The sequence below is a fragment of the Pipistrellus hanaki genome (assembly GCF_964339955.1).
Source record: "Pipistrellus hanaki genome assembly, contig: scaffold_23, whole genome shotgun sequence".
In the NCBI taxonomy this organism is placed as follows: domain Eukaryota; kingdom Metazoa; phylum Chordata; class Mammalia; order Chiroptera; family Vespertilionidae; genus Pipistrellus; species Pipistrellus hanaki.
This window is the reverse complement of record NW_028182304.1, coordinates 590,702-662,790: the sequence shown is the minus strand read 5'-3', so window position 1 is coordinate 662,790 and position 72,089 is coordinate 590,702.

Sequence of the window (72,089 nt, the reverse complement as noted above, 5' to 3'; positions counted from 1 at the left end):
TATACAAGGCAGAATACCATTGAAATAAAGAAAGAAACAAGTTCGGCAGCTTTGGAAAGCCTTACACTTCACTGAAATGTAGTACTACACTCTATAACACAGTTGAGAGACAATGTTCAATAGCTGCCTCAGTACTTAACAGTGTGTAGGAAGTTGTTTGATAAAGTGGGCAAAGCTTATACTTGGACCAGAAGGCAGAATATAGGAAACTACATGAAAACATGAATAATTCAGTGAAAATGACTGTAAACAGATGAGAACTTGTTTAGAACAGCTGAAAGAGAATCTCCAAGTCAGTTCTTAGTGTAGAAAAGGTAGCTAAGATAAGGAAAATCCTTAATTCCAGTTAAGATCACATGAAACACTGTATGAATCCTATATTCTTTACTTAAAGGAGACTAGAGTGGTAAATGTGTGTTATACAAGGCAGAATACCATTGAAATAGAGAAAGAAACACGTTCGGCAGCTTTGGAAAGCCTTACACTTCACTGAAATGTAGTACTACACTCTATAACACAGTTGAGAGACAATGTTCCCGAGCTGCCTCAGTTCATAACAGTGTGTAGGAAGTTGTTTGATAAAGTGGGCAAAGCTTATACTTGGGCCAGAAGGCAGAATATAGGAAACTACATGAAAACATGAATAATTCAGTGAAAATGACTGTAAACAGATGAGAACTTGTCTAGAACAGCTGAAAGAGAATCTCCAAGTCAGTTCTTATTGTAGAAAAGGTAGCTAAGAGAAGGAAAATCCTTAATTCCAGTTAAGATCACATGAAACACTGTATGAATCCTATATTCTTTACTTAAAGGAGACTAGAGTGGTAAATGTGTGTTATACAAGGCAGAATACCATTGAAATAGAGAAAGAAACACGTTCGGCAGCTTTGGAAAGCCTTACACTTCACTGAAATGTAGTACTACACTCTATAACACAGTTGAGAGACAATGTTCCCAAGCTGCCTCAGTTCATAACAGTGTGTAGGAAGGTGTTTGATAAAGAGGGCAAAGCTTATACTTGGGCCAGAAGGCAGAATATAGGAAACTACATGAAAACATGAATAATTCAGTGAAAATGACTGTAAACAGATGAGAACTGGTTTAGAACAGCTGAAAGAGAATCTCCAAGTCAGTTCTTAGTGTAGAAAAGGTAGGTAAGATAAGGGAAATACTTAATTCCAGTTAAGATCACATGAAACACTGTATGAATCATATATTCTTTACTTAAAGGAGACTAGAGTGGTAAATGTGTGTTATACAAGGCAGAATACCATTGAAATAGAGAAAGAAACACGTTCGGCAGCTTTGGAAAGCCTTACACTTCACTGAAATGTAGTACTACACTCTATAACAGAGTTGAGAGACAATGTTCTCAAGCTGCCTCAGTTCATAACAGTGTGTAGGAAGTTGTTTGATAAAGTGGGCAAAGCTTATACTTGGGCCAGAAGGCAGAATATAGGAAACTACATGAAAACATGAATAATTCAGTGAAAATGACTGTAAACAGATGAGAACTTGTTTAGAACAGCTGAAAGAGAATCTCCAAGTCAGTTCTTAGTGTAGAAAAGGTAGGTAAGATAAGGGAAATACTTAATTCCAGTGAAGATGACATCTAACACTGTATGTATCCTATATTCTTTACTTAAAGGAGACTAGAGTGGTAAATGTGTGTTATACAAGGCAGAATACCATTAAAATAGAGAAAGAAACATGTTCGGCAGCTTTGGAAAGCCTTACACTTCACTGAAATGTAGTACTACACTCTATAACAGAGTTGAGAGACAATGTTCTCGAGCTGCCTCAGTTCATAACAGTGTGTACGAAGTTGTTTGATAAAGTGGGCAAAGCTTATACTTGGACCAGAAGGCAGAATGTAGGAAACTACATGAAAACATGATTAATTCAGTGAAAATGACTGTAAACAGATGTGAACTTGTTTAGAACAGCTGAAAGAGATTCTCCAAGTCAGTTCTTAGTGTAGAAAAGGTATCTAAGATCCGGGAAATCCTTAATTCGAGTTAAGATTACATGAAACACTGTATGAATCCTATATTCTTTACTTAAAGGAGACTACAGTGGTAAATGTGTGTTATACAAGGCAGAATACCATTAAAATAAAGAAAGAAACATGTTCGGCAGCTTTGGAAAGCCTTACACTTCACTGAAATGTAGTACTACACTCTATAACACAGTTGAGAGACAATGTTCAATACCTGCCTCAGTACTTAACAGTGTGTAGGAAGTTTTTTGATAAAGTGGGCAAAGCTGATATTTGGACCAGAAGGCAGAATATAGGAAACTACATGAAAACATGATTAATTCAGTGAAAATGACGGTAAAAAGATGAGAACTTGTCTAGAACAGCTGAAAGAGAATCTCCAAGTCAGTTCTTATTGTAGAAAATGTAGCTAAGATAAGGGAAATCCTTAATTCCAGTTAAAATCACATGAAACACTGTATGAATCCTATATTCTTTACTTAAAGGAGACTAGAGTGGTAAATGTGTGTTATACAAGGCAGAATACCATTGAAATAGAGAAAGAAACACGTTCGGCAGCTTTGGAAAGCCTTACACTTCACTGAAATGTAGTACTACACTCTATAACACAGTTGAGAGACAATGTTCCCAAGCTGCCTCAGATCATAACAGTGTGTAGGAAGGTGTTTGATAAAGAGGGCAAAGCTTATACTTGGGCCAGAAGGCAGAATATAGGAAACTACATGAAAACATGAATAATTCAGTGAAAATGACTGTAAACAGATGAGAACTGGTTTAGAACAGCTGAAAGAGAATCTCCAAGTCAGTTCTTAGTGTAGAAAAGGTAGGTAAGATAAGGGAAATACTTAATTCCAGTGAAGATCACATCTAACACTGTATGAATCCTATATTCTTTACTTAAAGGAGACTAGAGTGGTAAATGTGTGTTATACAAGGCAGAATACCATTGAAATAGAGAAAGAAACACGTTCGGCAGCTTTGGAAAGCCTTACACTTCACTGAAATGTAGTACTACACTCTATAACAGAATTGAGAGACAATGTTCCCGAGCTGCCTCAGTTCATAACAGTGTGTACGAAGTTGTTTGATAAAGTGGGCAAAGCTTATACTTGGACCAGAAGGCAGAATGTAGGAAACTACATGAAAACATGAATAATTCCGTGAAAATGACTGTAAACAGATGAGAACTTGTTTAGAACAGCTGAAAGAGATTCTCCAAGTCAGTTCTTAGTGTAGAAAAGGTAGCTAAGATCTGGGAAATCCTTAATTCGAGTTAAGATTACATGAAACACTGTATGAATCCTATATTCTTTACTTAAAGGAGACTAGAGCGGTAAATGTGTGTTATACAAGGCAGAATACCATTGAAATAAAGAAAGAAACAAGTTCGGCAGCTTTGGAAAGCCTTACACTTCACTGAAATGTAGTACTACACTCTATAACACAGTTGAGAGACAATGTTCAATAGCTGCCTCAGTACTTAACAGTGTGTAGGAAGTTGTTTGATAAAGTGGGCAAAGCTTATACTTGGACCAGAAGGCAGAATATAGGAAACTACATGAAAACATGAATAATTCAGTGAAAATGACTGTAAACAGATGAGAACTTGTTTAGAACAGCTGAAAGAGAATCTCCAAGTCAGTTCTTAGTGTAGAAAAGGTAGCTAAGATAAGGAAAATCCTTAATTCCAGTTAAGATCACATGAAACACTGTATGAATCCTATATTCTTTACTTAAAGGAGACTAGAGTGGTAAATGTGTGTTATACAAGGCAGAATACCATTGAAATAGAGAAAGAAACACGTTCGGCAGCTTTGGAAAGCCTTACACTTCACTGAAATGTAGTACTACACTCTATAACACAGTTGAGAGACAATGTTCCCGAGCTGCCTCAGTTCATAACAGTGTGTAGGAAGTTGTTTGATAAAGTGGGCAAAGCTTATACTTGGGCCAGAAGGCAGAATATAGGAAACTACATGAAAACATGAATAATTCAGTGAAAATGACTGTAAACAGATGAGAACTTGTCTAGAACAGCTGAAAGAGAATCTCCAAGTCAGTTCTTATTGTAGAAAAGGTAGCTAAGATAAGGGAAATCCTTAATTCCAGTTAAGATCACATGAAACACTGTATGAATCCTATATTCTTTACTTAAAGGAGACTAGAGTGGTAAATGTGTGTTATACAAGGCAGAATACCATTGAAATAGAGAAAGAAACACGTTCGGCAGCTTTGGAAAGCCTTACACTTCACTGAAATGTAGTACTACACTCTATAACACAGTTGAGAGACAATGTTCCCGAGCTGCCTCAGTTCATAACAGTGTGTAGGAAGTTGTTTGATAAAGTGGGCAAAGCTTATACTTGGGCCAGAAGGTAGAATATAGGAAACTACATGAAAACATGATTAATTCAGTGAAAATGACTGTAAACAGATGTGAACTTGTTTAGAACAGCTGAAAGAGATTCTCCAAGTCAGTTCTTAGTGTAGAAAAGGTAGCTAAGATCCGGGAAATCCTTAATTCGAGTTAAGATTACATGAAACACTGTATGAATCCTATATTCTTTACTTAAAGGAGACTAGAGTGGTAAATGTGTGTTATACAAGGCAGAATACCATTGAAATAGAGAAAGAAACACGTTCGGCAGCTTTGGAAAGCCTTACACTTCACTGAAATGTAGTACTACACTCTATAACACAGTTGAGAGACAATGTTCAATAGCTGCCTCAGTACTTAACAGTGTGTAGGAAGTCGTTTGATAAAGTGGGCAAAGCTTATACTTGGACCAGAAGGCAGAATATAGGAAACTACATGAAAACATGAATAATTCAGTGAAAATGACGGTAAACAGATGAGAACTTGTCTAGAACAGCTGAAAGAGAATCTCCAAGTCAGTTCTTATTGTAGAAAATGTAGCTAAGATAAGGGAAATCCTTAATTCCAGTTAAGATCACATGAAACACTGTATGAATCCTATATTCTTTACTTAAAGGAGACTAGAGTGGTAAATGTGTGTTATACAAGGCAGAATACCATTGAAATAGAGAAAGAAACACGTTCAGCAGCTTTGGAAAGCCTTACACTTCACTGAAATGTAGTACTACACTTTATGTAACACAGTTGAGAGACAATGTTCCCTAGCTCGCTCAGTTCATAACAGTGTGTAGGAAGTTGTTTGATAAAGTGGGCAAAGCTTATACTTGGGCCAGAAAGCAGAATATAGGAAACTACATGAAAACATGATTAATTCAGTGAAAATGACTGTAAACAGATGAGAACTTGTCTAGAACAGCTGAAAGAGAATCTCCAAGTCAGTTCTTATTGTAGAAAAGGTAGCTAAGATAAGGAAAATCCTTAATTCCAGGTAAGATCACATGAAACACTGTATGAATCCTATATTTTTTACTTAAAGGAGACTAGAGTGGTAAATGTGTGTTATACAAGGCAGAATACCATTGAAATAGAGAAAGAAACACGTTCGGCAGCTTTGGAAAGCCTTACACTTCACTGAAATGTAGTACTACACTCTATAACACAGTTGAGAGACAATGTTCCCGAGCTGCCTCAGTTCATAACAGTGTGTAGGAAGTTGTTTGATAAAGTGGGCAAAGCTTATACTTGGGCCAGAAGGCAGAATATAGGAAACTACATGAAAACATGAATAATTCAGTGAAAATGACTGTAAACAGATGAGAACTTGTTTAGAACAGCTGAAAGAGAATCTCCAAGTCAGTTCTTAGTGTAGAAAAGGTAGGTAAGATAAGGGAAATACTTAATTCCAGTGAAGATCACATCTAACACTGTATGAATCCTATATTCTTTACTTAAAGGAGACTAGAGTGGTAAATGTGTGTTATACAAGGCAGAATACCATTGAAATAGAGAAAGAAACACGTTCGGCAGCTTTGGAAAGCCTTACACTTCACTGAAATGTAGTACTACACTCTATAACAGAGTTGAGAGACAATGTTCCCGAGCTGCCTCAGTTCATAACAGTGTGTACGAAGTTGTTTGATAAAGTGGGCAAAGCTTATACTTGGACCAGAAGGCAGAATGTAGGAAACTACATGAAAACATGATTAATTCAGTGAAAATGACTGTAAACAGATGTGAACTTCTTTGGAACAGCTGAAAGAGATTCTCCAAGTCAGTTCTTAGTGTAGAAAAGGTATCTAAGATCCGGGAAATCCTTAATTCGAGTTAAGATTACATGAAACACTGTATGAATCCTATATTCTTTACTTAAAGGAGACTAGAGTGGTAAATGTGTGTTATACAAGGCAGAATACCATTGAAATATAGAAAGAAACACGTTCGGCAGCTTTGGAAAGCCTTACACTTCACTGAAATGTAGTACTACACTCTATAACACAGTTGAGAGACAATGTTCCCGAGCTGCCTCAGTTCATAACAGTGTGTAGGAAGTTGTTTGATAAAGTGGGCCAAGCTTATACTTGGGACAGAAGGCCGAATATAGGAAACTACATGAAAACATGAATAATTCAGTGAAAATGACTGTAAACAGATGAGAACTTGTTTAGAACAGCTGAAAGAGATTCTCCAAGTCAGTTCTTAGTGTAGAAAAGGTATCTAAGATCTGGGAAATCCTTAATTCGAGTTAAGATTACATGAAACACTGTATGAATCCTATATTCTTTACTTAAAGGAGACTAGAGCGGTAAATGTGTGTTATACAAGGCAGAATACCATTGAAATAAAGAAAGAAACAAGTTCGGCAGCTTTGGAAAGCCTTACACTTCACTGAAATGTAGTACTACACTCTATAACACAGTTGAGAGACAATGTTCAATAGCTGCCTCAGTACTTAACAGTGTGTAGGAAGTTGTTTGATAAAGTGGGCAAAGCTTATACTTGGACCAGAAGGCAGAATATAGGAAACTACATGAAAACATGAATAATTCAGTGAAAATGATGGTAAACAGATGAGAACTTGTCTAGAACAGCTGAAAGAGAATCTCCAAGTCAGTTCTTATTGTAGAAAATGTAGCTAAGATAAGGGAAATCCTTAATTCCAGTTAAGATCACATGAAACACTGTATGAATCCTATATTCTTTACTTAAAGGAGACTAGAGTGGTAAATGTGTGTTATACAAGGCAGAATACCATTGAAATAGAGAAAGAAACACGTTCAGCAGCTTTGGAAAGTCTTACACTTCACTGAAATGTAGTACTACACTTTATATAACACAGTTGAGAGACAATGTTCCCTAGCTCGCTCAGTTCATAACAGTTTGTAGGAAGTTGTTTGATAAAGTGGGCAAAGCTTATACTTGGGCCAGAAAGCAGAATATAGGAAACTACATGAAAACATGAATAATTCAGTGAAAATGACTGTAAACAGATGAGAACTTGTTTAGAACAGCTGAAAGAGATTCTCCAAGTCAGTTCTTAGTGTAGAAAAGGTAGGTAAGATAAGGGAAATACTTAATTCCTGTTAAGATCACATGAAACACTGTATGAATCCTATATTCTTTACTTAAAGGAAACTAGAGTGGTAAATGTGTGTTATACAAGGCAAAATACCATTGAAATATAGAAAGAAACACGATCGGCAGCTTTGGAAAGCCTTACACTTCACTGAAATGTAGTACTACACTCTATAACACAGTTGAGAGACAATGTTCCCGAGCTCCCTCAGTACTTAACAGTGTGTAGGAAGTTGTTTGATAAAGTTGGCAAAGCTTATACTTGGACCAGAAGGCAGAATATAGGAAACTACATGAAAACATGATTAATTCAGTGAAAATGACTGTAAACAGATTAGAACTTGTTTAGAAAAGCTGAAAGAGATTCTCCAAGTCAGTTCTTAATGTAGAAAAGGTAGCTAAGATTCGGGAAATCCTTAATTCGAGTTAAGATTACATGAAACACTGTATGAATCCTATATTCCTTACTTAAAGGAAACTAGAGTGGTAAATGTGTGTTATACAAGGCAGAATACCATTGAAATAGAGAAAAAAACACATTCGGCAGCTTTGGAAAGCCTTACACTTCACTGACATGTAGTACTACACTCTATCACACAGTTGAGAGACAATGTTCCCTAGCTCCCTCAGTTCATAACAGTGTGTAGGAAGTTGTTTGATAAAGTGGGCAAAGCTTATACTTGGGCCAGAAGGCCGAATATAGGAAACTACATGAGAACATGAATAATTCAGTGAAAATGACTGTAAACAGATGAGTACTTGTTTAGAACAGCTGAAAGAGAATCTCCAAGACAGTTCTTACTGTAGAAAAGGTAGCTAAGAGAAGGAAAATCCTTAATTCCAGTTAAGATCACATGAAACACTGTATGAATCCTATATTCTTTACTTAAAGGAGACTAGAGTGGTAAATGTGTGTTATACAAGGCAGAATACCATTGAAATAGAGAAAGAAACACGTTCGGCAGCTTTGAAAAGCCTTACACTTCACTGAAATGTAGTACTACACTCTATAACACAGTTGAGAGACAATGTTCCCGAGCTGCCTCAGTTCATAACAGTGTGTAGGAAGTTGTTTGATAAAGTGGGCAAAGCTTATACTTGGGCCAGAAGGCAGAATATAGGAAACTACATGAAAACATGAATAATTCAGTGAAAATGACTGTAAACAGATGAGAACTTGTCTAGAACAGCTGAAAGAGAATCTCCAAGTCAGTTCTTATTGTAGAAAAGGTAGCTAAGATAAGGCAAATCCTTAATTCCAGTTAAGATCACATGAAACACTGTATGAATCCTATATTCTTTACTTAAAGGAGACTAGAGTGGTAAATGTGTGTTATACAAGGCAGAATACCATTGAAATAGAGAAAGAAACACGTTCGGTAGCTTTGGAAAGCCTTACACTTCACTGAAATGTAGTACTACACTTTATATAACACAGTTGAGAGACAATGTTCCCTAGCTCGCTCAGTTCATAACAGTGTGTAGGAAGTTGTTTGATAAAGTGGGCAGAGCTTATACTTTGGCCAGAAGGCAGAATATAGGAAACTACATGAAAACATGAATAATTCAGTGAAAATGACTGTAAACAGATGAGTACTTGTTTAGAACAGCTGAAAGAGAATCTCCAAGTCAGTTCTTACTGTATAAAAGGTAGCTAAGAGAAGGAAAATCCTTAATTCCAGGTAAGATCACATGAAACACTGTATGAATCCTATATTCTTTACTTAAAGGAGACTAGAGTGGTAAATGTGTGTTATACAAGGCAGAATACCATTGAAATAGAGAAAGAAACACGTTCGGCAGCTTTGGAAAGCCTTACACTTCACTGAAATGTAGTACTACACTCTATAACACAGTTGAGAGACAATGTTCCCGAGCTGCCTCAGTTCATAACAGTGTGTAGGAAGTTGTTTGATAAAGTGGGCAAAGCTTATACTTGGGCCAGAAGGCAGAATATAGGAAACTACATGAAAACATGAATAATTCAGTGAAAATGACTGTAAACAGATGAGAACTTGTTTAGAACAGCTGAAAGAGAATCTCCAAGTCAGTTCTTAGTGTAGAAAAGGTAGGTAAGATAAGGGAAATACTTAATTCCAGTGAAGATCACATCTAACACTGTATGAATCCTATATTCTTTACTTAAAGGAGACTAGAGTGGTAAATGTGTGTTATACAAGGCAGAATACCATTGAAATAGAGAAAGAAACACGTTCGGCAGCTTTGGAAAGCCTTACACTTCACTGAAATGTAGTACTACACTCTATAACAGAGTTGAGAGACAATCTTCCCGAGCTGCCTCAGTTCATAACAGTGTGTACGAAGTTGTTTGATAAAGTGGGCAAAGCTTATACTTGAACCAGAAGGCAGAATGTAGGAAACTACATGAAAACATGATTAATTCAGTGAAAATGACTGTAAACAGATGTGAACTTCTTTAGAACAGCTGAAAGAGATTCTCCAAGTCAGTTCTTAGTGTAGAAAAGGTATCTAAGATCCGGGAAATCCTTAATTCGAGTTAAGATTACATGAAACACTGTATGAATCCTATATTCTTTACTTAAAGGAGACTAGAGTGGTAAATGTGTGTTATACAAGGCAGAATACCATTAATATAAAGAAAGAAACATGTTCGGCAGCTTTGGAAAGCCTTACACTTCACTGAAATGTAGTACTACACTCTATAACACAGTTGAGAGACAATGTTCAATACCTGCCTCAGTACTTAACAGTGTGTAGGAAGTTGTTTGATAAAGTGGGCAAAGCTGATATTTGGACCAGAAGGCAGAATATAGGAAACTACATGAAAACATGATTAATTCAGTGAAAATGACTGTAAACAGATGTGAACTTGTTTAGAACAGCTGAAAGAGATTCTCCAAGTCAGTTCTTAGTGTAGAAAAGGTAGCTAAGATCTGGGAAATCCTTAATTCGAGTTAAGATTACATGAAACACTGTATGAATCCTATATTCTTTACTTAAAGGAGACTAGACTGGTAAATGTGTGTTATACAAGGCAGAATACCATTGAAATAGAGAAAGAAACACGTTCGGCAGCTTTGGAAAGCCTTACACTTCACTGAAATGTAGTACTACACTCTATAACACAGTTGAGAGACAATGTTCAATAGCTGCCTCAGTACTTAACAGTGTGTAGGAAGTTGTTTGATAAAGTGAGCAAAGCTTATACTTGGACCAGAAGGCAGAATATAGGAAACTACATGAAAACATGAATAATTCAGTGAAAATGACTGTAAACAGATGAGAACTTGTCTAGAACAGCTGAAAGAGAATCTCCAAGTCAGTTCTTATTGTAGAAAATGTAGCTAAGATAAGGGAAATCCTTAATTCCAGTTAAGATCACATGAAACACTGTATGAATCCTATATTCTTTACTTAAAGGAGACTAGAGTGGTAAATGTGTGTTATACAAGGCAGAATACCATTGAAATAGAGAAAGAAACACGTTCGGTAGCTTTGGAAAGCCTTACACTTCACTGAAATGTAGTACTACACTTTATATAACACAGTTGAGAGACAATGTTCCCTAGCTCGCTCGGTTCATAACAGTGTGTAGGAAGTTGTTTGATAAAGTGGGCAGAGCTTATACTTGGGCCAGAAGGCAGAATATAGGAAACTACATGAAAACATGAATAATTCAGTGAAAATGACTGTAAACAGATGAGTACTTGTTTAGAACAGCTGAAAGAGAATCTCCAAGTCAGTTCTTACTGTAGAAAAGGTAGCTAAGAGAAGGAAAATCCTTAATTCCAGGTAAGATCACATGAAACACTGTATGAATCCTATATTCTTTACTTAAAGGAGACTAGAGTGGTAAATGTGTGTTATACAAGGCAGAATACCATTGAAATAGAGAAAGAAACACGTTCGGCAGCTTTGGAAAGCCTTACACTTCACTGAAATGTAGTACTACACTCTATAACAGAGTTGAGAGACAATGTTCCCAAGCTGCCTCAGTTCATAACAGTGTGTAGGAAGTTGTTTGATAAAGTGGGCAAAGCTTATACTTGGGCCAGAAGGCAGAATGTAGGAAACTATATGAAAACATGAATAATTCAGTGAAAATGACTGTAAACAGATGAGAACTTGTTTAGAACAGCTGAAAGAGAATCTCCAAGTCAGTTCTTAGTGTAGAAAAGGTAGGTAAGATAAGGGAAATACTTAATTCCAGTGAAGATCACATCTAACACTGTATGAATCCTATATTCTTTACTTAAAGGAGACTAGAGTGGTAAATGTGTGTTATACAAGGCAGAATACCATTGAAATAGAGAAAGAAACACGTTCGGCAGCTTTGGAAAGCCTTACACTTCACTGAAATGTAGTACTACACTCTATAACAGAGTTGAGAGACAATGTTCCCGAGCTGCCTCAGTTCATAACAGTGTGTACGAAGTTGTTTGATAAAGTGGGCAAAGCTTATACTTGGACCAGAAGGCAGAATGTAGGAAACTACATGAAAACATGATTAATTCAGTGAAAATGACTGTAAACAGATGTGAACTTCTTTAGAACAGCTGAAAGAGATTCTCCAAGTCAGTTCTTAGTGTAGAAAAGGTATCTAAGATCCGGGAAATCCTTAATTCGAGTTAAGATTACATGAAACACTGTATGAATCCTATATTCTTTACTTAAAGGAGACTAGAGTGGTAAATGTGTGTTATACAAGGCAGAATACCGTTAAAATAAAGAAGGAAACATGTTCGGCAGCTTTGGAAAGCCTTACACTTCACTGAAATGTAGTACTACACTCTATAACACAGTTGAGAGACAATGTTCAATACCTGCCTCAGTACTTAACAGTGTGTAGGAAGTTGTTTGATAAAGTGGGCAAAGCTGATATTTGGACCAGAAGGCAGAATATAGGAAACTACCTGAAAACATGATTAATTCAGTGAAAATGACTGTAAACAGATGTGAACTTGTTTAGAACAGCTGAAAGAGATTCTCCAAGTCAGTTCTTAGTGTAGAAAAGGTAGCTAAGATCTGGGAAATCCTTAATTCGAGTTAAGATTACATGAAACACTGTATGAATCCTATATTCTTTACTTAAAGGAGACTAGAGTGGTAAATGTGTGTTATACAAGGCAGAATACCATTGAAATAGAGAAAGAAACACGTTCGGCAGCTTTGGAAAGCCTTACACTTCACTGAAATGTAGTACTACACTCTATAACACAGTTGAGAGACAATGTTCAATAGCTGCCTCAGTACTTAACAGTGTGTAGGAAGTTGTTTGATAAAGTGGGCCAAGCTTATACTTGGACCAGAAGGCAGAATATAGGAAACTACATGAAAACATGAATAATTCAGTGAAAATGACGGTAAACAGATGAGAACTTGTCTAGAACAGCTGAAAGAGAATCTCCAAGTCAGTTCTTATTGTAGAAAATGTAGCTAAGATAAGGGAAATCCTTAATTCCAGTTAAGATCACATGAAACACTGTATGAATCCTATATTCTTTACTTAAAGGAGACTAGAGTGGTAAATGTGTGTTATACAAGGCAGAATACCATTGAAATAGAGAAAGAAACACGTTCAGCAGCTTTGGAAAGCCTTACACTTCACTGAAATGTAGTACTACACTTTATATAACACAGTTGAGAGACAATGTTCCCTACCTCGCTCAGTTTATAACAGTGTGTAGGAAGTTGTTTGATAAAGTGGGCAAAGCTTATACTTGGGCCAGAAAGCAGAATATAGGAAACTACATGAAAACATGATTAATTCAGTGAAAATGACTGTAAACAGATGAGAACTTGTTTAGAACAGCTGAAAGAGATTCTCCAAGTCAGTTCTTAGTGTAGAAAAGGTAGGTAAGATAAGGGAAATACTTAATTCCTGTTAAGATCTCATGAAACACTGTATGAATCCTATATTCTTTACTTAAAGGAAACTACAGTGGTAAATGTGTGTTATACAAGGCAGAATACCATTGAAATATAGAAAGAAACACGATCGGCAGCTTTGGAAAGCCTTACACTTCACTGAAATGTAGTACTACACTCTATAACACAGTTGAGAGACAATGTTCCCGAGCTGCCTCAGTTCATAACAGTGTGGAGGAAGTTGTTTGATAAAGTGGGCAAAGCTTATACTTGGGCCAGAAGGCAGAATATAGGAAACTACATGAAAACATGAATAATTCAGTGAAAATGACTGTAAACAGATGAGAACTTGTTTAGAACAGCTGAAAGAGAATCTCCAAGTCAGTTCTTAGTGTAGAAAAGGTAGCTAAGATCTGGGAAATCCTTAATTCGAGTTAAGATTACATGAAACACTGTATGAATCCTATATTCTTTACTTAAAGGAGACTAGAGTGGTAAATGTGTGTTATACAAGGCAGAATACCATTGAAATAGAGAAAGAAACACGTTCGGCAGCTTTGGAAAGCCTTACACTTCACTGAAATGTAGTACTACACTCTATAACACAGTTGAGAGACAATGTTCAATAGCTGCCTCAGTACTTAACAGTGTGTAGGAAGTTGTTTGATAAAGTGGGCAAAGCTTATACTTGGACCAGAAGGCGGAATATAGGAAACTACATGAAAACATGAATAATTCAGTGAAAATGACGGTAAACAGATGAGAACTTGTCTAGAACAGCTGAAAGAGAATCTCCAAGTCAGTTCTTATTGTAGAAAATGTAGCTAAGATAAGGGAAATCCTTAATTCCAGTTAAGATCACATGAAACACTGTATGAATCCTATATTCTTTACTTAAAGGAGACTAGAGTGGTAAATGTGTGTTATACAAGGCAGAATACCATTGAAATAGAGAAAGAAACACGTTCGGTAGCTTTGGAAAGCCTTACACTTCACTGAAATGTAGTACTACACTTTATATAACACAGTTGAGAGACAATGTTCCCTAGCTCGCTCGGTTCATAACAGTGTGTAGGAAGTTGTTTGATAAAGTGGGCAGAGCTTATACTTGGGCCAGAAGGCAGAATATAGGAAACTACATGAAAACATGAATAATTCAGTGAAAATGACTGTAAACAGATGAGTACTTGTTTAGAACAGCTGAAAGAGAATCTCCAAGTCAGTTCTTACTGTAGAAAAGGTAGCTAAGAGAAGGAAAATCCTTAATTCCAGGTAAGATCACATGAAACACTGTATGAATCCTATATTCTTTACTTAAAGGAGACTAGAGTGGTAAATGTGTGTTATACAAGGCAGAATACCATTGAAATAGAGAAAGAAACACGTTCGGCAGCTTTGGAAAGCCTTACACTTCACTGAAATGTAGTACTACACTCTATAACAGAGTTGAGAGACAATGTTCCCAAGCTGCCTCAGTTCATAACAGTGTGTAGGAAGTTGTTTGATAAAGTGGGCAAAGCTTATACTTGGGCCAGAAGGCAGAATGTAGGAAACTATATGAAAACATGAATAATTCAGTGAAAATGACTGTAAACAGATGAGAACTTGTTTAGAACAGCTGAAAGAGAATCTCCAAGTCAGTTCTTAGTGTAGAAAAGGTAGGTAAGATAAGGGAAATACTTAATTCCAGTGAAGATCACATCTAACACTGTATGAATCCTATATTCTTTACTTAAAGGAGACTAGAGTGGTAAATGTGTGTTATACAAGGCAGAATACCATTGAAATAGAGAAAGAAACACGTTCGGCAGCTTTGGAAAGCCTTACACTTCACTGAAATGTAGTACTACACTCTATAACAGAGTTGAGAGACAATGTTCCCGAGCTGCCTCAGTTCATAACAGTGTGTACGAAGTTGTTTGATAAAGTGGGCAAAGCTTATACTTGGACCAGAAGGCAGAATGTAGGAAACTACATGAAAACATGATTAATTCAGTGAAAATGACTGTAAACAGATGTGAACTTCTTTAGAACAGCTGAAAGAGATTCTCCAAGTCAGTTCTTAGTGTAGAAAAGGTATCTAAGATCCGGGAAATCCTTAATTCGAGTTAAGATTACATGAAACACTGTATGAATCCTATATTCTTTACTTAAAGGAGACTAGAGTGGTAAATGTGTGTTATACAAGGCAGAATACCATTAAAATAAAGAAGGAAACATGTTCGGCAGCTTTGGAAAGCCTTACACTTCACTGAAATGTAGTACTACACTCTATAACACAGTTGAGAGACAATGTTCAATACCTGCCTCAGTACTTAACAGTGTGTAGGAAGTTGTTTGATAAAGTGGGCAAAGCTGATATTTGGACCAGAAGGCAGAATATAGGAAACTACCTGAAAACATGATTAATTCAGTGAAAATGACTGTAAACAGATGTGAACTTGTTTAGAACAGCTGAAAGAGATTCTCCAAGTCAGTTCTTAGTGTAGAAAAGGTAGCTAAGATCTGGGAAATCCTTAATTCGAGTTAAGATTACATGAAACACTGTATGAATCCTATATTCTTTACTTAAAGGAGACTAGAGTGGTAAATGTGTGTTATACAAGGCAGAATACCATTGAAATAGAGAAAGAAACACGTTCGGCAGCTTTGGAAAGCCTTACACTTCACTGAAATGTAGTACTACACTCTATAACACAGTTGAGAGACAATGTTCAATAGCTGCCTCAGTACTTAACAGTGTGTAGGAAGTTGTTTGATAAAGTGGGCCAAGCTTATACTTGGACCAGAAGGCAGAATATAGGAAACTACATGAAAACATGAATAATTCAGTGAAAATGACGGTAAACAGATGAGAACTTGTCTAGAACAGCTGAAAGAGAATCTCCAAGTCAGTTCTTATTGTAGAAAATGTAGCTAAGATAAGGGAAATCCTTAATTCCAGTTAAGATCACATGAAACACTGTATGAATCCTATATTCTTTACTTAAAGGAGACTAGAGTGGTAAATGTGTGTTATACAAGGCAGAATACCATTGAAATAGAGAAAGAAACACGTTCAGCAGCTTTGGAAAGCCTTACACTTCACTGAAATGTAGTACTACACTTTATATAACACAGTTGAGAGACAATGTTCCCTACCTCGCTCAGTTTATAACAGTGTGTAGGAAGTTGTTTGATAAAGTGGGCAAAGCTTATACTTGGGCCAGAAAGCAGAATATAGGAAACTACATGAAAACATGATTAATTCAGTGAAAATGACTGTAAACAGATGAGAACTTGTTTAGAACAGCTGAAAGAGATTCTCCAAGTCAGTTCTTAGTGTAGAAAAGGTAGGTAAGATAAGGGAAATACTTAATTCCTGTTAAGATCTCATGAAACACTGTATGAATCCTATATTCTTTACTTAAAGGAAACTACAGTGGTAAATGTGTGTTATACAAGGCAGAATACCATTGAAATATAGAAAGAAACACGATCGGCAGCTTTGGAAAGCCTTACACTTCACTGAAATGTAGTACTACACTCTATAACACAGTTGAGAGACAATGTTCCCGAGCTGCCTCAGTTCATAACAGTGTGGAGGAAGTTGTTTGATAAAGTGGGCAAAGCTTATACTTGGGCCAGAAGGCAGAATATAGGAAACTACATGAAAACATGAATAATTCAGTGAAAATGACTGTAAACAGATGAGAACTTGTTTAGAACAGCTGAAAGAGAATCTCCAAGTCAGTTCTTAGTGTAGAAAAGGTAGCTAAGATCTGGGAAATCCTTAATTCGAGTTAAGATTACATGAAACACTGTATGAATCCTATATTCTTTACTTAAAGGAGACTAGAGTGGTAAATGTGTGTTATACAAGGCAGAATACCATTGAAATAGAGAAAGAAACACGTTCGGCAGCTTTGGAAAGCCTTACACTTCACTGAAATGTAGTACTACACTCTATAACACAGTTGAGAGACAATGTTCAATAGCTGCCTCAGTACTTAACAGTGTGTAGGAAGTTGTTTGATAAAGTGGGCAAAGCTTATACTTGGACCAGAAGGCAGAATATAGGAAACTACATGAAAACATGAATAATTCAGTGAAAATGACGGTAAACAGATGAGAACTTGTCTAGAACAGCTGAAAGAGAATCTCCAAGTCAGTTCTTATTGTAGAAAATGTAGCTAAGATAAGGGAAATCCTTAATTCCAGTTAAGATCACATGAAACACTGTATGAATCTTATATTCTTTACTTAAAGGAGACTAGAGTGGTAAATGTGTGTTATACAAGGCAGAATACCATTGAAATAGAGAAAGAAACACGTTCGGTAGCTTTGGAAAGCCTTACACTTCACTGAAATGTAGTACTACACTTTATATAACACAGTTGAGAGACAATGTTCCCTAGCTCGCTCGGTTCATAACAGTGTGTAGGAAGTTGTTTGATAAAGTGGGCAGAGCTTATACTTGGGCCAGAAGGCAGAATATAGGAAACTACATGAAAACATGAATAATTCAGTGAAAATGACTGTAAACAGATGAGAACTTGTTTAGAACAGCTGAAAGAGAATCTCCAAGTCAGTTCTTACTGTAGAAAAGGTAGCTAAGAGAAGGAAAATCCTTAATTCCAGGTAAGATCACATGAAACACTGTATGAATCCTATATTCTTTACTTAAAGGAGACTAGAGTGGTAAATGTGTGTTATACAAGGCAGAATACCATTGAAATAGAGAAAGAAACACGTTCGGCAGCTTTGGAAAGCCTTACACTTCACTGAAATGTAGTACTACACTCTATAACAGAGTTGAGAGACAATGTTCCCGAGCTGCCTCAGTTCATAACAGTGTGTAGGAAGTTGTTTGATAAAGTGGGCAAAGCTTATACTTGGGCCAGAAGGCAGAATGTAGGAAACTATATGAAAACATGAATAATTCAGTGAAAATGACTGTAAACAGATGAGAACTTGTTTAGAACAGCTGAAAGAGAATCTCCAAGTCAGTTCTTAGTGTAGAAAAGGTAGGTAAGATAAGGGAAATACTTAATTCCAGTGAAGATCACATCTAACACTGTATGAATCCTATATTCTTTACTTAAAGGAGACTAGAGTGGTAAATGTGTGTTATACAAGGCAGAATACCATTGAAATAGAGAAAGAAACACGTTCGGCAGCTTTGGAAAGCCTTACACTTCACTGAAATGTAGTACTACACTCTATAACAGAGTTGAGAGACAATGTTCCCGAGCTGCCTCAGTTCATAACAGTGTGTACGAAGTTGTTTGATAAAGTGGGCAAAGCTTATACTTGGACCAGAAGGCAGAATGTAGGAAACTACATGAAAACATGATTAATTCAGTGAAAATGACTGTAAACAGATGTGAACTTCTTTAGAACAGCTGAAAGAGATTCTCCAAGTCAGTTCTTAGTGTAGAAAAGGTATCTAAGATCCGGGAAATCCTTAATTCGAGTTAAGATTACATGAAACACTGTATGAATCCTATATTCTTTACTTAAAGGAGACTAGAGTGGTAAATGTGTGTTATACAAGGCAGAATACCATTAAAATAAAGAAGGAAACATGTTCGGCAGCTTTGGAAAGCCTTACACTTCACTGAAATGTAGTACTACACTCTATAACACAGTTGAGAGACAATGTTCAATAGCTGCCTCAGTACTTAACAGTGTGTAGGAAGTTGTTTGATAAAGTGGGCAAAGCTGATATTTGGACCAGAAGGCAGAATATAGGAAACTACCTGAAAACATGATTAATTCAGTGAAAATGACTGTAAACAGATGTGAACTTGTTTAGAACAGCTGAAAGAGATTCTCCAAGTCTGTTCTTAGTGTAGAAAAGGTAGCTAAGATCTGGGAAATCCTTAATTCGAGTTAAGATTACATGAAACACTGTATGAATCCTATATTCTTTACTTAAAGGAGACTAGAGTGGTAAATGTGTGTTATACAAGGCAGAATACCATTGAAATAGAGAAAGAAACACGTTCGGCAGCTTTGGAAAGCCTTACACTTCACTGAAATGTAGTACTACACTCTATAACACAGTTGAGAGACAATGTTCAATAGCTGCCTCAGTACTTAACAGTGTGTAGGAAGTTGTTTGATAAAGTGGGCCAAGCTTATACTTGGACCAGAAGGCAGAATATAGGAAACTACATGAAACATGAATAATTCAGTGAAAATGACGGTAAACAGATGAGAACTTGTCTAGAACAGCTGAAAGAGAATCTCCAAGTCAGTTCTTATTGTAGAAAATGTAGCTAAGATAAGGGAAATCCTTAATTCCAGTTAAGATCACATGAAACACTGTATAAATCCTATATTCTTTACTTAAAGGAGACTAGAGTGGTAAATGTGTGTTATACAAGGCAGAATACCATTGAAATAGAGAAAGAAACACGTTCAGCAGCTTTGGAAAGCCTTACACTTCACTGAAATGTAGTACTACACTTTATATAACACAGTTGAGAGACAATGTTCCCTACCTCGCTCAGTTTATAACAGTGTGTAGGAAGTTGTTTGATAAAGTGGGCAAAGCTTATACTTGGGCCAGAAAGCAGAATATAGGAAACTACATGAAAACATGATTAATTCAGTGAAAATGACTGTAAACAGATGAGAACTTGTTTAGAACAGCTGAAAGAGATTCTCCAAGTCAGTTCTTAGTGTAGAAAAGGTAGGTAAGATAAGGGAAATACTTAATTCCTGTTAAGATCACATGAAACACTGTATGAATCCTATATTCTTTACTTAAAGGAAACTACAGTGGTAAATGTGTGTTATACAAGGCAGAATACCATTGAAATATAGAAAGAAACACGATCGCCAGCTTTGGAAAGCCTTACACTTCACTGAAATGTAGTACTACACTCTATAACACAGTTGAGAGACAATGTTCCCGAGCTGCCTCAGTTCATAACAGTGTGGAGGAAGTTGTTTGATAAAGTGGGCAAAGCTTATACTTGGGCCAGAAGGCAGAATATAGGAAACTACATGAAAACATGAATAATTCAGTGAAAATGACTGTAAACAGATGAGAACTTGTTTAGAACAGCTGAAAGAGAATCTCCAAGTCAGTTCTTAGTGTAGAAAAGGTAGCTAAGATCTGGGAAATCCTTAATTCGAGTTAAGATTACATGAAACACTGTATGAATCCTATATTCTTTACTTAAAGGAGACTAGAGTGGTAAATGTGTGTTATACAAGGCAGAATACCATTGAAATAGAGAAAGAAACACGTTCGGCAGCTTTGGAAAGCCTTACACTTCACTGAAATGTAGTACTACACTCTATAACACAGTTGAGAGACAATGTTCAATAGCTGCCTCAGTACTTAACAGTGTGTAGGAAGATGTTTGATAAAGTGGGCAAAGCTTATACTTGGACCAGAAGGCAGAATATAGGAAACTACATGAAAACATGAATAATTCAGTGAAAATGACGGTAAACAGATGAGAACTTGTCTAGAACAGCTGAAAGAGAATCTCCAAGTCAGTTCTTATTGTAGAAAATGTAGCTAAGATAAGGGAAATCCTTAATTCCAGTTAAGATCACATGAAACACTGTATGAATCTTATATTCTTTACTTAAAGGAGACTAGAGTGGTAAATGTGTGTTATACAAGGCAGAATACCATTGAAATAGAGAAAGAAACACGTTCGGTAGCTTTGGAAAGCCTTACACTTCACTGAAATGTAGTACTACACTTTATATAACACAGTTGAGAGACAATGTTCCCTAGCTCGCTCGGTTCATAACAGTGTGTAGGAAGTTGTTTGATAAAGTGGGCAGAGCTTATACTTGGGCCAGAAGGCAGAATATAGGAAACTACATGAAAACATGAATAATTCAGTGAAAATGACTGTAAACAGATGAGTACTTGTTTAGAACAGCTGAAAGAGAATCTCCAAGTCAGTTCTTACTGTAGAAAAGGTAGCTAAGAGAAGGAAAATCCTTAATTCCAGGTAAGATCACATGAAACACTGTATGAATCCTATATTCTTTACTTAAAGGAGACTAGAGTGGTAAATGTGTGTTATACAAGGCAGAATACCATTGAAATAGAGAAAGAAACACGTTCGGCAGCTTTGGAAAGCCTTTCACTTCACTGAAATGTAGTACTACACTCTATAACAGAGTTGAGAGACAATGTTCCCGAGCTGCCTCAGTTCATAACAGTGTGTAGGAAGTTGTTTGATAAAGTGGGCAAAGCTTATACTTGGGCCAGAAGGCAGAATGTAGGAAACTATATGAAAACATGAATAATTCAGTGAAAATGACTGTAAACAGATGAGAACTTGTTTATAACAGCTGAAAGAGAATCTCCAAGTCAGTTCTTAGTGTAGAAAAGGTAGGTAAGATAAGGGAAATCCTTAATTCCAGTTAAGATCACATGAAACACTGTATGAATCCTATATTCTTTACTTAAAGGAGACTAGAGTGGTAAATGTGTGTTATACAAGGCAGAATACCATTGAAATAGAGAAAGAAACACGTTCAGCAGCTTTGGAAAGCCTTACACTTCACTGAAATGTAGTACTACACTTTATATAACACAGTTGAGAGACAATGTTCCCTAGCTCGCTCAGTTCATAACAGTGTGTAGGAAGTTGTTTGATAAAGTGGGCAAAGCTTATACTTGGGCCAGAAAGCAGAATATAGGAAACTACATGAAAACATGAATAATTCAGTGAAAATGACTGTAAACAGATGAGAACTTGTTTAGAACAGCTGAAAGAGATTCTCCAAGTCAGTTCTTAGTGTAGAAAAGGTAGGTAAGATAATGGAAATACTTAATTCCTGTTAAGATCACATGAAACACTGTATGAATCCTATATTCTTTACTTAAAGGAAACTAGAGTGGTAAATGTGTGTTATACAAGGCAGAATACCATTGAAATATAGAAAGAAACACGATCGGCAGCTTTGGAAAGCCTTACACTTCACTGAAATGTAGTACTACACTCTATAACACAGTTGAGAGACAATGTTCCCGAGCTGCCTCATTTCATGACACTGTGTAGGAAGTTGTTTGATAAAGTGGGCAAAGCTTATACTTGGGCCAGAAGGCAGAATATAGGAAACTACATGAAAACATGAATAATTCAGTGAAAATGACTGTAAACAGATGAGAACTTGTTTAGAACAGCTGAAAGAGATCTTCAAGTCAGTTCTTAGTGTAGAAAAGGTAGGTAAGATAAGGGAAATACTTAATTCCAGTTAAGATCACATGAAACACTGTATGAATCCTATATTCTTTACTTAAAGGAAACTAGAGTGGTAAATGTGTGTTATACAAGGCAGAATACCATTGAAATATAGAAAGAAACACGATCGGCAGCTTTGGAAAGCCTTACACTTCACTGAAATGTAGTACTACACTCTATAACACAGTTGAGAGACAATGTTCCCGAGCTGCCTCATTTCATGACACTGTGTAGGAAGTTGTTTGATAAAGTGGGCAAAGCTTATACTTGGGCCAGAAGGCAGAATATAGGAAACTACATGAAAACATGAATAATTCAGTGAAAATGACTGTAAACAGATGAGAACTTGTTTAGAACAGCTGAAAGAGATCTTCAAGTCAGTTCTTAGTGTAGAAAAGGTAGGTAAGATAAGGGAAATCCTTAATTCGAGTTAAGATTACATGAAACACTGTATGAATCCTATATTCTTTACTTAAAGGAGACTACAGTGGTAAATGTGTGTTATACAAGGCAGAATACCATTAAAATAGAGAAAGAAACATGTTCGGAAGCTTTGGAAAGCCTTACATTTCACTGAAATGTAGTACTACACTCTATAACACAGTTGAGAGACAATGTTCAATACCTGCCTCAGTACTTAACAGTGTGTAGGAAGTTGTTTGATAAAGTGGGCAAAGCTTATACTTGGGCCAGAAGGCAGAATATAGGAAACTACATGAAAACATGAATAATTCAGTGAAAATGACTGTAAACAGATGAGAACTTGTTTAGAACAGCTGAAAGAGATTTTCCAAGTCAGTTCTTAGTGTAGAAAAGGTAGCTAAGATAAGGAAAATCCTTAATTCCAGTTAAGATCACATGAAACACTGTATGAATCCTATATTCTTTACTTAAAGGAGACTAGAGTGGTAAATGTGTGTTATACAAGGCAGAATACCATTGAAATAGAGGAAGAAACACGTTCGGCAGCTTTGGAAAGCCTTACACTTCACTGAAATGTAGTACTACACTCTATAACACAGTTGAGAGACAATGTTCCCGAGCTGCCTCATTTCATGACACTGTGTAGGAAGTTGTTTGATAAAGTGGGCAAAGCTTATACTTGGGCCAGAAGGCAGAATATAGGAAACTACATGAAAACATGAATAATTCAGTGAAAATGACTGTAAAAAGATGAGAACTTGTTTAGAACAGCTGAAAGAGATCTTCAAGTCAGTTCTTAGTGTAGAAAAGGTAGGTAAGATAAGGGAAATACTTAATTCCAGTTAAGATCACATGAAACACTGTATGAATCCTATATTCTTTACTTAAAGGAAACTAGAGTGGTAAATGTGTGTTATACAAGGCAGAATACCATTGAAATATAGAAAGAAACACGATCGGCAGCTTTGGAAAGCCTTACACTTCACTGAAATGTAGTACTACACTCTATAACACAGTTGAGAGACAATGTTCCCGAGCTCCCTCAGTACTTAACAGTGTGTAGGAAGTTGTTTGATAAAGTTGGCAAAGCTTATACTTGGACCAGAAGGCAGAATATAGGGAACTACATGAAAACATGATTAATTCAGTGAAAATGACTGTAAACAGATTAGAACTTGTTTAGAACAGCTGAAAGAGATTCTCCAAGTCAGTTCTTAGTGTAGAAAAGGTAGGTAAGATAAGGGAAATACTTAATTCCTGTTAAGATCACATGAAACACTGTATGAATCCTATATTCTTTACTTAAAGGAAACTAGAGTGGTAAATGTGTGTTATACAAGGCAGAATACCATTGAAATATAGAAAGAAACACGATCGGCAGCTTTGGAAAGCCTTACACTTCACTGAAATGTAGTACTACACTCTATAACACAGTTGAGAGACAATGTTCCCGAGCTCCCTCAGTACTTAACAGTGTGTAGGAAGTTGTTTGATAAAGTTGGCAAAGCTTATACTTGGACCAGAAGGCAGAATATAGGAAACTACATGAAAACATGATTAATTCAGTGAAAATGACTGTAAACAGATTAGAACTTGTTTAGAACAGCTGAAAGAGATTCTCCAAGTCAGTTCTTAAAGTAGAAAAGGTAGCTAAGATTCGGGAAATCCTTAATTCGAGTTAAGATTACATGAAACACTGTATGTATCCTATATTCTTTACTTAAAGGAAACTAGAGTTGTAAATGTGTGTTATACAAGGCAGAATACCATTGAAATAGAGAAAAAAAGACATTCGGCAGCTTTGGAAAGCCTTACACTTCACTGACATGTAGTACTACACTCTATCACACAGTTGAGAGACAATGTTCCCTAGCTCCCTCAGTTCATAACAGTGTGTAGGAAGTTGTTTTAATAAAGTGGGCAAAGCTTATACTTGGGCCAGAAGGCCGAATATAGGAAACTACATGAGAACATGAATAATTCAGTGAAAATGACTGTAAACAGATGAGAACTTGTTTAGAACAGCTGAAAGAGAATCTCCAAGTCAGTTCTTAGTGTAGAAAAGGTAGCAAAGATAAGGAAAATCCTTAATTCCAGTTAAGATCACAAGAAACACTGTATGAATCCTATATTCTTTACTTAAAGGAGACTAGAGTGGTAAATGTGTGTTATACAAGGCAGAATACCATTGAAATAGAGAAAGAAACACGTTCGGCAGCTTTGGAAAGCCTTACACTTCACTGAAATGTAGTACTACACTCTATAACACAGTTGAGAGACAATGTTCCCGAGCTGCCTCAGTTCATAACAGTGTGTAGGAAGTTGTTTGATAAAGTGGGCAAAGCTTATACTTGGGCCAGAAGGCAGAATATAGGAAACTACATGAAAACATGTATAATTCAGTGAAAATGACTGTAAACAGATGAGAACTTGTCTAGAACAGCTGAAAGAGAATCTCCAAGTCAGTTCTTATTGTAGAAAAGGTAGCTAAGATAAGGGAAATCCTTAATTCCAGTTAAGATCACATGAAACACTGTATGAATCCTATATTCTTTACTTAAAGGAGACTAGAGTGGTAAATGTGTGTTATACAAGGCAGAATACCATTGAAATAGAGAAAGAAACACGTTCGGTAGCTTTGGAATGCCTTACACTTCACTGAAATGTAGTACTACACTCTATAACACAGTTGAGAGACAATGTTCCCGAGCTCCCTCAGTACTTAAGAGTGTGTAGGAAGTTGTTTGATAAAGTTGGCAAAGCTTATACTTGGGCCAGAAGGCAGAATATAGGAAACTACATGAAAACATGATTAATTCAGTGAAAATGACTGTAAACAGATGAGAACTTGTTTAGAACAGCTGAAAGAGATTCTCCAAGTCAGTTCTTAGTGTAGAAAAGGTAGATAAGATAAGGGAAATACTTAATTCCTGTTAAGATCACATGAAACACTGTATGATTCCTATATTCTTTACTTAAAGGAAACTAGAGTGGTAAATGTGTGTTATACAAGGCAGAATACCATTGAAATATAGAAAGAAACACGATCGGCAGCTTTGGAAAGCCTTACACTTCACTGAAATGTAGTACTACACTCTATAACACAGTTGAGAGACAATGTTCCCGAGCTTCCTCAGTACTTAACAGTGTGTAGGAAGTTGTTTGATAAAGTTGGCAAAGCTTATACTTGGACCAGAAGGCAGAATATAGGAAACTACATGAAAACATGATTAATTCAGTGAAAATGACTGTAAACAGATTAGAACTTGTTTAGAACAGCTGAAAGAGATTCTCCAAGTCAGTTCTTAATGTAGAAAAGGTAGCTAAGATTCGGGAAATCCTTAATTCGAGTTAAGATTACATGAAACACTGTATGAATCCTATATTCTTTACTTAAAGGAAACTAGAGTTTTAAATGTGTGTTATACAAGGCAGAATACCATTGAAATAGAGAAAAAAAGACATTCGGCAGCTTTGGAAAGCCTTACACTTCACTGACATGTAGTACTACACTCTATCACACAGTTGAGAGACAATGTTCCCTAGCTCCCTCAGTTCATAACAGTGTGTAGGAAGTTGTTTGATAAAGTGGGCAAAGCTTATACTTGGGCCAGAAGGCCGAATATAGGAAACTACATGAGAACATGAATAATTCAGTGAAAATGACTGTAAACACATGAGAACTTGTTTAGAACAGCTGAAAGAGAATCTCCAAGTCAGTTCTTAGTGTAGAAAAGGTAGCTAAGATAAGGGAAATCCTTAATTCCAGTTAAGATCACATGAAACACTGTATGAATCCTATATTCTTTACTTAAAGGAGACTAGAGTGGTAAATGTGTGTTATACAAGGCAGAATACCATTGAAATAGAGAAAGAAACACGTTCGGTAGCTTTGGAAAGCCTTACACTTCACTGAAATGTAGTACTACACTTTATATAACACAGTTGAGAGACAATGTTCCCTAGCTCGCTCAGTTCATAACAGTGTGTAGGAAGTTGTTTGATAAAGTGGGCAGAGCTTATACTTGGGCCAGAAGGCAGAATATAGGAAACTACATGAGAACATGAATAATTCAGTGAAAATGACTGTAAACACATCAGAACTTGTTTAGAACAGCTGAAAGAGAATCTCCAAGTCAGTTCTTAGTGTAGAAAAGGTAGCTAAGATAAGGGAAATCCTTAATTCCAGTTAAGATCACATGAAACACTGTATGAATCCTATATTCTTTACTTAAAGGAGACTAGAGTGGTAAATGTGTGTTATACAAGGCAGAATACCATTGAAATATAGAAAGAAACACGATCGGCCGCTTTGGAAAGCCTTACACTTCACTGAAATGTAGTACTACACTCTATAACACAGTTGAGAGACAATGTTCAATACCTGCCTCAGTACTTAACAGTGTGTAGGAAGTTGTTTGATACAGTGAGCAAAGCTGATATTTGGACCAGAAGGCACAATATAGGAAACTAAATGAAAACATGATTAATTCAGTGAAAATGACTGTAAACAGATGTGAATTTGTTTAGAACAGCTGAAAGAGATTCTCCAAGTCAGTTCTTAGTGTAGAAAAGGTAGGTAAGATAAGGGAAATACTTAATTCCTGTTAAGATCACATGAAACACTGTATGAATCCTATATTCTTTACTTAAAGGAAACTAGAGTGGTAAATGTGTGTTATACAAGGCAGAATACCATTGAAATATAGAAAGAAACACGATCGGCAGCTTTGGAAAGCCTTACACTTCACTGAAATGTAGTACTACACTCTATAACACAGTTGAGAGACAATGTTCCCGAGCTCCCTCAGTACTTAACAGTGTGTAGGAAGTTGTTTGATAAAGTTGGCAAAGCTTATACTTGGACCAGAAGGCAGAATATAGGAAACTACATGAAAACATGATTAATTCAGTGAAAATGACTGTAAACAGATTAGAACTTGTTTAGAACAGCTGAAAGAGATTCTCCAAGTCAGTTCTTAATGTAGAAAAGGTAGCTAAGATCCGGGAAATCCTTAATTCGAGTTAAGATTACATGAAACACTGTATGAATCCTATATTCTTTACTTAAAGGAAACTAGAGTTGTAAATGTGTGTTATACAAGGCAGAATACCATTGAAATAGAGAAAAAAAGACATTCGGCAGCTTTGGAAAGCCTTACACTTCACTGACATGTAGTACTACACTCTATCACACAGCTGAGAGACAATGTTCTATAGCTCCCTCAGTTCATAACAGTGTGTAGGAAGTTCTTTGATAAAGTGGGCAAAGCTTATACTTGGGCCAGAAGGCCGAATATAGGAAACTACATGAGAACATGAATAATTCAGTGAAAATGACTGTAAACAGATGAGAACTTGTTTAGAACAGCTGAAAGAGATTCTAAAGTCAGTTCTTAGTGTAGAAAAGGTAGCAAAGATAAGGAAAATCCTTAATTCCAGTTAAGATCACATGAAACACTGTATGAATCCTATATTCTTTACTTAAAGGAGACTAGAGTGGTAAATGTGTGTTATACAAGGCAGAATACCATTGAAATAGAGGAAGAAACACGTTCGGCAGCTTTGGAAAGCCTTACACTTCACTGAAATGTAGTACTACACTCTATAACACAGTTGAGAGACAATGTTCTCAAGCTGCCTCAGTTCATAACAGTGTGTAGGAAGTTGTTTGATAAAGTGGGCAAAGCTTATACTTGGGCCAGAAGGCAGAATATAGGAAACTACATGAAAACATGAATAATTCAGTGAAAATGACTGTAAACAGATGAGAACTGGTTTAGAACAGCTGAAAGAGAATCTCCAAGTCAGTTCTTAGTGTAGAAAAGGTATCTAAGATCCGGGAAATCCTTAATTCGAGTTAAGATTACATGAAACACTGTATGAATCCTATATTCTTTACTTAAAGGAGACTACAGTGGTAAATGTGTGTTATACAAGGCAGAATACCATTAAAATAGAGAAAGAAACATGTTCGGCAGCTTTGGAAAGCCTTACACTTCACTGAAATGTAGTACTACACTCTATAACACAGTTGAGAGACAATGTTCAATACCTGCCTCAGTACTTAACAGTGTGTAGGAAGTTGTTTGATACAGTGGGCAAAGCTGATATTTGGACCAGAAGGCAGAATATAGGAAACTACATGAAAACATGATTAATTCAGTGAAAATGACTGTAAACAGATGTGAACTTGTTTAGAACAGCTGAAAGAGATTCTCCAAGTCAGTTCTTAGTGTAGAAAAGGTAGCTAAGATCTGGGAAATCCTTAATTCGAGTTAAGATTACATGAAACACTGTATGAATCCTATATTCTTTACTTAAAGGAAACTAGAGTGGTAAATGTGTATTATACAAGGCAGAATACCATTGAAATATAGAAAGAAACACGATCGGCAGCTTTGGAAAGCCTTACACTTCACTGAAATGTAGTACTACACTCTATAACACAGTTGAGAGACAATGTTCCCGAGCTGCCTCATTTCATGACACTGTGTAGGAAGTTGTTTCATAAAGTGGGCAAAGCTTATACTTGGGCCAGAAGGCAGAATATAGGAAACTACATGAAAACATGAATAATTCAGTGAAAATGACTGTAAACAGATGAGAACTTGTTTAGAACAGCTGAAAGAGATCTTCAAGTCAGTTCTTAGTGTAGAAAAGGTAGGTAAGATAAGGGAAATACTTAATTCCAGTTAAGATCACATGAAACACTGTATGAATCCTATATTGTTTACTTAAAGGAGACTAGAGTGGTAAATGTGTGTTATACAAGGCAGAATACCATTGAAATAGAGAAAGAAACACGTTCGGCAGCTTTGGAAAGCCTTACACTTCACTGAAATGTAGTACTACACTCTATAACACAGTTGAGAGACAATGTTCCCAAGCTGCCTCAGTTCATAACAGTGTGTAGGAAGGTGTTTGATAAAGAGGGCAAAGCTTATACTTGGGCCAGAAGGCAGAATATAGGAAACTACATGAAAACATGAATAATTCAGTGAAAATGACTGTAAACAGATGAGAACTGGTTTAGAACAGCTGAAAGAGAATCTCCAAGTCAGTTCTTAGTGTAGAAAAGGTAGGTAAGATAAGGGAAATACTTAATTCCAGTTAAGATCACATGAAACACTGTATGAATCCTATATTCTTTACTTAAAGGAGACTAGAGTGGTAAATGTGTGTTATACAAGGCAGAATACCATTGAAATAGAGAAAGAAACACGTTCGGCAGCTTTGGAAAGCCTTACACTTCACTGAAATGTAGTACTACACTCTATAACACAGTTGAGAGACAATGTTCAATACCTGCCTCAGTACTTAACAGTGTGTAGGAAGTTGTTTGATACAGTGGGCAAAGCTGATATTTGGACCAGAAGGCAGAATATAGGAAACTACATGAAAACATGATTAATTCAGTGAAAATGACTGTAAACAGATGTGAACTTGTTTAGAACAGCTGAAAGAGATTCTCCAAGTCAGTTCTTAGTGTAGAAAAGGAAGCTAATATCTGGGAAATCCTTAATTCGAGTTAAGATTACATGAAACACTGTATGAATCCTATATTCTTTACTTAAAGGAAACTAGAGTGGTAAATGTGTGTTATACAAGGCAGAATACCATTGAAATATAGAAAGAAACACGATCGGCAGCTTTGGAAAGCCTTACACTTCACTGAAATGTAGTACTACACTCTATAACACAGTAGAGAGACAATGTTCCCGAGCTGCCTCATTTCATGACACTGTGTAGGAAGTTGTTTGATAAAGTGGGCAAAGCTTATACTTGGGCCAGAAGGCAGAATATAGGAAACTACATGAAAACATGAATAATTCAGTGAAAATGACTGTAAACAGATGAGAACTTGTTTAGAACAGCTGAAAGAGATCTTCAAGTCAGTTCTTAGTGTAGAAAAGGTAGGTAAGATAAGGGAAATACTTAATTCCAGTTAAGATCACATGAAACACTGTATGAATCCTATATTCTTTACTTAAAGGAAACTAGAGTGGTAAATGTGTGTTATACAAGGCAGAATACCATTGAAATATAGAAAGAAACACGATCGGCAGCTTTGGAAAGCCTTACACTTCACTGAAATGTAGTACTACACTCTATAACACAGTTGAGAGACAATGTTCCCGAGCTCCCTCAGTACTTAACAGTGTGTAGGAAGTTGTTTGATAAAGTTGGCAAAGCTTATACTTGGACCAGAAGGCAGAATATAGGAAACTACATGAAAACATGATTAATTCAGTGAAAATGACTGTAAACAGATTAGAACTTGTTTAGAACAGCTGAAAGAGATTCTCCAAGTCAGTTCTTAGTGTAGAAAAGGTAGGTAAGATAAGGGAAATACTTAATTCCTGTTAAGATCACATGAAACACTGTATGAATCCTATATTCTTTACTTAAAGGAAACTAGAGTGGTAAATGTGTGTTATACAAGGCAGAATACCATTGAAATATAGAAAGAAACACTTTCGGCAGCTTTGGAAAGCCTTACACTTCACTGAAATGTAGTACTACACTCTATAACACAGTTGAGAGAAAATGTTCCCGAGCTCCCTCAGTACTTAACAGTGTGTAGGAAGTTGTTTGATAAAGTTGGCAAAGCTTATACTTGGACCAGAAGGCAGAATATAGGAAACTACATGAAAACATGATTAATTCAGTGAAAATGACTGTAAACAGATTAGAACTTGTTTAGAACAGCTGAAAGAGATTCTCAAAGTCAGTTCTTAAAGTAGAAAAGGTAGCTAAGATTCGGGAAATCCTTAATTCGAGTTAAGATTACATGAAACACTGTATGAATCCTATATTCTTTACTTAAAGGAAACTAGAGTTGTAAATGTGTGTTATACAAGGCAGAATACCATTGAAATAGAGAAAAAAAGACATTCGGCAGCTTTGGAAAGCCTTACACTTCACTGACATGTAGTACTACACTCTATCACACAGTTGAGAGACAATGTTCCCTAGCTCCCTCAGTTCATAACAGTGTGTAGGAAGTTGTTTGATAAAGTGGGCAAAGCTTATACTTGGGCCAGAAGGCCGAATATAGGAAACTACATGAGAACATGAATAATTCAGTGAAAATGACTGTAAACAGATGAGAACTTGTTTAGAACAGCTGAAAGAGAATCTCCAAGTCAGTTCTTACTGTAGAAAAGTTAGCTAAGAGAAGGAAAATCCTTAATTCCAGTTAAGATCACATGAAACACTGTATGAATCCTATATTCTTTACTTAAAGGAGACTAGAGTGGTAAATGTGTGTTATACAAGGCAGAATACCATTGAAATAGAGGAAGAAACACGTTCGGCAGCTTTGGAAAGCCTTACACTTCACTGAAATGTAGTACTACACTCTATAACACAGTTGAGAGACAATGTTCCCGAGCTGCCTCATTTCATGACACTGTGTAGGAAGTTGTTTGATAAAGTGGGCAAAGCTTATACTTGGGCCAGAAGGCAGAATATAGGAAACTACATGAAAACATGAATAATTCAGTGAAAATGACTGTAAAAAGATGAGAACTTGTTTAGAACAGCTGAAAGAGATCTTCAAGTCAGTTCTTAGTGTAGAAAAGGTAGCTAAGATCCGGGAAATACTTAATTCCAGTTAAGATCACATGAAACACTGTATGAATCCTATATTCTTTACTTAAAGGAAACTAGAGTGGTAAATGTGTGTTATACAAGGCAGAATACCATTGAAATATAGAAAGAAACACGATCGGCAGCTTTGGAAAGCCTTACACTTCACTGAAATGTAGTACTACACTCTATAACACAGTTGAGAGACAATGTTCCCGAGCTCCCTCAGTACTTAACAGTGTGTAGGAAGTTGTTTGATAAAGTTGGCAAAGCTTATACTTGGACCAGAAGGCAGAATATAGGAAACTACATGAAAACATGATTAATTCAGTGAAAATGACTGTAAACAGATTAGAACTTGTTTAGAACAGCTGAAAGAGATTCTCCAAGTCAGTTCTTAGTGTAGAAAAGGTAGGTAAGATAAGGGAAATACTTAATTCCTGTTAAGATCACATGAAACACTGTATGAATCCTATATTCTTTACTTAAAGGAAACTAGAGTGGTAAATGTGTGTTATACAAGGCAGAATACCATTGAAATATAGAAAGAAACACGATCGGCAGCTTTGGAAAGCCTTACACTTCACTGAAATGTAGTACTACACTCTATAACACAGTTGAGAGACAATGTTCCCGAGCTCCCTCAGTACTTAACAGTGTGTAGGAAGTTGTTTGATAAAGTTGGCAAAGCTTATACTTGGACCAGAAGGCAGAATATAGGAAACTACATGAAAACATGATTAATTCAGTGAAAATGACTGTAAACAGATTAGAACTTGTTTAGAACAGCTGAAAGAGATTCTCCAAGTCAGTTCTTAAAGTAGAAAAGGTAGCTAAGATTCGGGAAATCCTTAATTCGAGTTAAGATTACATGAAACACTGTATGAATCCTATATTCTTTACTTAAAGGAAACTAGAGTTGTAAATGTGTGTTATACAAGGCAGAATACCATTGAAATAGAGAAAAAAAGACATTCGGCAGCTTTGGAAAGCCTTACACTTCACTGACATGTAGTACTACACTCTATCACACAGTTGAGAGACAATGTTCCCTAGCTCCCTCAGTTCATAACAGTGTGTAGGAAGTTGTTTTAAGAAAGTGGGCAAAGCTTATACTTGGGCCAGAAGGCCGAATATAGGAAACTACATGAGAACATGAATAATTCAGTGAAAATGACTGTAAACAGATGAGAACTTGTTTAGAACAGCTGAAAGAGAATCTCCAAGTCAGTTCTTAGTGTAGAAAAGGTAGCAAAGATAAAGAAAATCCTTAATTCCAGTTAAGATCACAAGAAACACTGTATGAATCCTATATTCTTTACTTAAAGGAGACTAGAGTGGTAAATGTGTGTTATACAAGGCAGAATACCATGGAAATAGAGAAAGAAACACGTTCGGCAGCTTTGGAAAGCCTTACACTTCACTGAAATGTAGTACTACACTCTATAACACAGTTGAGAGACAATGTTCCCGAGCTGCCTCAGTTCATAACAGTGTGTAGGAAGTTGTTTGATAAAGTGGGCAAAGCTTATACTTGGACCAGAAGGCAGAATATAGGAAACTACATGAAAACATGAATAATTCAGTGAAAATGACTGTAAACAGATGAGAACTTGTCTAGAACAGCTGAAAGAGAATCTCCAAGTCAGTTCTTATTGTAGAAAAGGTAGCTAAGATAAGGGAAATCCTTAATTCCAGTTAAGATCACATGAAACACTGTATGAATCCTATATTCTTTACTTAAAGGAGACTAGAGTGGTAAATGTGTGTTATACAAGGCAGAATACCATTGAAATATAGAAAGAAACACGATCGGCCGCTTTGGAAAGCCTTACACTTCACTGAAATGTAGTACTACACTCTATAACACAGTTGAGAGACAATGTTCAATACCTGCCTCAGTACTTAACAGTGTGTAGGAAGTTGTTTGATACAGTGGGCAAAGCTGATATTTGGACCAGAAGGCAGAATATAGGAAACTAAATGAAAACATGATTAATTCAGTGAAAATGACTGTAAACAGATATGAACTTGTTTAGAACAGCTGAAAGAGATTCTCCAAGTCAGTTCTTAGTGTAGAAAAGGTAGGTAAGATAAGGGAAATACTTAATTCCTGTTAAGATCACATGAAACACTGTATGAATCCTATATTCTTTACTTAAAGGAAACTAGAGTGGTAAATGTGTGTTATACAAGGCAGAATACCATTGAAATATAGAAAGAAACACGATCGGCAGCTTTGGAAAGCCTTACACTTCACTGAAATGTAGTACTACACTCTATAACACAGTTGAGAGACAATGTTCCCGAGCTCCCTCAGTACTTAACAGTGTGTAGGAAGTTGTTTGATAAAGTTGGCAAAGCTTATACTTGGACCAGAAGGCAGAATATAGGAAACTACATGAAAACATGATTAATTCAGTGAAAATGACTGTAAACAGATTAGAACTTGTTTAGAACAGCTGAAAGAGATTCTCCAAGTCAGTTCTTAATGTAGAAAAGGTAGCTAAGATTCGGGAAATCCTTAATTCGAGTTAACATTACATGAAACACTGTATGAATCCTATATTCTTTACTTAAAGGAAACTAGAGTTGTAAATGTGTGTTATACAAGGCAGAATACCATTGAAATAGAGAAAAAAAGACATTCGGCAGCTTTGGAAAGCCTTACACTTCACTGACATGTAGTACTACACTCTATCACACAGTTGAGAGACAATGTTCCCTAGCTCCCTCAGTTCATAACAGTGTGTAGGAAGTTGTTTGATAAAGTGGGCAAAGCTTATACTTGGGCCAGAAGGCCGAATATAGGAAACTACATGAGAACATGAATAATTCAGTGAAAATGACTGTAAACAGATGAGAACTTGTTTAGAACAGCTGAAAGAGATTCTAAAGTCAGTTCTTAGTGTAGAAAAGGTAGCAAAGATAAGGAAAATCCTTAATTCCAGTTAAGATCACATGAAACACTGTATGAATCCTATATTCTTTACTTAAAGGAGACTAGAGTGGTAAATGTGTGTTATACAAGGCAGAATACCATTGAAATAGAGGTAGAAACACGTTCGGCAGCTTTGGAAAGCCTTACACTTCACTGAAATGTAGTACTACACTCTATAACACAGTTGAGAGACAATGTTCCTGAGCTGCCTCATTTCATGACACTGTGTAGGAAGTTGTTTGATAAAGTGGGCAAAGCTTATACTTGGGCCAGAAGGCAGAATATAGGAAACTACATGAAAACATGAATAATTCAGTGAAAATGACTGTAAAAAGATGAGAACTTGTTTAGAACAGCTGAAAGAGATCTTCAAGTCAGTTCTTAGTGTAGAAAAGGTAGGTAAGATAAGGGAAATACTTAATTCCAGTTAAGATCACATGAAACACTGTATGAATCCTATATTCTTTACTTAAAGGAAACTAGAGTGGTAAATGTGTGTTATACAAGGCAGAATAGCATTGAAATATACAAAGAAACACGATCGGCAGCTTTGGAAAGCCTTACACTTCACTGAAATGTAGTACTACACTCTATAACACAGTTGAGAGACAATGTTCCCGAGCTCCCTCAGTACTTAACAGTGTGTAGGAAGTTGTTTGATAAAGTTGGCAAAGCTTATACTTGGACCAGAAGGCAGAATATAGGAAACTACATGAAAACATGATTAATTCAGTGAAAATGACTGTAAACAGATTAGAACTTGTTTAGAACAGCTGAAAGAGATTCTCCAAGTCAGTTCTTAGTGTAGAAAAGGTAGGTAAGATAAGGGAAATTCTTAATTCCTGTTAAGATCACATGAAACACTGTATGAATCCTATATTCTTTACTTAAAGGAAACTAGAGTGGTAAATGTGTGTTATACAAGGCAGAATACCATTGAAATATAGAAAGAAACACGATCGGCAGCTTTGGAAAGCCTTACACTTCACTGAAATGTAGTACTACACTCTATAACACAGTTGAGAGACAATGTTCCCGAGCTCCCTCAGTACTTAACAGTGTGTAGGAAGTTGTTTGATAAAGTTGGCAAAGCATATACTTGGACCAGAAGGCAGAATATAGGAAACTACATGAAAACATGATTAATTCAGTGAAAATGACTGTAAACAGATTAGAACTTGTTTAGAACAGCTGAAAGAGATTCTCCAAGTCAGTTCTTAAAGTAGAAAAGGTAGCTAAGATTCGGGAAATCCTTAATTCGAGTTAAGATTACATGAAACACTGTATGAATCCTATATTCTTTACTTAAAGGAAACTAGAGTTGTAAATGTGTGTTATACAAGGCAGAATACCATTGAAATAGAGAAAAAAAGACATTCGGCAGCTTTGGAAAGCCTTACACTTCACTGACATGTAGTACTACACTCTATTACACAGTTGAGAGACAATGTTCCCTAGCTCCCTCAGTTCATAACAGTGTGTAGGAAGTTGTTTTAATAAAGTGGGCAAAGCTTATACTTGGGTCAGAAGGCCGAATATAGGAAACTACATGAGAACATGAATAATTCAGTGAAAATGACTGTAAACAGATGAGAACTTGTTTAGAACAGCTGAAAGAGAATCTCCAAGTCAGTTCTTAGTGTAGAAAAGGTAGCAAAGATAAAGAAAATCCTTAATTCCAGTTAAGATCACAAGAAACACTGTATGAATCCTATATTCTTTACTTAAAGGAGACTAGAGTGGTAAATGTGTGTTATACAAGGCAGAATACCATTGAAATAGAGAAAGAAACACGTTCGGCAGCTTTGGAAAGCCTTACACTTCACTGAAATGTAGTACTACACTCTATAACACAGTTGAGAGACAATGTTCCCGAGCTGCCTCAGTTCATAACAGTGTGTAGGAAGTTGTTTGATAAAGTGGGCAAAGCTTATACTTGGACCAGAAGGCAGAATATAGGAAACTACATGAAAACATGAATAATTCAGTGAAAATGACTGTAAACAGATGAGAACTTGTCTAGAACAGCTGAAAGAGAATCTCCAAGTCAGTTCTTATTGTAGAAAAGGTAGCTAAGATAAGGGAAATCCTTAATTCCAGTTAAGATCACATGAAACACTGTATGAATCCTATATTCTTTACTTAAAGGAGACTAGAGTGGTAAATGTGTGTTATACAAGGCAGAATACCATTGAAATAGAGAAAGAAACACGTTCAGTAGCTTTGGAATGCCTTACACTTCACTGAAATGTAGTACTACACTCTATAACACAGTTGAGAGACAATGTTCCCGAGCTCCCTCAGTACTTAAGAGTGTGTAGGAAGTTGTTTGATAAAGTTGGCAAAGCTTATACTTGGGCCAGAAGGCAGAATATAGGAAACTACATGAAAACATGATTAATTCAGTGAAAATGACTGTAAACAGATTAGAACTTGTTTAGAACAGCTGAAAGAGATTCTCCAAGTCAGTTCTTAGTGTAGAAAAGGTAGGTAAGATAAGGGAAATACTTAATTCCTGTTAAGATCACATGAAACACTGTATGAATCCTATATTCTTTACTTAAAGGAAACTAGAGTGGTAAATGTGTGTTATACAAGGCAGAATACCATTGAAATATAGAAAGAAACACGATCGGCAGCTTTGGAAAGCCTTACACTTCACTGAAATGTAGTACTACACTCTATAACACAGTTGAGAGACAATGTTCCCGAGCTCCCTCAGTACTTAACAGTGTGTAGGAAGTTGTTTGATAAAGTTGGCAAAGCTTATACTTGGACCAGAAGGCAGAATATAGGAAACTACATGAGAACATGAATAATTCAGTGAAAATGACTGTAAACAGATGAGAACTTGTTTAGAACAGCTGAAAGAGATTCTAAAGTCAGTTCTTAGTGTAGAAAAGGTAGCAAAGATAAGGAAAATCCTTAATTCCAGTTAAGATCACATGAAACACTGTATGAATCCTATATTCTTTACTTAAAGGAGACTAGAGTGGTAAATGTGTGTTATACAAGGCAGAATACCATTGAAATAGAGGAAGAAACACGTTCGGCAGCTTTGGAAAGCCTTACACTTCACTGAAATGTAGTACTACACTCTATAACACAGTTGAGAGACAATGTTCCCGAGCTGCCTCATTTCATGACACTGTGTAGGAAGTTGTTTGATAAAGTGGGCAAAGCTTATACTTGGGCCAGAAGGCAGAATATAGGAAACTACATGAAAACATGAATAATTCAGTGAAAATGACTGTAAACAGATGAGAACTTGTTTAGAACAGCTGAAAGAGATCTTCAAGTCAGTTCTTAGTGTAGAAAAGGTAGGTAAGATAAGGGAAATACTTAATTCCAGTTAAGATCACATGAAACACTGTATGAATCCTATATTCTTTACTTAAAGGAAACTAGAGTGGTAAATGTGTGTTATACAAGGCAGAATACCATTGAAATAGAGAAAAACACGTTCGGCAGCTTTGGAAAGCCTTACACTTCACTGAAATGTAGTACTACACTCTATAACACAGTTGAGAGACAATGTTCCCAAGCTGCCTCAGTTCATAACAGTGTGTAGGAAGGTGTTTGATAAAGAGGGCAAAGCTTATACTTGGGCCAGAAGGCAGAATATAGGAAACTACATGAAAACATGAATAATTCAGTGAAAATGACTGTAAACAGATGAGAACTGGTTTAGAACAGCTGAAAGAGAATCTCCAAGTCAGTTCTTAGTGTAGAAAAGGTATCTAAGATCCGGGAAATCCTTAATATTAGTTAAGATTACATGAAACACTGTATGAATCCTATATTCTTTACTTAAAGGAGACTACAGTGGTAAATGTGTGTTATACAAGGCAGAATACCATTAAAATAGAGAAAGAAACATGTTCGGCAGCTTTGGAAAGCCTTACACTTCACTGAAATGTAGTACTACACTCTATAACACAGTTGAGAGACAATGTTCAATACCTGCCTCAGTACTTAACAGTGTGTAGGAAGTTGTTTGATACAGTGGGCAAAGCTGATATTTGGACCAGAAGGCAGAATATAGGAAACTACATGAAAACATGATTAATTCAGTGAAAATGACTGTAAACAGATGTGAACTTGTTTAGAACAGCTGAAAGAGATTCTCCAAGTCAGTTCTTAGTGTAGAAAAGGTAGCTAAGATCTGGGAAATCCTTAATTCGAGTTAAGATTACATGAAACACTGTATGAATCCTATATTCTTTACTTAAAGGAAACTAGAGTGGTAAATGTGTGTTATACAAGGCAGAATACCATTGAAATATAGAAAGAAACACGATCGGCAGCTTTGGAAAGCCTTACACTTCACTGAAATGTAGTACTACACTCTATAACACAGTTGAGAGACAATGTTCCCGAGCTGCCTCAGTTCATAACAGTGTGTAGGAAGTTGTTTGATAAAGTGGGCAAAGCTTATACTTCGGCCAGAAGGCAGAATATAGGAAACTACATGAAAACATGAATAATTCAGTGAAAATGACTGTAAACAGATGAGAACTTGTTTAGAACAGCTGAAAGAGATCTTCAAGTCAGTTTTTAGTGTAGAAAAGGTAGGTAAGATAAGGGAAATACTTAATTCCAGTTAAGATCACATGAAACACTGTATGAATCCTATATTCTTTACTTAAAGGAAACTAGAGTGGTAAATGTGTGTTATACAAGGCAGAATACCATTGAAATATAGAAAGAAACACGATTGGCAGCTTTGGAAAGCCTTACACTTCACTGAAATGTAGTACTACACTCTATAACACAGTTGAGAGACAATGTTCCCGAGCTCCCTCAGTACTTAACAGTGTGTAGGAAGTTGTTTGATAAAGTGGGCAAAGCTTATACTTGGGCCAGAAAGCAGAATATAGGAAACTACATGAAAACATGAATAATTCAGTGAAAATGACTGTAAACAGATGAGAACTTGTTTAGAACAGCTGAAAGAGAATCTCCAAGTCAGTTCTTAGTGTAGAAAAGGTAGCTAAGAGAAGGAAAATCCTTAATTCCAGTTAAGATCACATGAAACACTGTATGAATCCTATATTGTTTACTTAAAGGAGACTAGAGTGGTAAATGTGTGTTATACAAGGCAGAATACCATTGAAATAGAGAAAGAAACACGTTCGGCAGCTTTGGAAAGCCTTACACTTCACTGAAATGTAGTACTAAACTCTATAACACAGTTGAGAGACAATGTTCCCAAGCTGCCTCAGTTCATAACAGTGTGTAGGAAGGTGTTTGATAAAGAGGGCAAAGCTTATACTTGGGCCAGAAGGCAGAATATAGGAAACTGCATGAAAACATGAATAATTCAGTGAAAATGACTGTAAACAGATGAGAACTGGTTTAGAACAGCTGAAAGAGAATCTCCAAGTCAGTTCTTAGTGTAGAAAAGGTAGGTAAGATAAGGGAAATACTTAATTCCCGTTAAGATCACATGAAACACTGTATGAATCCTATATTCTTTACTTAAAGGAGACTAGAGTGGTAAATGTGTGTTATACAAGGCAGAATACCATTGAAATAGAGAAAGAAACACGTTCGGCAGCTTTGGAAAGCCTTACACTTCACTGAAATGTAGTACTACATTCTATAACACAGTTGAGAGACAATGTTCAATACCTGCCTCAGTACTTAACAGTGTGTAGGAAGTTGTTTGATACAGTGGGCAAAGCTGATATTTGGACCAGAAGGCAGAATATAGGAAACTACATGAAAACATGATTAATTCAGTGAAAATGACTGTAAACAGATGTGAACTTGTTTAGAACAGCTGAAAGAGATTCTCCAAGTCAGTTCTTAGTGTAGAAAAGGTAGCTAAGATCTGGGAAATCCTTAATTCGAGTTAAGATTACATGAAACACTGTATGAATCCTATATTCTTTACTTAAAGGAAACTAGAGTGGTAAATGTGTGTTATACAAGGCAGAATACCATTGAAATATAGAAAGAAACACGATCGGCAGCTTTGGAAAGCCTTACACTTCACTGAAATGTAGTACTACACTCTATAACACAGTAGAGAGACAATGTTCCCGAGCTGCCTCAGTTCATAACAGTGTGTAGGAAGTTGTTTGATAAAGTGGGCAAAGCTTATACTTCGGCCAGAAGGCAGAATATAGGAAACTACATGAAAACATGAATAATTCAGTGAAAATGACTGTAAACAGATGAGAACTTGTTTAGAACAGCTGAAAGAGATCTTCAAGTCAGTTCTTAGTGTAGAAAAGGTAGGTAAGATAAGGGAAATACTTAATTCCAGTTAAGATCACATGAAACACTGTATGAATCCTATATTCTTTACTTAAAGGAAACTAGAGTGGTAAATGTGTGTTATACAAGGCAGAATACCATTGAAATATAGAAAGAAACACGATTGGCAGCTTTGGAAAGCCTTACACTTCACTGAAATGTAGTACTACACTCTATAACACAGTTGAGAGACAATGTTCCCGAGCTCCCTCAGTACTTAACAGTGTGTAGGAAGTTGTTTGATAAAGTGGGCAAAGCTTATACTTGGGCCAGAAAGCAGAATATAGGAAACTACATGAAAACATGAATAATTCAGTGAAAATGACTGTAAACAGATGAGAACTTGTTTAGAAGAGCTGAAAGAGAATCTCCAAGTCAGTTCTTAGTGTAGAAAAGGTAGCTAAGAGAAGGAAAATCCTTAATTCCAGTTAAGATCACATGAAACACTGTATGAATCCTATATTGTTTACTTAAAGGAGACTAGAGTGGTAAATGTGTGTTATACAAGGCAGAATACCATTGAAATAGAGAAAGAAACACGTTCGGCAGCTTTGGAAAGCCTTACACTTCACTGAAATGTAGTACTAAACTCTATAACACAGTTGAGAGACAATGTTCCCAAGCTGCCTCAGTTCATAACAGTGTGTAGGAAGGTGTTTGATAAAGAGGGCAAAGCTTATACTTGGGCCAGAAGGCAGAATATAGGAAACTGCATGAAAACATGAATAATTCAGTGAAAATGACTGTAAACAGATGAGAACTGGTTTAGAACAGCTGAAAGAGAATCTCCAAGTCAGTTCTTAGTGTAGAAAAGGTAGGTAAGATAAGGGAAATACTTAATTCCCGTTAAGATCACATGAAACACTGTATGAATCCTATATTCTTTACTTAAAGGAGACTAGAGTGGTAAATGTGTGTTATACAAGGCAGAATACCATTGAAATAGAGAAAGAAACACGTTCGGCAGCTTTGGAAAGCCTTACACTTCACTGAAATGTAGTACTACATTCTATAACACAGTTGAGAGACAATGTTCAATACCTGCCTCAGTACTTAACAGTGTGTAGGAAGTTGTTTGATACAGTGGGCAAAGCTGATATTTGGACCAGAAGGCAGAATATAGGAAACTACATGAAAACATGATTAATTCAGTGAAAATGACTGTAAACAGATGTGAACTTGTTTAGAACAGTTGAAAGAGATTCTCCAAGTCAGTTCTTAGTGTAGAAAAGGTAGCTAAGATCTGGGAAATCCTTAATTCGAGTTAAGATTACATGAAACACTGTATGAATCCTATATTCTTTACTTAAAGGAAACTAGAGTGGTAAATGTGTGTTATACAAGGCAGAATACCATTGAAATATAGAAAGAAACACGATCGGCAGCTTTGGAAAGCCTTACACTTCACTGAAATGTAGTACTACACTCTATAACACAGTAGAGAGACAATGTTCCCGAGCTGCCTCATTTCATGACACTGTGTAGGAAGTTGTTTGATAACGTGGGCAAAGCTTATACTTGGGCCAGAAGGCAGAATATAGGAAACTACATGAAAACATGAATAATTCAGTGAAAATGACTGTAAACAGATGAGAACTTGTTTAGAACGGCTGAAAGAGATCTTCAAGTCAGTTCTTAGTGTAGAAAAGGTAGGTAAGATAAGGGAAATACTTAATTCCAGTTAAGATCACATGAAACACTGTAGGAATCCTATATTCTTTACTTAAAGGAAACTAGAGTGGTAAATGTGTGTTATACAAGGCAGAATACCATTGAAATATAGAAAGAAACACGATCGGCAGCTTTGGAAAGCCTTACACTTCACTGAAATGTAGTACTACACTCTATAACACAGTTGAGAGACAATGTTCCCGAGCTCCCTCAGTACTTAACAGTGTGTAGGAAGTTGTTTGATAAAGTGGGCAAAGCTTATACTTGGGCCAGAAAGCAGAATATAGGAAACTACATGAAAACATGAATAATTCAGTGAAAATGACTGTAAACAGATGAGAACTTGTTTAGAACAGCTGAAAGAGAATCTCCAAGTCAGTTCTTAGTGTAGAAAAGGTAGCTAAGAGAAGGAAAATCCTTAATTCCAGTTAAGATCACATGAAACACTGTATGAATCCTATATTGTTTACTTAAAGGAGACTAGAGTGGTAAATGTGTGTTATACAAGGCAGAATACCATTGAAATAGAGAAAGAAACACGTTCGGCAGCTTTGGAAAGCCTTACACTTCACTGAAATGTAGTACTAAACTCTATAACACAGTTGAGAGACAATGTTCCCAAGCTGCCTCAGTTCATAACAGTGTGTAGGAAGGTGTTTGATAAAGAGGGCAAAGCTTATACTTGGGCCAGAAGGCAGAATATAGGAAACTACATGAAAACATGAATAATTCAGTGAAAATGACTGTAAACAGATGAGAACTGGTTTAGAACAGCTGAAAGAGAATCTCCAAGTCAGTTCTTAGTGTAGAAAAGGTAGGTAAGATAAGGGAAATACTTAATTCCAGTTAAGATCACATGAAACACTGTATGAATCCTATATTCTTTACTTAAAGGAGACTAGAGTGGTAAATGTGTGTTATACAAGGCAGAATACCATTGAAATAGAGAAAGAAACACGTTCGGCAGCTTTGGAAAGCCTTACACTTCACTGAAATGTAGTACTACATTCTATAACACAGTTGAGAGACAATGTTCAATACCTGCCTCAGTACTTAACAGTGTGTAGGAAGTTGTTTGATACAGTGGGCAAAGCTGATATTTGGACCAGAAGGCAGAATATAGGAAACTACATGAAAACATGATTAATTCAGTGAAAATGACGGTAAACAGATGAGAACTTGTCTAGAACAGCTGAAAGAGAATCTCCAAGTCAGTTCTTATTGTAGAAAATGTAGCTAAGATAAGGGAAATCCTTAATTCCAGTTAAGATCACATGAAACACTGTATGAATCCTATATTCTTTACTTAAAGGAGACTAGAGTGGTAAATGTGTGTTATACAAGGCAGAATACCATTGAAATAGAGAAAGAAACACGTTCAGCAGCTTTGGAAAGCCTTACACTTCACTGAAATGTAGTACTACACTTTATATAACACAGTTGAGAGACAATGTTCCCTAGCTCGCTCAGTTCATAACAGTGTGTAGGAAGTTGTTTGATAAAGTGGGCAAAGCTTATACTTGGGCCAGAAAGCAAAATATAGGAAACTACATGAAAACATGAATAATTCAGTGAAAATGACTGTAAACAGATGAGAACTTGTTTAGAACAGCTGAAAGAGAATCTCCAAGTCAGTTCTTAGTGTAGAAAAGGTAGCTAAGAGAAGGAAAATCCTTAATTCTAGTTAAGATCACATGAAACACTGTATGAATCCTATATTCTTTACTTAAAGGAGACTAGAGTGGTAAATGTGTGTTATACAAGGCAGAATACCATTGAAATAGAGAAAGAAACACGTTCGGCAGCTTTGGAAAGCCTTACACTTCACTGAAATGTAGTACTACACTCTATAACACAGTTGAGAGACAATGTTCCCAAGCTGCCTCAGTTCATAACAGTGTGTAGGAAGGTGTTTGATAAAGAGGGCAAAGCTTATACTTGGGCCAGAAGGCAGAATATAGGAAACTACATGAAAACATGAATAATTCAGTGAAAATGACTGTAAACAGATGAGAACTGGTTTAGAACAGCTGAAAGAGAATCTCCAAGTCAGTTCTTAGTGTAGAAAAGGTATCTAAGATCCGGGAAATCCTTAATTCGAGTTAAGATCACATGAAACACTGTATGAATCCTATATTCTTTACTTAAAGGAGACTAGAGTGGTAAATGTGTGTTATACAAGGCAGAATACCATTGAAATAGAGAAAGAAACACGTTCGGCAGCTTTGGAAAGCCTTACACTTCACTGAAATGTAGTACTACACTCTATAACACAGTTGAGAGACAATGTTCTCAAGCTGCCTCAGTTCATAACAGTGTGTAGGAAGTTGTTTGATAAAGTGGGCAAAGCTTATACTTGGGCCAGAAGGCAGAATATAGGAAACTACATGAAAACATGAATAATTCAGTGAAAATGACTGTAAACAGATGAGAACTTTTTTAGAACAGCTGAAAGAGAATCTCCAAGTCAATTCTTACTGTAGAAAAGGTAGCTAAGAGAAGGAAAATCCTTAATTCCAGTTAAGATCACATGAAACACTGTATGAATCCTATATTCTTTACTTAAAGGAGACTAGAGTGGTAAATGTGTGTTATACAAGGCAGAATACCATTGAAATAGAGAAAGAAACACGTTCGGCAGCTTTGGAAAGCCTTACACTTCACTGAAATGTAGTACTACACTCTATAACAGAGTTGAGAGACAATGTTCCCGAGCTGCCTCAGTTCATAACAGTGTGTAGGAAGTTGTTTGATAAAGTGGGCAAAGCTTATACTTGGGCCAGAAGGCAGAATATAGGAAACTACATGAAAACATGAATAATTCAGTGAAAATGACTGTAAACAGATGAGAACTTGTTTAGAACAGCTGAAAGAGAATCTCCAAGTCAGTTCTTAGTGTAGAAAAGGTAGGTAAGATAAGGGAAATACTTAATTCCAGTGAAGATCACATCTAACACTGTATGAATCCTATATTCTTTACTTAAAGGAGACTAGAGTGGTAAATGTGTGTTATACAAGGCAGAATACCATTGAAATAGAGAAAGAAACACGTTCGGCAGCTTTGGAAAGCCTTACACTTCACTGAAATGTAGTACTACACTCTATAACACAGTTGAGAGACAATGTTCAATACCTGCCTCAGTACTTAACAGTGTGTAGGAAGTTGTTTGATAAAGTGGGCAAAGCTTATACTTGGACCAGAAGGCAGAATGTAGGAAACTACATGAAAACATGATTAATTCAGTGAAAATGACTGTAAACAGATGTGAACTTCTTTAGAACAGCTGAAAGAGATTCTCCAAGTCAGTTCTTAGTGTAGAAAAGGTATCTAAGATCCGGGAAATCCTTAATTCGAGTTAAGATTACATGAAACACTGTATGAATCCTATATTCTTTACTTAAAGGAGACTACAGTGGTAAATGTGTGTTTTACAAGGCAGAATACCATTAAAATAAAGAAAGAAACATGTTCGGCAGCTTTGGAAAGCCTTACACTTCACTGAAATGTAGTACTACACTCTATAACACAGTTGAGAGACAATGTTCAATACCTGCCTCAGTACTTAACAGTGTGTAGGAAGTTGTTCGATAAAGTGGGCAAAGCTGATATTTGGACCAGAAGGCAGAATATAGGAAACTACATGAAAACATGATTAATTCAGTGAAAATGACTGTAAACAGATGTGAACTTGTTTAGAACAGCTGAAAGAGATTCTCCAAGTCAGTTCTTAGTGTAGAAAAGGTAGCTAAGATCTGGGAAATCCTTAATTCGAGTTAAGATTACATGAAACACTGTATGAATCCTATATTCTTTACTTAAAGGAGACTAGAGTGGTAAATGTGTGTTATACAAGGCAGAATACCATTGAAATAGAGAAAGAAACACGTTCGGCAGCTTTGGAAAGCCTTACACTTCACTGAAATGTAGTACTACACTCTATAACACAGTTGAGAGACAATGTTCCCAAGCTGCCTCAGTTCATAACAGTGTGTAGGAAGGTGTTTGATAAAGAGGGCAAAGCTTATACTTGGGCCAGAAGGCAGAATATAGGAAACTACATGAAAACATGAATAATTCAGTGAAAATGACTGTAAACAGATGAGAACTGGTTTAGAACAGCTGAAAGAGAATCTCCAAGTCAGTTCTTAGTGTAGAAAAGGTAGGTAAGATAAGGGAAATACTTAATTCCAGTTAAGATCACATGAAACACTGTATGAATCCTATATTCTTTACTTAAAGGAGACTAGAGTGGTAAATGTGTGTTATACAAGGCAGAATACCATTGAAATAGAGAAAGAAACACGTTCGGCAGCTTTGGAAAGCCTTACACTTCACTGAAATGTAGTACTACATTCTATAACACAGTTGAGAGACAATGTTCAATACCTGCCTCAGTACTTAACAGTGTGTAGGAAGTTGTTTGATACAGTGGGCAAAGCTGATATTTGGACCAGAAGGCAGAATATAGGAAACTACATGAAAACATGATTAATTCAGTGAAAATGACGGTAAACAGATGAGAACTTGTCTAGAACAGCTGAAAGAGAATCTCCAAGTCAGTTCTTATTGTAGAAAATGTAGCTAAGATAAGGGAAATCCTTAATTCCAGTTAAGATCACATGAAACACTGTATGAATCCTATATTCTTTACTTAAAGGAGACTAGAGTGGTAAATGTGTGTTATACAAGGCAGAATACCATTGAAATAGAGAAAGAAACACGTTCAGCAGCTTTGGAAAGCCTTACACTTCACTGAAATGTAGTACTACACTTTATATAACACAGTTGAGAGACAATGTTCCCTAGCTCGCTCAGTTCATAACAGTGTGTAGGAAGTTGTTTGATAAAGTGGGCAAAGCTTATACTTGGGCCAGAAAGCAAAATATAGGAAACTACATGAAAACATGAATAATTCAGTGAAAATGACTGTAAACAGATGAGAACTTGTTTAGAACAGCTGAAAGAGAATCTCCAAGTCAGTTCTTAGTGTAGAAAAGGTAGCTAAGAGAAGGAAAATCCTTAATTCTAGTTAAGATCACATGAAACACTGTATGAATCCTATATTCTTTACTTAAAGGAGACTAGAGTGGTAAATGTGTGTTATACAAGGCAGAATACCATTGAAATAGAGAAAGAAACACGTTCGGCAGCTTTGGAAAGCCTTACACTTCACTGAAATGTAGTACTACACTCTATAACACAGTTGAGAGACAATGTTCCCAAGCTGCCTCAGTTCATAACAGTGTGTAGGAAGGTGTTTGATAAAGAGGGCAAAGCTTATACTTGGGCCAGAAGGCAGAATATAGGAAACTACATGAAAACATGAATAATTCAGTGAAAATGACTGTAAACAGATGAGAACTGGTTTAGAACAGCTGAAAGAGAATCTCCAAGTCAGTTCTTAGTGTAGAAAAGGTATCTAAGATCCGGGAAATCCTTAATTCGAGTTAAGATCACATGAAACACTGTATGAATCCTATATTCTTTACTTAAAGGAGACTAGAGTGGTAAATGTGTGTTATACAAGGCAGAATACCATTGAAATAGAGAAAGAAACACGTTCGGCAGCTTTGGAAAGCCTTACACTTCACTGAAATGTAGTACTACACTCTATAACACAGTTGAGAGACAATGTTCTCAAGCTGCCTCAGTTCATAACAGTGTGTAGGAAGTTGTTTGATAAAGTGGGCAAAGCTTATACTTGGGCCAGAAGACAGAATATAGGAAACTACATGAAAACATGAATAATTCAGTGAAAATGACTGTAAACAGATGAGAACTTTTTTAGAACAGCTGAAAGAGAATCTCCAAGTCAATTCTTACTGTAGAAAAGGTAGCTAAGAGAAGGAAAATCCTTAATTCCAGTTAAGATCACATGAAACACTGTATGAATCCTATATTCTTTACTTAAAGGAGACTAGAGTGGTAAATGTGTGTTATACAAGGCAGAATACCATTGAAATAGAGAAAGAAACACGTTCGGCAGCTTTGGAAAGCCTTACACTTCACTGAAATGTAGTACTACACTCTATAACAGAGTTGAGAGACAATGTTCCCGAGCTGCCTCAGTTCATAACAGTGTGTAGGAAGTTGTTTGATAAAGTGGGCAAAGCTTATACTTGGGCCAGAAGGCAGAATATAGGAAACTACATGAAAACATGAATAATTCAGTGAAAATGACTGTAAACAGATGAGAACTTGTTTAGAACAGCTGAAAGAGAATCTCCAAGTCAGTTCTTAGTGTAGAAAAGGTAGGTAAGATAAGGGAAATACTTAATTCCAGTGAAGATCACATCTAACACTGTATGAATCCTATATTCTTTACTTAAAGGAGACTAGAGTGGTAAATGTGTGTTATACAAGGCAGAATACCATTGAAATAGAGAAAGAAACACGTTCGGCAGCTTTGGAAAGCCTTACACTTCACTGAAATGTAGTACTACACTCTATAACACAGTTGAGAGACAATGTTCAATACCTGCCTCAGTACTTAACAGTGTGTAGGAAGTTGTTTGATAAAGTGGGCAAAGCTTATACTTGGACCAGAAGGCAGAATGTAGGAAACTACATGAAAACATGATTAATTCAGTGAAAATGACTGTAAACAGATGTGAACTTCTTTAGAACAGCTGAAAGAGATTCTCCAAGTCAGTTCTTAGTGTAGAAAAGGTATCTAAGATCCGGGAAATCCTTAATTCGAGTTAAGATTACATGAAACACTGTATGAATCCTATATTCTTTACTTAAAGGAGACTACAGTGGTAAATGTGTGTTTTACAAGGCAGAATACCATTAAAATAAAGAAAGAAACATGTTCGGCAGCTTTGGAAAGCCTTACACTTCACTGAAATGTAGTACTACACTCTATAACACAGTTGAGAGACAATGTTCAATACCTGCCTCAGTACTTAACAGTGTGTAGGAAGTTGTTCGATAAAGTGGGCAAAGCTGATATTTGGACCAGAAGGCAGAATATAGGAAACTACATGAAAACATGATTAATTCAGTGAAAATGACTGTAAACAGATGTGAACTTGTTTAGAACAGCTGAAAGAGATTCTCCAAGTCAGTTCTTAGTGTAGAAAAGGTAGCTAAGATCTGGGAAATCCTTAATTCGAGTTAAGATTACATGAAACACTGTATGAATCCTATATTCTTTACTTAAAGGAGACTAGAGTGGTAAATGTGTGTTATACAAGGCAGAATACCATTGAAATAGAGAAAGAAACACGTTCGGCAGCTTTGGAAAGCCTTACACTTCACTGAAATGTAGTACCACACTTTATATAACACAGTTGAGAGACAATGTTCCCTAGCTCGCTCAGTTCATAACAGTGTGTAGGAAGTTGTTTGATAAAGTGGGCAAAGCTTATACTTGGGCCAGAAAGCAGAATATAGGAAACTACATGAAAACATGAATAATTCAGTGAAAATGACTGTAAACAGATGAGAACTTGTTTAGAACAACTGAAAGAGAATCTCCAAGTCAGTTCTTAATGTAGAAAAGGTAGCTAAGATAAGGGAAATCCTTAATTCGAGTTAAGATTACATGAAACACTGTATGAATCCTATATTCTTTACTTAAAGGAAACTAGAGTGGTAAATGTGTGTTATACAAGGCAGAATACCATTGAAATAGAGAAAAAAAGACATTCGGCAGCTTTGGAAAGCCTTACACTTCACTGACATGTAGTACTACACTCTATCACACAGTTGAGAGACAATGTTCCCTAGCTCCCTCAGTTCATAACAGTGTGTAGGAAGTTGTTTGATAAAGTGGGCAAAGCTTATACTTGGGCCAGAAGGCCGAATATAGGAAACTACATGAGAACATGAATAATTCAGTGAAAATGACTGTAAACAGATGAGAACTTGTTTAGAACAGCTGAAAGAGAATCTCCAAGTCAGTTCTTAGTGTAGAAAAGGTATCTAAGATCCGGGAAATCCTTAATTCGAGTTAAGATTACATGAAACACTGTATGAATCCTATATTCTTTACTTAAAGGAGACTACAGTGGTAAATGTGTGTTATACAAGGCAGAATACCATTAAAATAGAGAAAGAAACATGTTCGGCAGCTTTGGAAAGCCTTACACTTCACTGAAATGTAGTACTACACTCTATAACACAGTTGAGAGACAATGTTCAATACCTGCCTCAGTACTTAACAGTGTGTAGGAAGTTGTTTGATACAGTGGGCAAAGCTGATATTTGGACCAGAAGGCAGAATATAGGAAACCACATGAAAACATGATTAATTCAGTGAAAATGACTGTAAACAGATGAGAACTTGTCTAGAACAGCTGAAAGACAATCTCCAAGTCAGTTCTTATTGTAGAAAAGGTAGCTAAGATAAGGGAAATCCTTAATTCCAGTTAAGATCACATGAAACACTGTATGAATCCTATATTCTTTACTTAAAGGAGACTAGAGTGGTAAATGTGTGTTATACAAGGCAGAATACCATTGAAATAGAGAAAGAAACACGTTCGGCAGCTTTGGAAAGCCTTACACTTCACTGAAATGTAGTACTACACTCTATAACACAGTTGAGAGACAATGTTCAATACCTGCCTCAGTACTTAACAGTGTGTAGGAAGTTGTTTGATACAGTGGGCAAAGCTGATATTTGGACCAGAAGGCAGAATATAGGAAACTACATGAAAACATGATTAATTCAGTCAAAATGACGGTAAACAGATGAGAACTTGTTTAGAACAGCTGAAAGAGAATCTCCAAGTCAGTTCTTACTGTAGAAAAGGTAGCTAAGAGAAGGAAAATCCTTAATTCCAGTTAAGATCACATGAAACACTGTATGAATCCTATATTCTTTACTTAAAGGAGACTAGAGTGGTAAATGTGTGTTATACAAGGCAGAATACCATTGAAATAGAGAAAGAAACACGTTCGGCAGCTTTGGAAAGCCTTACACTTCACTGAAATGTAGTACTACACTCTATAACAGAGTTGAGAGACAATGTTCCCGAGCTGCCTCAGTTCATAACAGTGTGTAGGAAGTTGTTTGATAAAGTGGGCAAAGCTTATACTTGGGCCAGAAGGCAGAATATAGGAAACTACATGAAAACATGAATAATTCAGTGAAAATGATTGTAAAAAAATGAGAAATTGTTTAGAACAGCTGAAAGAGAATCTCTAAGTCAGTTCTTAGTGTAGAAAAGGTAGGTAAGATAAGGGAAATACTTAATTCCAGTGAAGATCACATCTAACACTGTATGAATCCTATATTCTTTACTTAAAGGAGACTAGAGTGGTAAATGTGTGTTATACAAGGCAGAATACCATTGAAATAGAGAAAGAAACACGTTCGGCAGCTTTGGAAAGCCTTACACTTCACTGAAATGTAGTACTACACTCTATAACAGAGTTGAGAGACAATGTTCCCGAGCTGCCTCAGTTCATAACAGTGTGTACGAAGTTGTTTGATAAAGTGGGCAAAGCTTATACTTGGGCCAGAAAGCAAAATATAGGAAACTACATGAAAACATGAATAATTCAGTGAAAATGACTGTAAACAGATGAGAACTTGTTTAGAACAGCTGAAAGAGAATCTCCAAGTCAGTTCTTAGTGTAGAAAAGGTAGCTAAGAGAAGGAAAATCCTTAATTCCAGTTAAGATCACATGAAACACTGTATGAATCCTATATTCTTTACTTAAAGGAGACTAGAGTGGTAAATGTGTGTTATACAAGGCAGAATACCATTGAAATAGAGAAAGAAACACGTTCGGCAGCTTTGGAAAGCCTTACACTTCACTGAAATGTAGTACTACACTCTATAACACAGTTGAGAGACAATGTTCCCAAGCTGCCTCAGTTCATAACAGTGTGTAGGAAGGTGTTTGATAAAGAGGGCAAAGCTTATACTTGGGCCAGAAGGCAGAATATAGGAAACTACATGAAAACATGAATAATTCAGTGAAAATGACTGTAAACAGATGAGAACTGGTTTAGAACAGCTGAAAGAGAATCTCCAAGTCAGTTCTTAGTGTAGAAAAGGTAGGTAAGATAAGGGAAATACTTAATTCCAGTTAAGATCACATGAAACACTGTATGAATCCTATATTCTTTACTTAAAGGAGACTAGAGTGGTAAATGTGTGTTATACAAGGCAGAATACCATTGAAATAGAGAAAGAAACACGTTCGGCAGCTTTGGAAAGCCTTACACTTCACTGAAATGTAGTACTACACTCTATAACAGAGTTGAGAGACAATGTTCTCAAGCTGCCTCAGTTCATAACAGTGTGTAGGAAGTTGTTTGATAAAGTGGGCAAAGCTTATACTTGGGCCAGAAGGCAGAATATAGGAAACTACATGAAAACATGAATAATTCAGTGAAAATGACTGTAAACAGATGAGAACTTGTTTAGAACAGCTGAAAGAGAATCTCCAAGTCAGTTCTTAGTGTAGAAAAGGTAGGTAAGATAAGGGAAATACTTAATTCCAGTGAAGATGACATCTAACACTGTATGAATCCTATATTCTTTACTTAAAGGAGACTAGAGTGGTAAATGTGTGTTATACAAGGCAGAATACCATTAAAATAGAGAAAGAAACATGTTCGGCAGCTTTGGAAAGCCTTACACTTCACTGAAATGTAGTACTACACTCTATAACAGAGTTGAGAGACAATGTTCCCGAGCTGCCTCAGTTCATAACAGTGTGTACGAAGTTGTTTGATAAAGTGGGCAAAGCTTATACTTGGACCAGAAGGCAGAATGTAGGAAACTACATGAAAACATGATTAATTCAGTGAAAATGACTGTAAACAGATGTGAACTTCTTTAGAACAGCTGAAAGAGATTCTCCAAGTCAGTTCTTAGTGTAGAAAAGGTATCTAAGATCCGGGAAATCCTTAATTCGAGTTAAGATTACATGAAACACTGTATGAATCCTATATTCTTTACTTAAAGGAGACTACAGTGGTAAATGTGTGTTATACAAGGCAGAATACCATTAAAATAAAGAAAGAAACATGTTCGGCAGCTTTGGAAAGCCTTACACTTCACTGAAATGTAGTACTACACTCTGTAACACAGTTGAGAGACAATGTTCAATACCTGCCTCAGTACTTAACAGTGTGTAGGAAGTTTTTTGATAAAGTGGGCAAAGCTTATACTTGGACCAGAAGGCAGAATGTAGGAAACTACATGAAAACATGATTAATTCAGTGAAAATGACTGTAAACAGATGTGAACTTCTTTAGAACAGCTGAAAGAGATTCTCCAAGTCAGTTCTTAGTGTAGAAAAGGTATCTAAGATCCGGGAAATCCTTAATTCGAGTTAAGATTACATGAAACACTGTATGAATCCTATATTCTTTACTTAAAGGAGACTACAGTGGTAAATGTGTGTTATACAAGGCAGAATACCATTAAAATAAAGAAAGAAACATGTTCGGCAGCTTTGGAAAGCCTTACACTTCACTGAAATGTAGTACTACACTCTGTAACACAGTTGAGAGACAATGTTCAATACCTGCCTCAGTACTTAACAGTGTGTAGGAAGTTTTTTGATAAAGTGGGCAAAGCTGATATTTGTACCAGAAGGCAGAATATAGGAAACTACATGAAAACATGATTAATTCAGTGAAAATGATGGTAAAAAGATGAGAACTTGTCTAGAACAGCTGAAAGAGAATCTCCAAGTCAGTTCTTATTGTAGAAAATGTAGCTAAGATAAGGGAAATCCTTAATTCCAGTTAAAATCACATGAAACACTGTATGAATCCTATATTCTTTACTTAAAGGAGACTAGAGTGGTAAATGTGTGTTATACAAGGCAGAATACCATTGAAATAGAGAAAGAAACACGTTCGGCAGCTTTGGAAAGCCTTACACTTCACTGAAATGTAGTACTACACTCTATAACACAGTTGAGAGACAATGTTCCCAAGCTGCCTCAGATCATAACAGTGTGTAGGAAGGTGTTTGATAGAGAGGGCAAAGCTTATACTTGGGCCAGAAGGCAGAATATAGGAAACTACATGAAAACATGAATAATTCAGTGAAAATGACTGTAAACAGATGAGAACTGGTTTAGAACAGCTGAAAGAGAATCTCCAAGTCAGTTCTTAGTGTAGAAAAGGTAGGTAAGATAAGGGAAATACTTAATTCCAGTTAAGATCACATGAAAGACTGTATGAATCCTATATTCTTTACTTAAAGGAGACTAGAGTGGTAAATGTGTGTTATACAAGGCAGAATACCATTGAAATAGAGAAAGAAACACGTTCGGCAGCTTTGGAAAGCCTTACACTTCACTGAAATGTAGTACTACACTCTATAACACAGTTGAGAGACAATGTTCTCAAGCTGCCCCAGTTCATAACAGTGTGTAGGAAGTTGTTTGATAAAGTGGGCAAAGCTTATACTTGGGCCAGAAGGCAGAATATAGGAAACTACATGAAAACATGAATAATTCAGTGAAAATGACTGTAAACAGATGAGAACTTGTTTAGAACAGCTGAAAGAGAATCTCCAAGTCAGTTCTTAGTGTAGAAAAGGTAGGTAAGATAAGGGAAATACTTAATTCCTGTGAAGATGACATCTAACACTGTATGAATCCTATATTCTTTACTTAAAGGAGACTAGAGTGGTAAATGTGTGTTATACAAGGCAGAATACCATTAAAATAGAGAAAGAAACATGTTCGGCAGCTTTGGAAAGCCTTACACTTCACTGAAATGTAGTACTACACTCTATAACAGAGTTGAGAGACAATGTTCCCGAGCTGCCTCAGTTCATAACAGTGTGTACGAAGTTGTTTGATAAAGTGGGCAAAGCTTATACTTGGACCAGAAGGCAGAATGTAGGAAACTACATGAAAACATGATTAATTCAGTGAAAATGACTGTAAACAGATGTGAACTTCTTTAGAACAGCTGAAAGAGATTCTCCAAGTCAGTTCTTAGTGTAGAAAAGGTATCTAAGATCCGGGAAATCCTTAATTCGAGTTAAGATTACATGAAACACTGTATGAATCCTATATTCTTTACTTAAAGGAGACTACAGTGGTAAATGTGTGTTATACAAGGCAGAATACCATTAAAATAAAGAAAGAAACATGTTCGGCAGCTTTGGAAAGCCTTAGACTTCACTGAAATGTAGTACTACACTCTATAACACAGTTGAGAGACAATGTTCAATACCTGCCTCAGTACTTAACAGTGTGTAGGAAGTTTTTTGATAAAGTGGGCAAAGCTGATATTTGGACCAGAAGGCAGAATATAGGAAACTACATGAAAACATGATTAATTCAGTGAAAATGACGGTAAAAAGATGAGAACTTGTCTAGAACAGCTGAAAGAGAATCTCCAAGTCAGTTCTTATTGTAGAAAATGTAGCTAAGATAAGGGAAATCCTTAATTCCAGTTAAAATCACATGAAACACTGTATGAATCCTATATTCTTTACTTAAAGGAGACTAGAGTGGTAAATGTGTGTTATACAAGGCAGAATACCATTGAAATAGAGAAAGAAACACGTTCGGCAGCTTTGGAAAGCCTTACACTTCACTGAAATGTAGTACTACACTCTATAACACAGTTGAGAGACAATGTTCCCAAGCTGCCTCAGTTCATAACAGTGTGTAGGAAGGTGTTTGATAAAGAGGGCAAAGCTTATACTTGGGCCAGAAGGCAGAATATAGGAAACTACATGAAAACATGATTAATTCAGTCAAAATGACGGTAAACAGATGAGAACTTGTTTAGAACAGCTGAAAGAGAATCTCCAAGTCAGTTCTTAGTGTAGAAAAGGTAGGTAAGATAAGGGAAATACTTAATTCCAGTGAAGATGACATCTAACACTGTATGAATCCTATATTCTTTACTTAAAGGAGACTAGAGTGGTAAATGTGTGTTATACAAGGCAGAATACCATTAAAATAGAGAAAGAAACATGTTCGGCAGCTTTGGAAAGCCTTACACTTCACTGAAATGTAGTACTACACTCTATAACAGAGTTGAGAGACAATGTTCCCGAGCTGCCTCAGTTCATAACAGTGTGTACGAAGTTGTTTGATAAAGTGGGCAAAGCTTATACTTGGACCAGAAGGCAGAATGTAGGAAACTACATGAAAACATGATTAATTCAGTGAAAATGACTGTAAACAGATGTGAACTTCTTTAGAACAGCTGAAAGAGATTCTCCAAGTCAGTTCTTAGTGTAGAAAAGGTATCTAAGATCCGGGAAATCCTTAATTCGAGTTAAGATTACATGAAACACTGTATGAATCCTATATTCTTTACTTAAAGGAGACTAGAGTGGTAAATGTGTGTTATACAAGGCAGAATACCATTGAAATAGAGAAAGAAACACGTTCGGCAGCTTTGGAAAGCCTTACACTTCACTGAAATGTAGTACTACACTCTATAACACAGTTGAGAGACAATGTTCTCAAGCTGCCCCAGTTCATAACAGTGTGTAGGAAGTTGTTTGATAAAGTGGGCAAAGCTTATACTTGGGCCAGAAGGCAGAATATAGGAAACTACATGAAAACATGAATAATTCAGTGAAAATGACTGTAAACAGATGAGAACTTGTTTAGAACAGCTGAAAGAGAATCTCCAAGTCAGTTCTTAGTGTAGAAAAGGTAGGTAAGATAAGGGAAATACTTAATTCCTGTGAAGATGACATCTAACACTGTATGAATCCTATATTCTTTACTTAAAGGAGACTAGAGTGGTAAATGTGTGTTATACAAGGCAGAATACCATTAAAATAGAGAAAGAAACATGTTCGGCAGCTTTGGAAAGCCTTACACTTCACTGAAATGTAGTACTACACTCTATAACAGAGTTGAGAGACAATGTTCCCGAGCTGCCTCAGTTCATAACAGTGTGTACGAAGTTGTTTGATAAAGTGGGCAAAGCTTATACTTGGACCAGAAGGCAGAATGTAGGAAACTACATGAAAACATGATTAATTCAGTGAAAATGACTGTAAACAGATGTGAACTTCTTTAGAACAGCTGAAAGAGATTCTCCAAGTCAGTTCTTAGTGTAGAAAAGGTATCTAAGATCCGGGAAATCCTTAATTCGAGTTAAGATTACATGAAACACTGTATGAATCCTATATTCTTTACTTAAAGGAGACTACAGTGGTAAATGTGTGTTATACAAGGCAGAATACCATTAAAATAAAGAAAGAAACATGTTCGGCAGCTTTGGAAAGCCTTAGACTTCACTGAAATGTAGTACTACACTCTATAACACAGTTGAGAGACAATGTTCAATACCTGCCTCAGTACTTAACAGTGTGTAGGAAGTTTTTTGATAAAGTGGGCAAAGCTGATATTTGGACCAGAAGGCAGAATATAGGAAACTACATGAAAACATGATTAATTCAGTGAAAATGACGGTAAAAAGATGAGAACTTGTCTAGAACAGCTGAAAGAGAATCTCCAAGTCAGTTCTTATTGTAGAAAATGTAGCTAAGATAAGGGAAATCCTTAATTCCAGTTAAAATCACATGAAACACTGTATGAATCCTATATTCTTTACTTAAAGGAGACTAGAGTGGTAAATGTGTGTTATACAAGGCAGAATACCATTGAAATAGAGAAAGAAACACGTTCGGCAGCTTTGGAAAGCCTTACACTTCACTGAAATGTAGTACTACACTCTATAACACAGTTGAGAGACAATGTTCCCAAGCTGCCTCAGTTCATAACAGTGTGTAGGAAGGTGTTTGATAAAGAGGGCAAAGCTTATACTTGGGCCAGAAGGCAGAATATAGGAAACTACATGAAAACATGATTAATTCAGTCAAAATGATGGTAAACAGATGAGAACTTGTTTAGAACAGCTGAAAGAGAATCTCCAAGTCAGTTCTTAGTGTAGAAAAGGTAGGTAAGATAAGGGAAATACTTAATTCCAGTGAAGATGACATCTAACACTGTATGAATCCTATATTCTTTACTTAAAGGAGACTAGAGTGGTAAATGTGTGTTATACAAGGCAGAATACCATTAAAATAGAGAAAGAAACATGTTCGGCAGCTTTGGAAAGCCTTACACTTCACTGAAATGTAGTACTACACTCTATAACAGAGTTGAGAGACAATGTTCCCGAGCTGCCTCAGTTCATAACAGTGTGTAGGAAGTTGTTTGATAAAGTGGGCAAAGCTTATACTTGGACCAGAAGGCAGAATGTAGGAAACTACATGAAAACATGATTAATTCAGTGAAAATGACTGTAAACAGATGTGAACTTCTTTAGAACAGCTGAAAGAGATTCTCCAAGTCAGTTCTTAGTGTAGAAAAGGTATCTAAGATCCGGGAAATCCTTAATTCGAGTTAAGATTACATGAAACACTGTATGAATCCTATATTCTTTACTTAAAGGAGACTACAGTGGTAAATGTGTGTTATACAAGGCAGAATACCATTAAAATAAAGAAAGAAACATGTTCGGCAGCTTTGGAAAGCCTTACACTTCACTGAAATGTAGTACTACACTCTGTAACACAGTTGAGAGACAATGTTCAATACCTGCCTCAGTACTTAACAGTGTGTAGGAAGTTTTTTGATAAAGTGGGCAAAGCTTATACTTGGACCAGAAGGCAGAATGTAGGAAACTACATGAAAACATGATTAATTCAGTGAAAATGACTGTAAACAGATGTGAACTTCTTTAGAACAGCTGAAAGAGATTCTCCAAGTCAGTTCTTAGTGTAGAAAAGGTATCTAAGATCCGGGAAATCCTTAATTCGAGTTAAGATTACATGAAACACTGTATGAATCCTATATTCTTTACTTAAAGGAGACTACAGTGGTAAATGTGTGTTATACAAGGCAGAATACCATTAAAATAAAGAAAGAAACATGTTCGGCAGCTTTGGAAAGCCTTACACTTCACTGAAATGTAGTACTACACTCTGTAACACAGTTGAGAGACAATGTTCAATACCTGCCTCAGTACTTAACAGTGTGTAGGAAGTTTTTTGATAAAGTGGGCAAAGCTGATATTTGGACCAGAAGGCAGAATATAGGAAACTACATGAAAACATGATTAATTCAGTGAAAATGATGGTAAAAAGATGAGAACTTGTCTAGAACAGCTGAAAGAGAATCTCCAAGTCAGTTCTTATTGTAGAAAATGTAGCTAAGATAAGGGAAATCCTTAATTCCAGTTAAAATCACATGAAACACTGTATGAATCCTATATTCTTTACTAAAAGAGACTAGAGTGGTAAATGTGTGTTATACAAGGCAGAATACCATTGAAATAGAGAAAGAAACACGTTCGGCAGCTTTGGAAAGCCTTACACTTCACTGAAATGTAGTACTACACTCTATAACACAGTTGAGAGACAATGTTCCCAAGCTGCCTCAGATCATAACAGTGTGTAGGAAGGTGTTTGATAGAGAGGGCAAAGCTTATACTTGGGCCAGAAGGCAGAATATAGGAAACTACATGAAAACATGAATAATTCAGTGAAAATGACTGTAAACAGATGAGAACTGGTTTAGAACAGCTGAAAGAGAATCTCCAAGTCAGTTCTTAGTGTAGAAAAGGTAGGTAAGATAAGGGAAATACTTAATTCCAGTTAAGATCACATGAAAGACTGTATGAATCCTATATTCTTTACTTAAAGGAGACTAGAGTGGTAAATGTGTGTTATACAAGGCAGAATACCATTGAAATAGAGAAAGAAACACGTTCGGCAGCTTTGGAAAGCCTTACACTTCACTGAAATGTAGTACTACACTCTATAACACAGTTGAGAGACAATGTTCTCAAGCTGCCCCAGTTCATAACAGTGTGTAGGAAGTTGTTTGATAAAGTGGGCAAAGCTTATACTTGGGCCAGAAGGCAGAATATAGGAAACTACATGAAAACATGAATAATTCAGTGAAAATGACTGTAAACAGATGAGAACTTGTTTAGAACAGCTGAAAGAGAATCTCCAAGTCAGTTCTTAGTGTAGAAAAGGTAGGTAAGATAAGGGAAATACTTAATTCCAGTGAAGATGACATCTAACACTGTATGAATCCTATATTCTTTACTTAAAGGAGACTAGAGTGGTAAATGTGTGTTATACAAGGCAGAATACCATTAAAATAGAGAAAGAAACATGTTCGGCAGCTTTGGAAAGCCTTACACTTCACTGAAATGTAGTACTACACTCTATAACAGAGTTGAGAGACAATGTTCCCGAGCTGCCTCAGTTCATAACAGTGTGTACGAAGTTGTTTGATAAAGTGGGCAAAGCTTATACTTGGACCAGAAGGCAGAATGTAGGAAACTACATGAAAACATGATTAATTCAGTGAAAATGACTGTAAACAGATGTGAACTTCTTTAGAACAGCTGAAAGAGATTCTCCAAGTCAGTTCTTAGTGTAGAAAAGGTATCTAAGATCCGGGAAATCCTTAATTCGAGTTAAGATTACATGAAACACTGTATGAATCCTATATTCTTGACTTAAAGGAGACTACAGTGGTAAATGTGTGTTATACAAGGCAGAATACCATTAAAATAAAGAAAGAAACATGTTCGGCAGCTTTGGAAAGCCTTAGACTTCACTGAAATGTAGTACTACACTCTATAACACAGTTGAGAGACAATGTTCAATACCTGCCTCAGTACTTAACAGTGTGTAGGAAGTTTTTTGATAAAGTGGGCAAAGCTGATATTTGGACCAGAAGGCAGAATATAGGAAACTACATGAAAACATGATTAATTCAGTGAAAATGACGGTAAAAAGATGAGAACTTGTCTAGAACAGCTGAAAGAGAATCTCCAAGTCAGTTCTTATTGTAGAAAATGTAGCTAAGATAAGGGAAATCCTTAATTCCAGTTAAAATCACATGAAACACTGTATGAATCCTATATTCTTTACTTAAAGGAGACTAGAGTGGTAAATGTGTGTTATACAAGGCAGAATACCATTGAAATAGAGAAAGAAACACGTTCGGCAGCTTTGGAAAGCCTTACACTTCACTGAAATGTAGTACTACACTCTATAACACAGTTGAGAGACAATGTTCCCAAGCTGCCTCAGTTCATAACAGTGTGTAGGAAGGTGTTTGATAAAGAGGGCAAAGCTTATACTTGGGCCAGAAGGCAGAATATAGGAAACTACATGAAAACATGAATAATTCAGTGAAAATGACTGTAAACAGATGAGAACTGGTTTAGAACAGCTGAAAGAGAATCTCCAAGTCAGTTCTTAGTGTAGAAAAGGTAGGTAAGATAAGGGAAATACTTAATTCCAGTTAAGATCACATGAAAGACTGTATGAATCCTATATTCTTTACTTAAAGGAGACTAGAGTGGTAAATGTGTGTTATACAAGGCAGAATACCATTGAAATAGAGAAAGAAACACGTTCGGCAGCTTTGGAAAGCCTTACACTTCACTGAAATGTAGTACTACACTCTATAACACAGTTGAGAGACAATGTTCTCAAGCTGCCTCAGTTCATAACAGTGTGTAGGAAGTTGTTTGACAAAGTGGGCAAAGCTTATACTTGGGCCAGAAGGCAGAATATAGGAAACTACATGAAAACATGAATAATTCAGTGAAAATGACTGTAAACAGATGAGAACTTGTTTAGAACAGCGAAAGAGAATCTCCAAGTCAGTTCTTAGTGTAGAAAAGGTATCTAAGATCCGGGAAATCCTTAATTCGAGTTAAGATTACATGAAACACTGTATGAATCCTATATTCTTTACTTAAAGGAGACTAGAGTGGTAAATGTGTGTTATACAAGGCAGAATACCATTAAAATAGAGAAAGAAACATGTTCGGCAGCTTTGGAAAGCCTTACACTTCACTGAAATGTAGTACTACACTCTATAACACAGTTGAGAGACAATGTTCAATACCTGCCTCAGTACTTAACAGTGTGTAGGAAGTTGTTTGATAAAGTGGGCAAAGCTGATATTTGGACCAGAAGGCAGAATATAGGAAACTACATGAAAACATGATTAATTCAGTGAAAATGACTGTAAACAGATGAGAACTTGTCTAGAACAGCTGAAAGACAATCTCCAAGTCAGTTCTTATTGTAGAAAAGGTAGCTAAGATAAGGGAAATCCTTAATTCCAGTTAAGATCACATGAAACACTGTATGAATCCTATATTCTTTACTTAAAGGAGACTAGAGTGGTAAATGTGTGTTATACAAGGCAGAATACCATTGAAATAGAGAAAGAAACACGTTCGGCAGCTTTGGAAAGCCTTACACTTCACTGAAATGTAGTACTACACTCTATAACAGAGTTGAGAGACAATGTTCTCAAGCTGCCTCAGTTCATAACAGTGTGTAGGAAGTTGTTTGATAAAGAGGGCAAAGCTTATACTTGGGCCAGAAGGCAGAATATAGGAAACTACATGAAAACATGAATAATTCAGTGAAAATGACTGTAAACAGATGAGAACTGGTTTAGAACAGCTGAAAGAGAATCTCCAAGTCAGTTCTTAGTGTAGAAAAGGTAGGTAAGATAAGGGAAATACTTAATTCCAGTTAAGATCACATGAAACACTGTATGAATCCTATATTCTTTACTTAAAGGAGACTAGAGTGGTAAATGTGTGTTATATAAGGCAGAATACCATTGAAATAGAGAAAGAAACACGTTCGGCAGCTTTGGAAAGCCTTACACTTCACTGAAATGTAGTACTACACTCTATAACAGAGTTGAGAGACAATGTTCTCAAGCTGCCTCAGTTCATAACAGTGTGTAGGAAGTTGTTTGATAAAGTGGGCAAAGCTTATACTTGGGCCAGAAGGCAGAATATAGGAAACTACATGAAAACATTAATAATTCAGTGAAAATGACTGTAAACAGATGAGAACTTGTTTAGAACAGCTGAAAGAGAATCTCCAAGTCAGTTCTTAGTGTAGAAAAGGTAGGTAAGATAAGGGAAATACTTAATTCCAGTGAAGATGACATCTAACACTGTATGAATCCTATATTCTTTACTTAAAGGAGACTAGAGTGGTAAATGTGTGTTATACAAGGCAGAATACCATTAAAATAGAGAAAGAAACATGTTCGGCAGCTTTGGAAAGCCTTACACTTCACTGAAATGTAGTACTACACTCTATAACAGAGTTGAGAGACAATGTTCCCGAGCTGCCTCAGTTCATAACAGTGTGTACGAAGTTGTTTGATAAAGTGGGCAAAGCTTATACTTGGACCAGAAGGCAGAATGTAGGAAACTACATGAAAACATGATTAATTCAGTGAAAATGACTGTAAACAGATGTGAACTTCTTTAGAACAGCTGAAAGAGATTCTCCAAGTCAGTTCTTAGTGTAGAAAAGGTATCTAAGATCCGGGAAATCCTTAATTCGAGTTAAGATTACATGAAACACTGTATGAATCCTATATTCTTTACTTAAAGGAGACTACAGTGGTAAATGTGTGTTATACAAGGCAGAATACCATTAAAATAAAGAAAGAAACATGTTCGGCAGCTTTGGAAAGCCTTACACTTCACTGAAATGTAGTACTACACTCTATAACACAGTTGAGAGACAATGTTCAATACCTGCCTCAGTACTTAACAGTGTGTAGGAAGTTTTTTGATAAAGTGGGCAAAGCTGATATTTGGACCAGAAGGCAGAATATAGGAAACTACATGAAAACATGATTAATTCAGTGAAAATGACGGTAAAAAGATGAGAACTTGTCTAGAACAGCTGAAAGAGAATCTCCAAGTCAGTTCTTATTGTAGAAAATGTAGCTAAGATAAGGGAAATCCTTAATTCCAGTTAAAATCACATGAAACACTGTATGAATCCTATATTCTTTACTTAAAGGAGACTAGAGTGGTAAATGTGTGTTATACAAGGCAGAATACCATTGAAATAGAGAAAGAAACACGTTCGGCAGCTTTGGAAAGCCTTACACTTCACTGAAATGTAGTACTACACTCTATAACACAGTTGAGAGACAATGTTCAATAGCTCGCTCAGTTCATAACAGTGTGTAGGAAGTTGTTTGATAAAGTGGGCAAAGCTTATACTTGGGCCAGAAGGCAGAATATAGGAAACTACATGAAAACATGAATAATTCAGCGAAAATGACTGTAAACAGATGAGAACTTGTTTAGAACAGCTGAAAGAGAATCTCCAAGTCAGTTCTTACTGTAGAAAAGGTAGCTAAGAGAAGGAAAATCCTTAATTCCAGTTAAGATCACATGAAACACTGTATGAATCCTATATTCTTTACTTAAAGGAGACTAGAGTGGTAAATGTGTGTTATACAAGGCAGAATACCATTGAAATAGAGAAAGAAACACGTTCGGCAGCTTTGGAATGCCTTACACTTCACTGAAATGTAGTACTACACTCTATAACACAGTTGAGAGACAATGTTCTCAAGCTGCCTCAGTTCATAACAGTGTGTAGGAAGTTGTTTGACAAAGTGGGCAAAGCTTATACTTGGGCCAGAAGGCAGAATATAGGAAACTACATGAAAACATGAATAATCCAGTGAAAATGACTGTAAACAGATGAGAACTTGTTTAGAACAGCGAAAGAGAATCTCCAAGTCAGTTCTTAGTGTAGAAAAGGTATCTAAGATCCGGGAAATCCTTAATTCGAGTTAAGATTACATGAAACACTGTATGAATCCTATATTCTTTACTTAAAGGAGACTACAGTGGTAAATGTGTGTTATACAAGGCAGAATACCATTAAAATAGAGAAAGAAACATGTTCGGCAGCTTTGGAAAGCCTTACACTTCACTGAAATGTAGTACTACACTCTATAACACAGTTGAGAGACAATGTTCAATAGCTGCCTCAGTACTTAACAGTGTGTAGGAAGTTGTTTGATAAAGTGGGCAAAGCTTATACTTGGACAAGAAGGCAGAATATAGGAAACTACATGAAAACATGATTAATTCAGTGAAAATGACGGTAAACAGATGAGAACTTGTCTAGAACAGCTGAAAGAGAATCTCCAAGTCAGTTCTTATTGTAGAAAATGTAGCTAAGATAAGGGAAATCCTTAATTCCAGTTAAGATCACATGAAACACTGTATGAATCCTATATTCTTTACTTAAAGGAGACTTGAGTGGTATATGTGTGTTATACAAGGCAGAATACCATTGAAATAGAGAAAGAAACACGTTCAGCAGCTTTGGAAAGCCTTACACTTCACTGAAATGTAGTACTACACTCTATAACACAGTTGAGAGACAATGTTCCCGAGCTGCCTCAGTACTTAACAGTGTGTAGGAAGTTGTTTGATAAAGTGGGCAAAGCTTATACTTGGACCAGAAGGCAGAATATAGGAAACTACATGAAAACATGATTAATTCAGTGAAAATGACGGTAAACAGATGAGAACTTGTTTAGAACAGCTGAAAGAGAATCTCCAAGTCAGTTCTTAGTGTAGAAAAGGTAGGTAAGATAAGGGAAATACTTAATTCCAGTGAAGATCACATCTAACACTGTATGAATCCTATATTCTTTACTTAAAGGAGACTAGAGTGGTAAATGTGTGTTATACAAGGCAGAATACCATTGAAATAGAGAAAGAAACACGTTCGGCAGCTTTGGAAAGCCTTACACTTCACTGAAATGTAGTACTACACTCTATAACACATTTGAGAGACAATGTTCAATAGCTGCCTCAGTACTTAACAGTGTGTAGGAAGTTGTTTGATAAAGTGGGCAAAGCTTATACTTGGACCAGAAGGCAGAATATAGGAAACTACATGAAAACATGATTAATTCAGTGAAAATGACGGTAAACAGATGAGAACTTGTCTAGAACAGCTGAAAGAGAATCTCCAAGTCAGTTCTTATTGTAGAAAATGTAGCTAAGATAAGGGAAATCCTTAATTCCAGGTAAGATCACATGAAACACTGTATGAATCCTATATTCTTTACTTAAAGGAGACTAGAGTGGTAAATGTGTGTTATACAAGGCAGAATACCATTGAAATAGAGAAAGAAACACGTTCAGCAGCTTTGGAAAGCCTTACACTTCACTGAAATGTAGTACTACACTCTATAACAGAGTTGAGAGACAATGTTCCCGAGCTGCCTCAGTTCATAACAGTGTGTACGAAGTTGTTTGATAAAGTGGGCAAAGCTTATACTTGGACCAGAAGGCAAAATGTAGGAAACTACATGAAAACATGATTAATTCAGTGAAAATGACTGTAAACAGATGTGAACTTCTTTAGAACAGCTGAAAGAGATTCTCCAAGTCAGTTCTTAGTGTAGAAAAGGTATCTAAGATCCGGGAAATCCTTAATTCGAGTTAAGATTACATGAAACACTGTATGAATCCTATATTCTTTACTTAAAGGAGACTACAGTGGTAAATGTGTGTTATACAAGGCAGAATACCATTAAAATAAAGAAAGAAACATGTTCGGCAGCTTTGGAAAGCCTTACACTTCACTGAAATGTAGTACTACACTCTATAACACAGTTGAGAGACAATGTTCAATACCTGCCTCAGTACTTAACAGTGTGTAGGAAGTTTTTTGATAAAGTGGGCAAAGCTGATATTTGGACCAGAAGGCAGAATATAGGAAACTACATGAAAACATGATTAATTCAGTGAAAATGACGGTAAAAAGATGAGAACTTGTCTAGAACAGCTGAAAGAGAATCTCCAAGTCAGTTCTTATTGTAGAAAATGTAGCTAAGATAAGGGAAATCCTTAATTCCAGTTAAAATCACATGAAACACTGTATGAATCCTATATTCTTTACTTAAAGGAGACTAGAGTGGTAAATGTGTGTTATACAAGGCAGAATACCATTGAAATAGAGAAAGAAACACGTTCGGCAGCTTTGGAAAGCCTTACACTTCACTGAAATGTAGTACTACACTCTATAACACAGTTGAGAGACAATGTTCCCAAGCTGCCTCAGATCATAACAGTGTGTAGGAAGGTGTTTGATAAAGAGGGCAAAGCTTATACTTGGGCCAGAAGGCAGAATATAGGAAACTACATGAAAACATGAATAATTCAGTGAAAATGACTGTAAACAGATGAGAACTGGTTTAGAACAGCTGAAAGAGAATCTCCAAGTCAGTTCTTAGTGTAGAAAAGGTAGGTAAGATAAGGGAAATACTTAATTCCAGTTAAGATCACATGAAAGACTGTATGAATACTATATTCTTTACTTAAAGGAGACTAGAGTGGTAAATGTGTGTTATACAAGGCAGAATACCATTGAAATAGAGAAAGAAACACGTTCGGCAGCTTTGGAAAGCCTTACACTTCACTGAAATGTAGTACTACACTCTATAACACAGTTGAGAGACAATGTTCTCAAGCTGCCCCAGTTCATAACAGTGTGTAGGAAGTTGTTTTATAAAGTGGGCAAAGCTTATACTTGGGCCAAAAGGCAGAATATAGGAAACTACATGAAAACATGAATAATTCAGTGAAAATGACTGTAAACAGATGAGAACTTGTTTAGAACAGCTGAAAGAGAATCTCCAAGTCAGTTCTTAGTGTAGAAAAGGTAGGTAAGATAAGGGAAATACTTAATTCCAGTGAAGATGACATCTAACACTGTATGAATCCTATATTCTTTACTTAAAGTAGACTAGAGTGGTAAATGTGTGTTATACAAGGCAGAATACCATTAAAATAGAGAAAGAAACATGTTCGGCAGCTTTGGAAAGCCTTACACTTCACTGAAATGTAGTACTACACTCTATAACAGAGTTGAGAGACAATGTTCCCGAGCTGCCTCAGTTCATAACAGTGTGTACGAAGTTGTTTGATAAAGTGGGCAAAGCTTATACTTGGACCAGAAGGCAGAATGTAGGAAACTACATGAAAACATGAATAATTCAGTGAAAATGACTGTAAACAGATGAGAACTTGTTTAGAACAGCTGAAAGAGATTCTCCAAGTCAGTTCTTAGTGTAGAAAAGGTATCTAAGATCCGGGAAATCCTTAATTCGAGTTAAGATTACATGAAACACTGTATGAATCCTATATTCTTTACTTAAAGGAGACTACAGTGGTAAATGTGTGTTATACAAGGCAGAATACCATTAAAATAAAGAAAGAAACATGTTCGGCCGCTTTGGAAAGCCTTACACTTCACTGAAATGTAGTACTACACTCTATAACACAGTTGAGAGACAATGTTCAATACCTGCCTCAGTACTTAACAGTGTGTAGGAAGTTTTTTGATAAAGTGGGCAAAGCTGATATTTGGACCAGAAGGCAGAATATAGGAAACTACATGAAAACATGATAAATTCAGTGAAAATGACGGTAAAAAGATGAGAACTTGTCTAGAACAGCTGAAAGAGAATCTCCAAGTCAGTTCTTATTGTAGAAAATGTAGCTAAGATAAGGGAAATCCTTAATTCCAGTTAAAATCACATGAAACACTGTATGAATCCTATATTCTTTACTTAAAGGAGACTAGAGTGGTAAATGTGTGTTATACAAGGCAGAATACCATTGAAATAGAGAAAGAAACACGTTCGGCAGCTTTGGAAAGCCTTACACTTCACTGAAATGTAGTACTACACTCTATAACACAGTTGAGAGACAATGTTCCCAAGCTGCCTCAGTTCATAACAGTGTGTAGGAAGGTGTTTGATAAAGAGGGCAAAGCTTATACTTGGGCCAGAAGGCAGAATATAGGAAACTACATGAAAACATGAATAATTCAGTGAAAATGACTGTAAACAGATGAGAACTGGTTTAGAACAGCTGAAAGAGAATCTCCAAGTCAGTTCTTAGTGTAGAAAAGGTAGGTAAGATAAGGGAAATACTTAATTCCAGTTAAGATCACATGAAACACTGTATGAATCCTATATTCTTTACTTAAAGGAGACTAGAGTGGTAAATGTGTGTTATACAAGGCAGAATACCATTGAAATAGAGAAAGAAACACGTTCGGCAGCTTTGGAAAGCCTTACACTTCACTGAAATGTAGTACTACACTCTATAACACAGTTGAGAGACAATGTTCTCAAGCTGCCTCAGTTCATAACAGTGTGTAGGAAGTTGTTTGACAAAGTGGGCAAAGCTTATACTTGGGCCAGAAGGCAGAATATAGGAAACTACATGAAAACATGAATAATTCAGTGAAAATGACTGTAAACAGATGAGAACTTGTTTAGAACAGCGAAAGAGAATCTCCAAGTCAGTTCTTAGTGTAGAAAAGGTATCTAAGATCCGGGAAATCCTTAATTCGAGTTAAGATTACATGAAACACTGTATGAATCCTATATTCTTTACTTAAAGGAGACTAGAGTGGTAAATGTGTGTTATACAAGGCAGAATACCATTAAAATAGAGAAAGAAACATGTTCGGCAGCTTTGGAAAGCCTTACACTTCACTGAAATGTAGTACTACACTCTATAACACAGTTGAGAGACAATGTTCAATACCTGCCTCAGTACTTAACAGTGTGTAGGAAGTTGTTTGATAAAGTGGGCAAAGCTGATATTTGGACCAGAAGGCAGAATATAGGAAACTACATGAAAACATGATTAATTCAGTGAAAATGACTGTAAACAGATGAGAACTTGTCTAGAACAGCTGAAAGACAATCTCCAAGTCAGTTCTTATTGTAGAAAAGGTAGCTAAGATAAGGGAAATCCTTAATTCCAGTTAAGATCACATGAAACACTGTATGAATCCTATATTCTTTACTTAAAGGAGACTAGAGTGGTAAATGTGTGTTATACAAGGCAGAATACCATTGAAATAGAGAAAGAAACACGTTCGGCAGCTTTGGAAAGCCTTACACTTCACTGAAATGTAGTACTACACTCTATAACAGAGTTGAGAGACAATGTTCTCAAGCTGCCTCAGTTCATAACAGTGTGTAGGAAGTTGTTTGATAAAGAGGGCAAAGCTTATACTTGGGCCAGAAGGCAGAATATAGGAAACTACATGAAAACATGAATAATTCAGTGAAAATGACTGTAAACAGATGAGAACTGGTTTAGAACAGCTGAAAGAGAATCTCCAAGTCAGTTCTTAGTGTAGAAAAGGTAGGTAAGATAAGGGAAATACTTAATTCCAGTTAAGATCACATGAAACACTGTATGAATCCTATATTCTTTACTTAAAGGAGACTAGAGTTGTAAATGTGTGTTATACAAGGCAGAATACCATTGAAATAGAGAAAGAAACACGTTCGGCAGCTTTGGAAAGCCTTACACTTCACTGAAATGTAGTACTACACTCTATAACAGAGTTGAGAGACAATGTTCTCAAGCTGCCTCAGTTCATAACAGTGTGTAGGAAGTTGTTTGATAAAGTGGGCAAAGCTTATACTTGGGCCAGAAGGCAGAATATAGGAAACTACATGAAAACATGAATAATTCAGTGAAAATGACTGTAAACAGATGAGAACTTGTTTAGAACAGCTGAAAGAGAATCTCCAAGTCAGTTCTTAGTGTAGAAAAGGTAGGTAAGATAAGGGAAATACTTAATTCCAGTGAAGATGACATCTAACACTGTATGAATCCTATATTCTTTACTTAAAGGAGACTAGAGTGGTAAATGTGTGTTATACAAGGCAGAATACCATTAAAATAGAGAAAGAAACATGTTCGGCAGCTTTGGAAAGCCTTACACTTCACTGAAATGTAGTACTACACTCTATAACAGAGTTGAGAGACAATGTTCCCGAGCTGCCTCAGTTCATAACAGTGTGTACGAAGTTGTTTGATAAAGTGGGCAAAGCTTATA